Here is a 66,508-nt window from a genome sequence, read left to right as displayed (position 1 = left end):
TTTATATACGGGGGAGGGGGGCACCCCTAGTACACACAAGTTGATCTACGGATCGTTCCTTAGCCGTGTGCGGTGCCCCCTCCACCATATTCCACCTCGGTCATATCGCCGCGGAGTTTAGGCGAAGCCCTGCGCCGGTAGAACATCATCATCGTCACCACACCGTCGTGCTGACGGAACTCATCCCTGACGCTTTGCTGGATTGGAGCCCAGGGAACGTCATCGAGCTGAACGTGTGCTGAACACGGAGGTGCTGTACGTTCGGTACTTGGATCGGTTGGATCGTGAAGACGTACGACTACATCAACCGCGTTGTCATAACGCTTCCGCTTACGGTCTACGAGGGTATGTGGACAACACTCTCCCCTCTCGTTGCTATACTATCACCATGATCTTGCGTGTGTGTAGGAAATTTTTTGAAATTATTACGTTCCCCAACACAGAGAAGACCCAGGCAGAGATCGCCCAAGTGGCAGCCGAGTGCATGTTTCTGGTCCTGAGTGTTTTAGCAGAGCCATCAGAGCAGAAGTGGTACCTCCCAACTTCAGGGTGGCTTCCGGGGTCAGTAAGTTCACTGGTGAATCCAAGCCTGAAATTTGGCTTGAAGATTACCGAGTGGCTATGCAGATTGGGGGCGGTAACGACGAGATATCGATGAAGCATCTCCCACTCATGTTGGAAGGGTCGGCCTGAGCGTGGCTGACTCAGTTGGCTCCGGGTAGTATTCACAGTTGGGAAGAGCTATCCCGAGTGTTTGTGAGAACTTTCAAGGGCACGTGCAAGCGACCTGGAGGATTGCCTGAGCTGCAGCACTGCGTGCAGAAGCTGAATGAGACTTTGAGGGAGTTCATCCAGAGATGGTCCACTTTGCATCACACCGCCAAGAATGTTTCAGAGCATCAGGCTGTGTGCGCCTTCAAGGAAGGCGTCAAATACAGAGAATTGGTCTTGAAATTCGGTCGGACTAGCGATATGACTTTGGCTTGAATGATGGAGATAGCCACCCGGTACGCTAACGGGGAAGAAGAGGATCGACTCCGTAGCGGGAAGAGCAAACCAGCCGGCCAGGAGACCGGTGGAGGTAATTCCAGTCGGAAATAGAAGCGTAAGGCCGAGCCAGCAGCTCCTGGAGAGATCGCCGCAGTGAATCAAGGAAAGTTTAAGGGAAAGCCTAAGGGGCCCTGGCCCCCTAAGAAGGTGAAGGATAAGGAAGGAAATGATATGCTGGATTTGCCATGCCACATCCACACGAAGAAAGACGAGGAAGGTAATCTGATTTACCCAAAGCATACCACTTGACAGTGTCGACTCCTAATCCAGCAGTTCCGAGAGAAACCGCCCAATGAGAAGGAAAATGAATCAGACAAAGAGGAAGATGAAGAGCATGACGATGGTTATCCCAAAGTCAATTCCACTCTGATGATTTTTACTGATGTTGAAAGCAAGAGTCGATTGAAGGTCATCAACAGGGAAGTGAACATGGTCGCCCCTGCGGAGAAGACCACCTATCTGAGGTGGTCCCAGACGGCCATCACATTCGACCAGTCGGACCATCCCGCTGGTGGTCGACCATGTGGTCGAAGGCACTTGACTGACCAAAGTTCTAATGGATGGTGGCAGTGGCCTGAACATCCTTTACGCTGAAACCTTGAAGGGGATGGGAATTCCGATGTCCAAACTTAGTGAGAGCAACATGAGCTTCCACGGTGTTATCCCTGGGAAGAAAGCCGAATCACTCGGCCAGATCGCCCTCGACGTGGTTTTCGGTGATTCGAAGCATTACCGAAAGGAGAAGTTGACGTTTGAAGTCGTGGATTTCCAGAGTGCCTATCATGCCATTTTGGGTAGGCCAGCCTACGCACGCTTTATGGCTCGACCATGCTATGTGTATCTCAAATTGAAGATGCCTGGCCCCAAAGGTGTGATCACAGTTACAAGCAATCGGCAGAAGGCTGAGGAATGTTTCTAGAAAGGTACCAAGATCACCGACGAACAGATGGCAGCAGTTGAATTCCAAGAATATCAGAAGAATGCAGACCCGAGTGATTTGCTTAGAGCCAAGAAGCCTGCCACAGATTCTGCATTCCAATCGACCGGTGAGACGAAGCCAGTTCATATTCATCCGACGGATCCCAATGCTGCACCGACTCATATATCAACGATGCTCGACAGCAAATAGGAAGAAGTGCTTGTTCAGTTCCTCCGTGAGAACTGGGACATCTTTGCATGTAAACCTTCTAACATGCCAGGTGTGCCTAGGGGACTGGCCGAGCACCGTTTGCGTGTCGACCCCAAAGTAAAACCCGTCAAAGAGCACCTTCGGCGGTCCGCCGTGCAGAAGAGGAAAGCAATTGGCGAAGAAGTGGCTCGACTGTTGGCAGCAGAGTTCATCCATGAAATCTACCACTCCGAGTGGTTAGCCAATGTAGTCATGGTTCCTAAAAAGGACAATTCACTTCGTATGTGCATTGATTTCAAGCATATCAATCGGGCCTGCCCGAAAGATCACTTCCCTATCCCTCACATCGATCAGATTGTTGACTCGACTGCGGGGTGTGAGTTCTTGTCTTTCTTAGATGCGTATTCCGGATACCATCAGATCCGACTGTATGGTCCCGATGAAATAAAAACAGCCTTCATCACCCCATTCGGGTGCTTTTGTTATGTCACCATGCCTTTTGGTTTGAAAAATGCCGGAGCCACATTCATGAGAATGATTCAGAAGTGCCTGCTCACTCAAATCAGTTGGAATGTGGAAGCATACATGGACGACATTGTGGTCAAGTCTCACAAAGGTTCCGACCTATTGACTGACCTTGCAGAAACCTTTGCCAACCTGACAAGGTATGATATCAAGCTTAATCCGTCAAAATACACGTTCGGAGTTCCAGGAGGAAAGTTACTCGGTTTTATCATTTCCCAACGAGGGATCGACGCCAATCCAGAAAAGGTTAATACCATCCTCCGAATGAAACGCCCCATGTGAGTGCATGATGTTCAGAAGCTGACTGGTTGTCTGGCCGCCCTGAGTCGATTCATTTCTCGTCTCGGTGAAAAGGCCTTGCCTCTTTACCGATTGATGAAGAAGTCTGATAAGTTCGAGTGGACTGATGAAGCTGAAGCAGCGTTTGTAGAGCTCAAAACCCTGCTTTCCACCCAGCCGGTGCTCGCTGCGCCAATCAGCAAAGAGCCTTTACTGCTCTACATTGCAGTCACTGGACAAGTTGTCAGCACAGTACTCATGGTCGAGTGAGAAGAAGAAGGAAAAGCTTATAAAGTTCAACGCCCAGTCTATTATCTCTCTAAAGTTTTGACTCCCTCCAAGCAACGATACCCACACTATCAGAAGCTTGTCTATGGAATTTACATGACCATGAAGAAGGTGGCACATTATTTCTCTGACCACTCCATTACAGTCGTCAGCGACGCGCCACTATCTGAAATTCTGAATAACAGAGACGCAACTGGTCGAGTGGCAAAATGGGCGATTGAACTCCTTCCATTAGATATCAAGTTCGAGGCAAAGAAGGCCATCAAGTCCCAAGCAATTGCGGATTTCCTTGCCGAATGGATTGAGCAGCAATTGCCGACTCAAGTTCACTCGGAGCATTGGACTATGTTCTTCGATGGCTCCAAGATGCTGAATGGTTCGGGTGCTGGAGTAGTTTTGTATCCCCACACGGAGACAAGCTTAGTTACGTTCTCCTGATTCATTTTGATTCTTCCAATAACAAAGCCGAATATGAAGCACTTCTATACGGGTTGCGTATGGCCATTTCACTTGGTGTCCGTCGCCTTATGGTCTATGGCGACTCAGATTTGGTGGTTAACCAAGTGATGAAGGAATGGGATGTCAGGAGCCCAGCCATGACAGGTTATTGCAATGCAGTGAGAAAATTGGAGAAGAGGTTTGAAGGTCTGGAGCTCCACCATATACCTCGACTAAAAAATCAAGCCGCCGATGAGTTGGCCAAGATAGGCTCAAAGAGAGAAGCTATTCCCCGAAACGTGTTCCTGGAACATATCCATTCGCCTTCAGTTCAGGAAGATCCTTTCACCGAAGAGCCACCGCAGCCCAAGAGCGCCACGGATCCGACTAAAGTTGAAGTCCCAGCCGTGGTCGACTTAATAATGGAGGTTTTAGTCATCACCCCCGAATGGACGGTACCATACATTGCATACATTCTTAGGAAGGAACTCCCGGAGGATGAAGAAGAGGCTCGACAGATCGTCCGATGGTCTAAAGCCTTTACTGTGATAAAGGGACAGTTGTTCAGAGAGAGTGTAACTGGAGCCTGTCAGAAGTGCATCATGCCTGAAGAAGGCCGAATGATACTTAACGATATTCACTCGGGGACCTGTGGTCACCATGCGTCCTCTCGGACCATCGTAGCCAAAGCATACCGAGCCGGGTTTTATTGGCCGCACGCTAACGAGATGGCAAAGGAAATAGTGGACAAGTGTGAAGGTTGTCAGTTTTATTCCAACATGTCCCACAAACCTGCATCAGCTCTGAAGACTATTCCTCTCGTCTGGCCTTTCGCTGTTTGGGGTCTGGACATGGTTGGACCTCTGAGGACAGGGAGGAGTGGATTTACACATGTGCTGGTAGCAGTCGACAAGTTCACCAAATGGATCGAAGCCAAGCCCATCAAGAGCCTTGAAGCAAGCACATCCATGAGTTTCATCAGAGAACTTATATTCATATATGGCGTCCCACACAACATTATCACGGATAACGACTCGAACTTCGATTTGGAAGAGTTTAAAGCTTTTTGCGCCTCCCAAGGCACGAGGGTCGATTACGCTTCGGTCGCCCATCCCCAGTCGAATGGACAGGCGGAACGAGCGAATGGATTGATTCTCAAAGGACTGAAGCCTCGGTTAATGCGCGACCTCAAGCACGCGGCAGGGGCTTGGGTCGACGAACTCCCCTCGGTGCTTTGGGGGCTGAGGACAACCCCTAATCGGTCAACTAGACGGACTCCATTCTTTCTAGTCTACGGAGCCGAAGCCATTTTACCGAGCGATTTGCTCCACAACGCTCCCTGAGTCGAACTCTTCTCAGAAGAAGAAGCAGAGCAAGCTCGACAAGATGCAGTGGACCTCTTGGAGGAGGAAAGGGAGATGGCCTTGATCCGATCGACCATTTACCAGCAAGACGTGCGTCGTTTCCATGCCAAGAACGTAAGGGGTCGTGCATTCTAGGAAGGGGACTTGGTCCTCCGAGTGGATCAACAAAAGCCACACGAGCTCGCCCCCGCTTGGGAAGGCCCTTTCGTCATCACCAAGGTGCTCCACAATGGAGCATATCGTCTCTTCAACGTCGAACAAAATAAAGATGAGCCACGCGCCTGGAATGCGGATCTGCTCCGCCCTTTCTATTCTTGAATGTTTAGACCAATCAGATGTAATAAGAAATACTTTTTAGTTTGACTATCAAAAGACATAATTTACTCCTCCCGCATAGTTGTTGTTTATTTCTTTTGTGTACATTACCTTAGCCGCGAATCTATTTCGCCCAAGTCGATTCGATAAAAATCCTACCGAGTGATGAGTCTGCCTCTCACTCGGGGGCTTAGCTGCAGCCTAGTGCTCGCCTAAGTGATAAAAATCCTACCGAGTGATGAGTCTGCCTCTCACTCGGGGGCTTAGCTACAGCCCAGTGCTCGCCTAAGTGATAAAAATCCTACGGAGTGGTGAGTCTGCCTCTCACTCGGGGGCTTAGCTGCAGCCCAGTGCTCGCCTAAGTTTGAAAAAATCCTACCGAGTGATGAGCGAACCTCCCGCTCGGAGGCTTAGCTGCTGCCTCATACTCGCCTAAGTTTCAAAAAATCCTATCGAGTGAAGAGCTAGCCTCTCACTCGGGGGCTTAGCTATAGTCTCGTACTCGCCTAAGTTTTGAAAACCTCACCCAATCGGTCGACAGGAACGTCAAAACCATTGCTGAGTCCCTTGCTGATGAGCTGATCAATGCTGCGCACGGATCACCAGATCTGTCGATTGGAACGTCAAGACCATTGCTGAGTGCCTTGCTGATGAGCTGATCAAAGCTGCGCAAGGATCACCAAATCTGTCGATTGGAACGTCAAGACCATTGCTAAGTGCCTTGCCGATGAGCTGATCAATGTTGCGCAAAGATCACCCGACCGGTCGACTGGAACGTCAAGACCATTGCTGAGTGCCTCGCAGATGAGCTAATCAATGCCGCACAAGGATCACCAGATCAGTTGATTGGAACGTCAAGACCATTGCTGAGTGCCTTGCTGATGAGCTGATCAATGTTGCGCAAGGATCACCCAACCGATCGACTGGAACGTCAAGGCCATTGCCGAGTGCCTCACTGATGGGCTGATCAATGCTACTCAAAGATCGCTCGATCAGGCGACTGGCCATTCTTCTCCAGAAGCTGCATTAAACAAACGGACGATAATTCGGGAGTAAGACGAATTTCATTCGAAGACAGGCGCAATACGAGGGGTGATAAATCTGAAGTTTCCTAACCGCAAAATAAAGTGCTCGGGCACCAGACCCAAAGGAGTTTTAACGATTACAAATCCACTCGGCATTCCGAGGCAAATCAAAGCGGTGATGTAATGTTTTTCAAATCACTCGGCGGGAGAAGGACTGGCCGGGTCGCAGAAGCTGTCAAGATCGATGCTGTTGGCGATGCGAGTGGCTGCCTCGAGGAAAGTGGCCATGAAGTCATGGAAGGAATGCTTGTTGGTGTTTGCCACTTTGAGAGCTGCCAGCTTGTCCTCCTTGGCCTCCTTGCAGTGCACTCAGACCAAAGACAAGGCGGCGTCAGCCCCACAATACGCAGAACATTTCTTCCATTCTTGCACTCGGTCTGCAATCTGGTTCAGCTGAGTCATCAAGGACTCGAGGTCTCGAGACATCTCCGCTTGAGGGTAGAGCTCGGCGTCCACTCGGACCATCGCCGCCTTCAGCCGAGCCAGATAGTCGACTGCACCATCCAAGCGCGATTCCAGTTGAAGCAAGTTCATCGCGACTTCATGTTTCATGGGGCAATTGATGGGGTCGAGACCTATCTCGACCCGTCCAGTTTCAACCTCGAAGTCTTGATAGAGTTTTGTTTCATCACAACGAACAATGAGTCGACAGTATTGCAAATCCCAGTCGACGATGGTTATTTAACTGAATAGACATACCTTCAAGCTTCAGGACAAGCTTTGCCGCAAGCTGTTCTAAATAAGACTCTAGCTTGCCGGTCCTAGTCTTGAGACCCTCAACTTCAGCGGTCAAGTTCTCCTTGTCCTTCCTCAGCTGCTCGACCTCACGATTAGCGTCCAAGACAGCCGTCTTCAATGTCGCGTTCTCATCCTCCAACTTACCGACTAAAGCCAGCTTCTCGTCCACAAGCTTCGTCTTCTCGCGCGCTTCCTTTTCAGCAGCTGCCATGTCGAGATCCTTCTGCTCCAGAGCTTCCTTCATCCTCTCTAAAGAAACAACACTCTTCAGACGAGACTAAAGTTGGCGATTTTCACTACGCACATCTGCTTGTGTGAATTCACTCGGTTCAAAGAGACTAAAAGAAAAGCCAGCACCAAGTGTGAAGCTACAAAGCAGACATAATGATTGAGTGATTACCTCCCATGATGGCTGTTTCTTCTTGAGCTTTCTTCAGATTCTTCTTCGCCAGTTTGAGATCAAGCTCAACACTGATATGCTTCTTCTTTAATTCGGTGAGATGAGCTCCAAGATCACAAGACCTCTGCAGCCAGAAAGACAGGCATGTCAGTCGACACATACAAGTAACAGTGAAGCGAAAGATTTATTCTCAGACTACTGCCGAATCAAATATTCAACACTAGTCTCGGGGACTACACCCAGTGGGTGCACTTAGCGTGCCCCCACTGGATCAGATCAACACTCAGCGAAGAGCTTCTAAAAAAAGAGACAGAATGATCAACACTCATCAGACCTCAGTCGACTGCCAGCAGCCGACCGTGGTCTCGGGAACTACACCCAGTGGGTGCACTCGACGTGCTCCCACTGATTCGGAAAGTGCAAAATCAGAGATTTCTTGAGTCCTAAACGGAGGAACACCCACTGGGAGATCAGATATAAAGCAATGTTCAAAAATTCAGTTGGAAGTTTACTGACCTGAACATCGGTCTAAAGGACAGTGTTGGCATTGTAAGCTATCTGACTAGCTTCATGCATCACTTTCACCTGCTCCATGACAAGATTCGCCTAGCGAAGAGCTTCCCTAGCGGCACTCGGCGAGTCGTCCGGAGTCTGATATGTAGCAAAGAGGGATGGCTCCAGAGGAGTCAAAGTAGCGGCCGGGTCAGACGAGTGGAGTTGCACTGGTGCAACAGGCGTCTATGCAGTCGACCCCGCCGGACGATCAGTCATCAACGGGTTAGCAAATGTGACGTTTGTCTGAGCTATCGCCTCCGGTGCCGGTGTCGACTGAGGGATTTGGACTTCAAGTCTCCTTCTGATCGAACCTCCACTCTTCTTCTTCCTCTCCTGTAGAGGCGCTTCTTCTTCTTCGTCATCAGGGGCACAACGATATCTTGCGGAGCTACATAAGAAGAGAAATATAAAATTTTCAGTCAATCGACCACTCACTCAATTAAACAGAACTGGGTTGAACAAACTTACCAGCTCGTGAGGTGGCTTCTTCGTCTTCTGGTGCCTTGTCAACGTCCATGTCAGTGGCAGCAGAGGCAGGGCTGGAAGGGCACAATGATTAGTCAGTCAGATCGAGAGAACTTTCAGTTGACTTATAGAAACACAAATAAGATACCCACCCTGAGGCAACGGGGACGTCCATCTTGATTCGCGGCAATATATTTCGGGTCTTGGAAGGGGCGACTTTTGGCTGCTTAGCCACCTTCTCCGTCGGCTCCGGAGTCGACGTCCGAGCACGCTTCTAAGTGGCGGCACTTGGAGCCGCACTCTTCACACGACCGCCAGACGGATCGTGTTGCTGCTTGGATCGACGCTCGGAGCGTGGCGGTGAGTCGACCTCTTCCTCCTTGTCCGACTCCTCGCTCTCCTCCTCCTCCTCCCCTTCTGGAGACTCCCACTCGCCACTCTCCTCTGCACTGTGGTCCTGCACCAAAGCTTGTTCGCCATTGGGCATTGAGTACATCTCAGTGAATACCTGCAAAGCAAATTGGTCGAGACAAGAGTCAGTCAACATCGAGCACAGTTGGAACGCAAGCGGAAAACAGTTGGAACGGAGAATGTACCTTATCGGGTGGGTTGTCACTTCCGAAAGGGATGACTCGCCTGGATCCTCTAGGGCTATCTTGAGTGCCCGTAATACTCTTCAACCACGAGGCCACGGTGTTGAGCGACACTTCTTCTGGATGGACCCGAGTGGTGTCGCCCGGTCCAGAATACAACCACATCGAGTCATCACGAGCCTGGAGAGGCTGGATATGCCGAGCGAGGAACACCTGCAGCAAGTCCAGGCTAGTGACACCGTCATTGATGAGATGGACCACTCGGTCCACTAACATCCTCGTCTCCATGGTCTTGGCAGCAGTAACCTTCAGTGGAGCTGGAGTTTGGACACGGTCGAATGAAAAAGGAGGAAGACCGGTCGAATGACCTAGAGTCGCAATGTCCTGGCAGTAGAACCAGGACGATTGCTAACCTCTAACAGATTCTGGGAGGGTCACAGTAGGGAAAGCGCTCCTATTCCTCTTTGGATACCTAAGCCCCAGCACATCTGGATAACGTGGGTTTTAGTCAGGACCCCGATTCTATGCCACACTGATCTAGCATGTAACACCTCATATCACTTTGCGGCCTCACGCACGGTATTCCCACGGGTGTCGCCTTACCATGCCCGGGACCGTTTGCGCCTTTTGGCACACGTATATGATGGTGTCGCTAGCATCCATATGACAATGAACCCGGGCTGACATGGCTAGTCGTGAACCCAAAGTGGCACTAACTTACAGGGACAGGCATACATGACCCAGCATCGAACGTGTCGGTCATCAGTGAGTGAATCCGGGCTGTAGCAACTGGGCTAGCAGGACTCCGGTAAACCGGGCTGTAGCAGGCTAACAGGACTCCGGTAGACACCGCGTGACATTTCCCCGAAGGGACAGACACAGGAACGAAGAAGGACACATGCCGGCCAGCCTAAGTGTTCCGGAGCAGTAGCAAGCTACCAGGGCTCAGTGGAAGCACTAGGAGACATTTCCCGGTAAGAGAGGCTACTAAGGATAAACAACTAGATATTCAGATCCCACACATAGCAATACACATTACACATACGCATAACATGCAAGTATGTGCTGTACAACATGGCATCACAGCATAACTCAACAACTCATATAGATAAAGACTCAGAAGAGCCATCATAGCATTATTACAAGCAGGGGTCACATGACCCAACATTCAGAGCAAACAAGCAACAAGCGGAAGCATTACATGTCTGAGTACAGGCATCTATAAATGAAAAAGGCTGAAGAGCCTGACTATCTACAACATCCGATCAAGATCGCAGCTGAGGTACAAGCTACTTGTCAAAGTCCACAAGAACACTAGTAAGACCGAAGTCTCCGCTGCAAAAACATAAATAAAGCAACATGAGTACAAAGGTACTCAGCAAGACTTACACCAGATCCTATCATACATGCATTTGTATCAAGAGGGTAATGTGGGGTTTAGTTGCAGCAAGCCAGCTTTGACTCAGTGGCTATCCTGTTCTACGACTATGAGAACTTCTCTGAGGTGATATGGCGCACACGAGTCCACTAATCACCACACAATACACTACTATGGATTCATCCCCGTCTCCCTACGAGAAGGCCATCCATAGCACTCACACTTTGTCTTGAGCATTTTAGAGTATCCACTTCAAGTTGTCTATGTACCATGTAAGCATCCAAGAAGTCCATAACCGCGGACCCGACTATTCGAATAGATCATGTTAACCCTGCAGGGGTGTACTTCTTCACACACGCTCTCGCCACTTACCGCCATGTACACGTCATGTAACTCGGCAACCTTCAAGCGGAAGCCTGGCGAGGGTGTCGGCCACGACCTGACTAACCACACAAGACTCTAATCCAAGTTTATCGCCTATTCGGGTTCCATCCGCAAGGAGATCCGTCCGGGGTGTCGCTCACGGCCCCAAACGATGTGAGCAGGGTTCCCAAGCCCACCATCCGGGTGCCACTTGGTACACCGTGCCACCTGTGCCTAGTCTGTCCCAAGCCCACCCTGCCGGGTGCCACTCGGTAGAAAAATAGCACTACCTACAAACACCAGAAACTAGTTGCGACTCCTAGACAGAGATCAAGTCGGTTAATAAGTCGAGAGAGTCAATTAAGGATCCCAATGTGTGGTAGTATCGAGTCATTGGACAACATACATAGAACTCAGTGCTTAAGGACGGTTCCAGTGAGACAACCCACCATGTACTCCTACATGGCCTCTCACCGCTACCTTTACCAAATCGTGTTCACACACTTCACTCTCAGCATCAGAACATAGAGCACTGCACTCCAATACATTCCTAATGAATCAGACCTGACACACTCTAAGCAATAGCAGGCATATCATGGTAGGAACACAACATGGCTCAATCAACTCCTACACATGCTAGTGGGTTTCAACTATTGACTGTGGCAATGACAGTTCATGCAAAGGAATGGGTTCAACTACCGCAGCACAAAGTAGCAATTGAATCATTGTTGTTCTAACGCAATAAATGAGAGCAGGAGCGAGAGAGTAGGATTGTATCGGAATGAACAAGGGGGTTTGCTTGCCTGGTAGATCAACAGAGGGGGCACTGCTCCTCAGGCAGGTACTCTGGAGCACTCTCCGGAGCAGGACCTATCGAGAAGGAACGGTGTCGACAATCAATACACAAGCATATGCAACAATATGATGCATGAACATGGCATGTAGATGTGATGCTGTTTGAGCTAATGCAACTAGCATTCTGTTTGAATGAAGTCCATTTGAACCAAGGGTTCAAATGCAACTCCAAACTTAACATTTATAAATGCCATTCATTTGTTTTCACCTATACAAGAGGGTTCGGTTGGTTTGTCATGCATGAAACTAGTACAAATGGATAGATTGCATTTTTCTGATAATTTTTCATTTATAAATTATTTCAATTTGAGCTACGGTTGAATTTTTATGATTTTTTGAAGTTTATAACATTTTCTGGAATTTCCTGATTTAAATTAAATCCAGAAAATGAATAACTGCATCAGCACTGCGTCATGCTTCCGTCAGCAAGTCAACAACGCTGACTGGGGTCAAACATGATGTGTGGGTCCCATGTGTCAGTGTTTGTGGCTAATACTAACTTAAATTAAACCTAAACTCGTTGAATTAACAGAGCTGGCCCCACACGTCAGTGACATAGGGTGGTCAAACCCTGGTCAGACGGGGTCAAACCCAGTCAACCGGGGCTAACCCCACCGGCGACTCGACGCCGGCGAGGCCAGATGCGGCGGCGGGCTGCGGGATCGTCGCTCCGGCGACCAATCGCGCGGCGGAGAGCACCTACGCGAAGCCCAGGCTCGCGCGCATCCAATGGGTCACGCGGGAGGCCGTGGGGTGGCCAGAGCCGACGGCAACATCGACCGCGGCGGCGGCCGGAGTTCGGCGAGGAGGGGAGAAGGGGCTACGGTGCACGGCAGGGGACGGGGTTGGTCGCGTTCGTCTCCTTGAGACGTGATGACCACGGTGGCATGCTCGGTTGCAGGTGCCCGAAGGTGTGGCTGCAGTGGCGACATGGCCTGCGGTGAGGTGCTACGGCCGTAGTGGGGAACGGGAGCTACATCACGAGAACGGAGAAACGGAGAGAGGGGGACGGGGCAGGAGCTCACGGCGGGCTCGACGGCGTCGACGGCGAGCCCAGGGAAGGGCTGGAGTCGGCGGGGCAGTGAAGACGATCTCCGGCGACCGGAGATGAAGACGGCGGCGAGGCGGCTGTCCAGGGCCTCCCGAGGCGCGTGGCTTGACGGGGAGGTAGCCGGTGATGTGGCGGAGCTTATGGGCGCAGCGGCAGGGCGAGGGGTGGCCAGTGGCCGCGGTGGTGCTCGTCGGCAGCGGCGGCAGCGCTCGGCTAGCGAGAGAGAGAGAGCGGCAAAGAGGGAGAGGGAGTGAAAGAAGGGGAGGGCTCGATCCAGACGGCACCCACGCATCTATCCGCGGCGTCGACATGGCGGGGGAAGCAGGCAGACGACTAGGAGGTGGCCGGACGCGTGCGTGCGCGCCGCGGGCACACGTCCCTGTCCTCCTGGCGCGGTGGAGACGACGACTGGCACTGGCCAGTCGGCTGGGCCGGCCTGTTGGGCCAGTGGGCCAGGCCGCAGGTAAGTTTTTTCCATTTTCCTTTCTTTTCTATTTTTCTGACATTTGTTTTGATTTAATAAAAATACTAAATCATTTTATATACTTATGTCATTTTTTGTAGGGACTCGTGGTATTATTCCAGAGCTCCTCATTAACTAGCATAATTTTTGGACAATATTGTATATATATAACAATATATATCCAAAGCAAATATTTACTGCATTAATTCCAAATGCCCAAAATAAATACTTATGAGCTCCTAAAAATATTGGTTTGATTTTTATCTTTGTCCAATATTTTCAAAGAGGAACATGAGCATTTTCTTGGACCTTTTTGGAGTAATTTTTATCTGGGTCATTTCCAGAAATGATTCTGAGGGTTTCATAAATCCTTATTTCAAAATTAAATGGAATTTAAACATGATGCACACATGACTAGCTAGCCTGGAGCATACCAGAACTAGGGATGTGACAACTCGCCCCCACTTGAAAGAATCTCGTCCCCAGATTCAGGGGTCAACGAAAAGAAAGCGGGGTACTCCAGTCGGAGACGATCTTCTCGCTCCCAAGTAGCTTCTCTCTTGGAATGATGAGACCACTGAACCTTGAGAAACTTGATGTTCTGACGTCGAGTGACACGCTCTGCTTTATCAAGAATGCGAACAGGGTACTCTCGATATGTGAGGTTATCTTGGAGATCAAGTGTTTCGTGGTCCACTCCGCAGATGGGATTCGAGAAGCAACGCCTGAGTTGAGAGACGTGGAAGACATCACGCACTCTGGAAAGATTTGGGGGTAGTTCCAACTGGTAGGCAACCTCTCCTCGTTTAGCGAGAATGCGAAAAGGACCAATGTAACGAGGAGCCAACTTGCCCTTGATACCGAAGCGATGGGTACCCTTCAAAGGAGTGACCCGAAGGTAAGCTTTGTCGCCAAATTCATAAGTCATATCCTTATGATGACGATCATACTGGCTCTTTTGACGAGACTGGGCTGTTTTCAAATTCTCACAAATGATGCGAACTTGCTCTTCTGCCTCCTGGATCATGTCCGGTCCAAAGAATTGTCTTTCACCGGTTTCTGACCAGTTCAAAGGTGTTCGACATCTTCGTCCATAGAGAATCTCAAAAGGAGCTTTCTTAAGACTGGATTGATATCTATTGTTATAAGCAAACTCGGCGAAGGGAAGACATTTCTCCCAATCCATACCGAATGAGATAACACAAGCTCTAAGCATATCTTCGAGAAGTTGATTGACCCTTTCCACCTGACCACTTGATTGAGGTGGAAAGTGGTACTGAAGGAAAGAAGGGTTCCCATGGCAGTTTGGAAACTCTCCCAGAAATGGGAAGTGAAAAGACTGCCACGGTCTGAATTGATCTCTAGTGGAACACCATGCAGTGACACTATTCGAGAAATGTATAAGTCTGCAAGCTGGCTAGCAGTGATACTCTCTCGAACAGGAAGGAAGTGAGCCACTTTGGAAAGACGATCAATGACTACGAAGATAGCATTATTCCCTTTCTTGGTCCTGGGAAAGCCGGTGATGAAGTCCATACCAACTTTATCCCATTTCCACTCAGGAATAGCTAAAGGCTGAAGGGTGCCAGCAGGCCTTTGATGCTCTGCCTTAACGCGACGACAAACGTCACAGTTAGCAATAAACTAAGCAATTTCTCTCTTCATCCTAGTCCACCAAAACCTCTGGCGTAGGTCCTGATACATCTTAGTACTACCGGGATGAATCGTGAGAGGAGATTCATGCGCCTCCTTAAGGATCAGTTGTCAAAGATGTTGCTTCTTGGGGACCACCAGGCGGTTCCCAAAGAAAACAACACCTCGATCATCAACAGAGAAACTACCAGCAGCTCCCTTCTTAACGTTATCCTTGATTCGAGAAATACCCGTATCATATTGCCGGCTAGTTATGATCTGATCCTCAAGAGTAGGTTTCACCATTAAGGTAGAAAGGAATCCGTGAGGAGCAATGTGAAGATTAAGCTTACAGAATTCCTCATGGAGAAGTGGTTGGCCTTGCTGTAACATGAGATTGTTGCAATAGGATTTACGGCTTAGCGCATCAGCCATGACATTGGCTTTGCCTGGGGTGTAGGTAATCCCTAGATCATAATCTGTGATCAACTCCAACCAACGTCTTTGTCTAAGATTCAGATCTGGTTGTGTGAAGATATACTTGAGACTCTGGTGATCTGTGTAGATCTCGCAACATTTACCAAGGAGGTAATGTCACCAGGTCTTGAGTGCATAGACTACGGCTGCAAGCTCTAGATCATGTGTAGGATAATTCTCCTCATGTGGATGCAACTGTTGAGATGCATAGGCAATCATATGACGATCCTGCATAAGAATGCAACCTAGTCCCTGTCGTGAGGCAACGTAATAGATAACAAAGTCTTTAGTGAAATCCGGTGGCACAAGTATGGGAGCAGAAGTCAGGCGTCTTTTCAGTTCCTGAAAACTGTACTCACACTGTGGGGACCACTCAAACCTTTTATCCTTCTTGAGAAGTTTCGTGAGAGGTTTGGCCACTTTAGAGAAGTTTTCAACAAAGCGGCGACAATAGCTGGCTAGACCAAGGAAACTCCTAACTTGTTTAACGGTTTCAGGTGGAGTCCAATCGAGAACGGCCTTAATTCTCTCGGGATTGACAGCAATGCCCTTACAAGAGATCACGTGGCCTAGATAGGTCACTTCTCGCAACCAAAATTCACACTTGGAGAACTTGGCATAAAGGCGGTGCTCTCTGAATTTTTCTAACACAAGTCTAAGATGTTCGGCATGCTCTTCCTTGTTCTTCGAGTAAATAAGGATATTATCAAGGTAAACCACGACGAACTTATCTAAGTACTCCATGAAGATCGAGTTCATCAAGAGGGAGAATGTAGCTGGAGCGTTGGTTAGACCGAAGGACATGACGGTGTACTCGTACTGACCATAACGAGTGACAAAAGCCGTTTTAGGGATGTCCCCGTTTCTGATCTTGATTTGGTGGTATCCTAACCTCAAATCCATATTAGAAAAGACTGAGGATCCAGCGAGCTGATCATACAGGTCGTTGATCCTGCTAAGTGGATATTTGTTCTTTATCATGACCAAATTAACGGGACGATAATCTACAACCATCCGTTCCATACCATCCTTCTTCTTGACGAAGAGGACGGGGCAAGCCCAATGAGAAGAACTAGGACGGATGAAACCCTTTTGCAAGGACTCATCAAGTTGTTTCTTAAACTCGGCTAGTTCTAAGGGTGCCATCTTGTAAGGTCTCCTAGAGATTGGAGCAGTTCCTGGAATAAGATCTATGACGAACTCTACATCTCTGTCAGGTGGAACACCTGTCAGTTCCTCTGGAAAGACATCCGGAAAGTCACGGACTACCGGGATATCTTGAAGGTCTGGAAGAGGGCTGGCATTAAGAGAATAGAGCTGACGCCTTGCAACTCTAGTGGAGACAGTGACTATCTTGCCAGATGGGTGTGTAAGCTGAACAGATCTGGTGTAACAATCAATCTTGGCATGATGAGCTGTCATCCAGTCCATACCCAAGATGATGTTAATATCTGAGGACTTGAGGGCTACAAGTGATGCAAGAAATACAAGTCTATCAACAAGGATTTCATTACCATAGCTGATTCTGGTAGTTTGCCATCTAGACCCTAGGGTTTGGATTTCAAGCGGAGTTGGCATATCACAAAATGACATGTCGTGCAAACGAGCATAGCCTTCAGAAATGAAGGAGTGAGATGCTCCAGTATCGAATAGAACCGATGCTGGATGGCAATTGACAAGGAGTGTACCAAGAACGACATCCGAATCATCATGAGCGTCTTTAGCTGAGACGTGATGCACACGTCCACATTTAGTGTGAGCTGGCTTGGCTTTGATCATCTTGCTTGATGGCTTAACACATCCAACAGTCTTCTCAGGCTGGGGTGGAGCATAACTAGTCTGAGAGCAGTCACGTGCATAGTGTCCTGGATTTCCGCATGTGAAGCAGGTCGCTGAAGTTGGATGTGGACCCGCACTGACAAGCGGTCTACCAGTAGGCCTGGGTGGAGCAAACGACTGAGCTAGGGGAGGCACCACATAAGATGGCCTCGGTGAATATCCGGAAGGAAGAGCAGAGTTTGGAACCCAAATCCGGCGCTTCTGAGAACTAGAACCGGAGGAGGATCCCAAATCATGGGTGTGCTTACGAGACTCCTCGTAAGTGATCTGTGTTGTCTCTGCATTAATGGCCTTGTTCACAAGAGCCTGGAATGTATCACAATGATGCAGGTGGAGATCACGACGCAACTTGGGGTTGAGACCCCTCCGGAACCTAGCCTGCTTCTTGGCGTCCGTGGACACCTCTTCTGTGTCATAGCGGGCGAGGTTCTCAAACTCTCTACTGTAAGCATCAACAACCATCTTACTCTGGGTGAAACTACAGAACTCTTCTCTCTTGCGATCGATGAGGGTCTCAGGAATGTGATGCTCGCGAAAAGCCTCAATGAAATCCCTCCAGGTAGGAATCTGGCCAGCTGGAAGCATAGCCTCATAGTTCTGCCACCAAAGACTAGCAGGACCTTCCAGGTGGTATGTGGCATAGGTGACCTTGTCATCTTCAGCTAAGTTCGTGAAACACAGCTTATGAGTGATGCTACGGAGCCAATCATCTGCATCGAGTGGCTTGATGGAATGATGAAAGGTAGGTGGGTACAAGCGAATGAAGTCATGAATGGTTGTAGACCCTTTGAACTGATGTGCGGTGTTCTCCTCGATACGTGCCAACAAGCGGTTAGACTCACGCTTGTTCCTCTCCATTTCTAACATGAACTCTGCCAACGAAGGCTGGTCGGGAGGATCCTCATCCCTACCATCTCCGTGGTTCTGGCTACGAGCAACAGAACTTCGCTTAACTGATGACATCCTGAGAAACGAAACCAAGGACAGAATCAGCATCATCTATAGGCTATAGAATGTAGGACAAGGAAATTAGTAACTCTCAAACTCCTAGGGCAATTCCGGCAGCATAACGGTAGTAAAATGCTCAGAATGAGACATCCTGCCAAAATGGGGTAGTACAACAACTCAACATCACCACTCAAGGTTCTGATATCATACTAAACAGGCCACACCGGAAGTACTCGAAACTGGGATATGACTCTAATCAACAAATCCTATGGGACTACGGGGTAGTAACACGTGATCCTGATAGACGGAAGAGAAAGCCTAGTTCCTTAACCCCGTAGGAAAGATAGGATGACTCAGATCAGAAGGCCATGAGGTAAAGGAGTAAAAAGAGCCTTACATTCCTTCCCACAATCAATTCCCTTATATAACTAAAGAATTTCTAGACTCAACTTCGACCAGTTTGGCTTGGTAATCCTACAGGCAGTCAGGCTCTGATACCAAAGCTGTCAGGACCCCGATTCTATGCCACACCGATCTAGCATGTAACACCTCATATCACTTTGCGGACTCACGCACGGTATTCCCACGGGTGTCGCCTTACCATGCCCGGGACCGTTTGCGCCTTTTGGCACACGTATATGATGGTGTCGCTAGCATCCATATGACAATGAACCTGGGCTGACATGGCTAGTCGTGAACCCGAAGTGGCACTAACTTACAGGGACATGCATACATGACCCAGCATCGAACGTGTCAGTCATCAGCGAGTGAATCCGGGCTGTAGCAACTGGGCTAGCAGGACTCCGGTAAACCAAGCTGTAGCAGGCTAACAGGACTCCGGTAGACACCGCGTGACATTTCCCCGAAGGGACAGACATAGGAACGAAGAAGGACCCATGCCGACCAGCCTAAGTGTTCTAGAGCAGTAGCAAGCTACCAGGGCTCAGTGGAAGCACTAGGAGACATTTCTCGGTAAGAGAGGCTACTAAGGATAAACAGCTAGATAGTCAGATCCCACACATAGCAATACACATTACACGTACGCATAACATGCAAGTATGTGCTGTACAACATGGCATCACAGCATAACTCAACAACTCATATAGATAAAGACTCAGAAGAGCCATCATAGCATTATTACAAGCAGGGGTCGCATGACCCAACATTCAGAGCAAACAAGCAATAAGCGGAAGCATTACATGTCTGAGTACAGACATCTATAAATGAAAAAGGCTGAAGAGCCTGACTATCTACAACATCCGATCAAGATCGTAGCTGAGGTACAAGCTACTTGTCGAAGTCCACAAGAACACTAGTAAGACCGAAGTCTCCGCTGCAAAAACATAAATAAAGCAACATGAGTACAAAGGTACTCAGCAAGACTTACACCAGATCCTATCATACATGCATTTGTATCAAGAGGGTAATGTGGGGTTTAGTTGCAGCAAGCCAGCTTTGACTCAGTGGCTACCCTGTTCTACGACTACGAGAACTTCTTTGAGGTGATATGGCACACATGAGTCCACTAATCACCACACAATACACTACTATGGATTCATCCCCGTCTCCCTACGAGAAGGCCATCCATAGCACTCACACTTTGTCTTGAGCATTTTAGAGTATCCACTTCAAGTTGTCTATGTACCATGTAAGCATCCAAGAAGTCCATAACCGCGGACCCGACTATTCGAATAGATCATGTTAACCCTGCAGGGGTGTACTTCTTCACACACGCTCTCGCCACTTACCGCCATGTACACGTCATGTAACTCGGCAACCTTCAAGCGGAAGCCTGGCGAGGGTGTCGGCCACGACCTGACTAACCACACAAGACTCTAATCCAAGTTTATCGCCTATTCGGGTTCCATCCGCAAGGAGATCCGGCCGGGGTGTCGCTCACGACCCCAAACGATGTGAGCATGGTTCTCAAGACCACCATCCGAGTGCCACTTGGTACACCGTGCCACCCGTGCCTAGTCTATCCCAAGCCCACCCTGCCGGGTGCCACTCGGTAGAAAAATAGCACTACCTACAAACACCAGAAACTAGTTGCGACTCCTGGACAGAGATCAAGTCGGTTAATAAGTCGAGAGAGTCAATTAAGGATCCCAATGTGTGGTAGTATCGAGTCATTGGACAACATACATAGAACTCAGTGCTTAAGGACGGTTCCAGTGAGAGAACCCACCATGTACTCCTACATGGCCTCTCACCGCTACCTTTACCAAATCGTGTTCACACACTTCACTCTCAGCATCAGAACATAGAGCACTACACTCCAATTCATTCCTAATGAATCAGACCTGACACACTCTAAGCAATAGCAGGCATAGCATGGTAGGAACACAACATGGCTCAATCAACTCCTACACATGCTAGTGGGTTTCAACTATTTACTGTGGCAATGACAGGTCATGCAAAGGAATGGGTTCAACTACCGCAGCACAAAGTAGCAATTGAATCATTGTTGTCCTAATGCAATAAATGAGAGCATGAGCGCGAGAGTAGGATTGTATCGGAATGAACAAGGGGGTTTGCTTGCCTGGTAGATCAACAGAGGGGGCACTACTCCTCAGACAGGTACTCTGGAGCACTCTCCGGAGCAGGACCTATCGAGAAGGAACGGTGTCGACAATCAATACACAAGCATATGCAACAATATGATGCATGAACATGGCATGTAGATGTGATGCTGTTTGAGCTAATGCAACTAGCATTCTGTTTGAATGAAGTCCATTTGAACCAAGGGTTCAAATGCAACTCCAAACTTAACATTTATAAATGCCATTCATATGTTTTCACCTATACAGGAGGTTTAGGTTGGTTTGTCATGCATGAAACTAGTACAAATGGATAGATTGAATTTTTCTGATAATTTTTCATATATAAATTATTCCAATCTGAGCTACGGTTGAATTTCTATGATTTTTTGAAGTTTATAACATTTTCTGGAATTTCCTGATTTAAATTAAATCCAGAAAATGAATAACTACATCAGTACTGCGTCATGCTTGCATCAGCAAGTCAACAGCGCTGACTGGGGTCAAACCTAACGTGTGGGTCCCATGTGTCAGTGTTTGTGGCTAATACTAACTTAAATTAAACCTAAACTCGTTTAATTAACAGAGCTGGCCCCATGCGTCAGTGACACAGGGTGGTCAAACCCTGGTCAGACGGGGTCAAACCCAGTCAACCGGGGCTAACCCCACCGGCGACTTGACGCCGGCGAGGCCAGAAGCGGCGGCGGAGAGCACCTACGCGAAGCCCAGGCTCGCGCGCATCCAATGGGTCACGCGGGAGGCCGTGGGGTGGCCGGAGGCGACAACGGCATCGACCGCGGCGGCGGCCGGAGTTTGGCGAGGAGGGGAGAAGGGGCTACGGTGCACGGCAGGGGACAGGGTTGGTCGCGTTTGTCTCCTTGAGACGTGATGACCACGGTGGCGTGCTCGGTTGCAGGTGCCCGAAGGTGTGGCTGCGGTGGCGACATGGCCGGCGGTGAGGTGCTACGGCCGTGGTGGGGAACGGGAGATACGGCGCGAGAACAGAGAAACGGAGAGAGAGGGACGGGGCAGGAGCTCACTGCGGGCTCGACGACGTCGTCGGCGAGCTCGGGGAAGGGCTGGAGTCAGCGGGGCGGCGAAGACGATCTCCGGCGACCGAAGATGAAGACGGCGGCGAGGCGGCTCTCCAGGGCCTTCCGAGGCGCGTGGCTTGACGGGGAGGTAGTCGGCGATGTGGCAGAGCTTATGGGCGATGCGGCAGGACGATGGGTGGCCGATGGCCGCGGTGGTGCTCGTCGGCGGCGGCGACAGCGCTCGGCTAGCGAGAGAGAGAACGGCAGAGAGGGAGAGGGAGTGAAAGAAGGGGAGGGCTCGATCCAGACGGCACCCACGCATCTATCCGCGGCGTCGACGTGGCGGGGGAAGCAGGCAGGCGACTAGGAGGTGGCCGAACGCGTGCGTGCGCGCCGCGGGCACACGTCCCTGTCCTCCTGGTGCGGTGGAGACGACGACTGGCACTGACCAGTCGGCTGGGCCGGCCTGTTGGGCCACTGGGCCAGGCCAGGACGCACAGTGCCACAGGTAAGTTTTTTCCATTTTCCTTTCTTTTCTATTTTTCTGACATTTGTTTTGATTTAATAAAAATACTAAATCATTTTATATACTTATGCCAATTTTTGTAGGAACTCATGGTATTATTCCAGAGCTCCTCATTAACTAGCATAATTTTTGGACAATATTGTATATATATAACAATATATATCCAAAGCAAATATTTACTGCATTAATTCCAAATGCCCGAAATAAATACTTATGAGCTCCTAAAAATATTGGTTTGATTTTTATCTTTGTCCAATATTTTCAGAGAGCAACATGAGCATTTTATTGGACCTTTTTGGAGCAATTTTTATTTGGGTCATTTCCAGTAATGATTCTGAGGGTTTCACAAATCCTTATTTCAAAATTAAATGGGATTTAAACATGATGCACACATGACTAGCTAGCCTCGAGCATACCAGAACTAGGGATGTGACAGTTTTCGAGTCACTCGACTTCACCTTTTTAACCGACTGGGAGCGAATGGTGAAGATATGTTTGAAGAGACCCCAGTGTGGTCGACACCCTAAGAAATTCTCGCACATCGACATGAAAGCGGTTAGATACGTAATGGTATTGGGGGGGAAGTGGTGGAGCTGTGCCCCGAAGAAGTTCAAAAACCCTCGGAAGAAAGGGTGCGGAGGAAGCGAGAAACCCCGGTCGACATGAGTGGCGAGAAAGACGCACTCACCCGGTCGAGGTTGTGGCTCCGTCTCTCCCTTCGGCAGCCTCGCCGCCCCCGCTGCAATCAGGCCAGACTCCTATAGATCGGTCAGATCTTCCTGCCAGATCGAAGACCGGATCCAATCGCCTTGGATCCAGCCCGGCGGCAGCCCCGAGCGCGACGACGATCCACAGCTTGGTTTCTTGCCCTTCGCCACCCCCGTTGCCTTCTTGGCGCGCTCTAGCGCCGCCGTTATTGTCCTTCACCATGGTGGGAGAGCGGCGGTATCGGAGGCGGAGGCGCTTGGTGCGGCGGAGGAGCAGAGGAGAAAGAAGAAGAGGCACACGTGCATAGTGCAACCACCCCGGCCCCGTCACCTTATAAAGGTTTACTTCCGAGTGACTGACGCATGGGGCCGGGCAATCCCGTCAAATCCTGCTACAGTTGCGTGCAGCGAACGTGGCGAAAAAGGCAGCACGATGATCGAGGCATCACTGCTTATCCGGGTCCCCCTTTTTTCGGCGCCCTTCTGCTCACGCGCACCCGAAATTCCGTATCCCGCGGAATCCGGGATCCCCCGCGGGCAATCGCGCCCGAGATCTCGCACTCCCGCACAACACTCGACGCATGAAGTCGCCAATTCAGTCGACAACTTACTGAATGGATCAAGGCAACTGAGTCAACCCCGAAGTATCAACGCATGCGTTCAGTCTAACAGGAAACACTCGCGTAGATACAAAACACAGGACAGGTCCAACATTGTCTTACTTTCCTCTCACACCTTAATCCATTCGGGGGCTACTGACGAGGATACAGACCCAGGGTAGGGTCACTCGACCTATACGTCCTACCCAAGGTCACTACCGTGGAAGATGAAAAGACTAAGAGTCAACAGAAGAGCACCAGTCTCATACGTCGAGTGCAATCCACTCGACGGTCGTTACCTATTGTCACTCGACCACAAGGAAGACCACTCGACCATATCGAAGACCAGTAGTCAGGAGAACACGCAACGGCCAGATATTTACTCCCTAGTCTTCATGATCATTAAGAGTACTTACTGCTGGCGTTACCAGTAACGCCCCTACTTTATGTACATTAGTTCCCTTGTAATGGAGCGGGGCTGGGGTCCTGGCGCACTCTATATAAGCCGCCCCCTCCTCTGGCACAAGGGTTCACACCCTCTGTAATACAACACATATAATCCAATCGACCGCCTCCGGGCACCGAGACGTAGGGCTATTACTTCCTCCGAGAAGGGCCTGAACTCGTAAACCTCGTGTGTACATCTTCGCCATAGCTAAGATCTTGCCTCTCCATACCTACCCCCCTTTCTACTGTCAGGTTTAGAACCACGACACTACCCGCCGAAAAAACTCCGTAAACTTACCATGATACTTATGAGTTATGACCTTAGGCCATAATCCACCACTCCACATGTGACCAAAGGAACAAAAAATACCCTACCCCTATACAAGACAATCAAAGGTTGAACTTGGGATTTTTATCCGCAAAGTCGAGCTTTTGAGTCAACATGTTCAACACTGAAAGAGTGCTTGCATGTTGATAATGCATGGTCTACATACTTGTTGGCGAAATCATCAGTACCAACGACCTATCTACCTGCTAGCGACTTCCCGCTAATGCTATCCGGATCTTGGTGCTAAGAAATCCAAAGGACCATTCACATTGTTCGGGAAAAAGCCTAAAGCAGGAAAAGAGGACCGTTCCACTGTCGCATCCGGCGACTATCGTAACACCATAGATCCCGGTGGCTGGGAGAGGTAGAGGCGGCAAACGAAGGATTCATCATCTTAGACACCTTGTCCATGTCGAGATGCGTACGTCGACCACTGGGCCGAGAGTCTGACTACCACTATCGCTAGCCCAGAATGGCCCGCTGCAACATCGGCTTCGCCCACCATGTCTTTACCTAAACCCTAAACCTAACGGAGCACCGCCACTAGATCGATTCACGCTAGGGCCCTCCTCTTCTACAATCGTCACCATCCCGCGTGAGCTGCGCTAGGGCACTGATGTGGCACGAGAGAGAATTATTTTCCACCACTGTGAAACAAGCCAAGCTCGCTCGCCAATGCCCTCTGGTGGCAGGGCTATGAGCGAGGGAGGAGGAATAGGGGGGGGGGGTAGGTTAGGGTTTCGTCGATGGCGATATTCGCTAGTATGCTTAGAAAACCAACAAAAAATATGCTCCGTCCGATCCATATTAGTTGTGACTCAAACGGATGTATCTAGTAGTGATATACACCTAGATACATCCGTTTGAGCGACAAGTAATATGGATAGGAGGGAGTTGTTACAGTTGTATATACTTTTAACTAGTTATTCCCTATGTCTCATAATATAAAAACGTTTTTTACACTAGTATAGTGTCAAAAACATTCTTATATTATGGGACGGAGGGAGTACAATTGTATTTACTGAGGCATTCTCAACATAATGATTCAAGATTTCTGTTGTAGTTTGTTAGTGATGGTGCATTGTTTGTACACAGGAAAGGTCACACCTACTACCTAGGTATAGCACGTATATTGATCGTCGAAGCATGGCTATAGAAATAGAATCATCTAAGTTGAGAAGAATTACTAATGATTTTTCGGACACCCAAAAAGTTGGTGGTGGCTATGGAGACGTTTACAAGGTACTATCAATGATTGACTTAGTATTCTATTTTATCTTGAGCATCATATTATTGATAAGTTTTATCAAATGGAAACAGGCAGTCTACAATGGGGAAGCCATGGCAGTGAAGTTGCTTCATGCGACCAAAGGAATTGATGACAAACAATTCATGAAGGGACTCCGTAACCATATGAAGGTCCAACATCCAAACATTGTACGTCTAGTTGGGTATTGCAATGAAGAGACCAAGAAATATGTTGAGCTACCTGATGGCACGTCTGTTTTTGGTAGACACATATACAAGGTGCTCTGCTTTGAATATATGGTTGGTAGAAGCTTAGATAAGCGTCTGCCATGTAAACTTCAAATCTTCAATTCGATCCTTTTTTTCCATCCTTAAATAAAAAATAGATTCTTCAGTTTCACGTTTGAGTCATTGTCCTCTTTCCAGGAGTTTCTCTAGGAGATGAATGGCGCACACATTACCAAATAATAAAGGTGTTGACGCTGGAACGCGTCACACGAACACGTCGATGTGTACCCGCGGCGCCGAGGGAGATGCTCCGCAACTCACACCGTGGGAGGCCGACTTCCAGCGCGATACGCAAGACAGCAAGCCGGCGCTTTTGGGACCAGACGCCTCGCTCGCCCGGGAGGGACCCCGTCAGGGCTCACGGCGACGATTGGTTGCTCGAGGTCGGCCTTACCGCCCCTAGAGCCTCGTGAATTCGCAGCCTCCAATCTTGAAGAACGACGAAGAACGAGAAAAAAGATACAAGGGGAGAGATAAAAGTAGATGAACACGAAAAAGTATTGGATGTGTTTGTTCGATTGGTGTTCTTCAATCGGCCGTCACCCCTTAGGTATATAAGAGGCGGCTGGACTTCCCGTGCAAGGAAAAGGCTTGGATTCACGTCCAAAACCCTAGTCAAATTCGGATTGGTTTTGTCCGAACTTTCCAAAACTCTTCGGTTTAAACTGGCTGCACCTTGCTGGTCTTTTTTGTGATGGTAAACGACCTCGGATGAAAACGAGCCCAAAAGCAATCTTGACCGTTTCGACGAGACGAACAACTTTTATGTTGAACGCTTTTTGATCAGAGGTCATCTTGAGGGTCAAATCGATCGCGCAAAACAGGCTATCCCTTGCGCTACCCATCAGACAGGGTGTCTGGTGGGGCACGCCAGTTTTTGCCTCCCGACAGGGCTGTATTCCGATGGCTCTAACTTTTGCATACGAACTCGGATTGGAACGATTTTTATATAAAAATCGATCGTTTCGACGAGACGAAGACAACCCGTGTAGATAATGTTTCTATTTGAGGTCATCTTAGGGGCTTAATCAGCCAAACTGTACTCTGAATATAAGATCTTAGTATTTTGAGCATAGTTTCGGCCTTCGAGATGAAATCGGACTGCGATGACCCAAACTTCAAAGATGTTCATATCGAAAATACGGAATTATTTCATGAAGATCACTTCTCCATTTGAGGCCATCTTAAATAAGTTATTGACCGTGTCAAAATCTGATGTCAACACATGCCCCCCTGTTTTTCGGCAAAGTTTGTGTGCCGAAAAATAACTTCCGCATAGCTTGTTCTAAGGACGATGTCAACACTCCACCGGCCATTTTGCATATGCTTAGGACGATAAGTTTATATCGGCCATTGCTTGTTTGAACCTCTTGATGCAAACTTGGGTGAAAACTTCTCAGCTTCTATAACAATCCGGTGATAAGGTTTCATAGATCAAAACCATCCTCCGAACCATATTGTTCACCGTTTCGCTAGGATTTTGCAGATAATTAAGAATGAACTTCCTCCAATCCTTACTTCGCCTGCATAAAAGTTTCATTAGTGGCCGAAGCCGTGGGCTTCAGTTTGGCCTTACCTATGTTGACAAAACCTAGCATCGGCTATTGATAGAAATACAATACACCATGGTTAACATAGTAGCCGGATGCTTGCTGTGCCAACTCTTTCAAATTGTCATGTCTAGACATATGAACAATTTTAAAGTAAACCAAGGTAAATTTTGCATATAGACATTCCCCAAGATAAACTATAAGTGATTCGTCAAAATATTGATAACCCTTGGATATTTGTTGCACTACTTCAAATACATCACCGGAAGCCTCAATATGTATAGCACCTATATCAAGGCAAAGCTCCAATCCGAATGACAATGCATATTCGGCTTTGATGATTGTGCAAAAATATTATAAGCGGCCTGAGGCTTCACAAAATAGCTCCATATGAAGATAAATAAGCAACACCAACACCTTGGCCATTGCCACAAATTTACCGTCGAAAATAATCTCCATAGTACTAGAAAGACAAGGGCAATATCAATGAACATGTACCTCGTTTTGGCCTCTACTTGAACTAAGGACGATGTTAGGATGCTACATCAGCCATGCTTTGACATATTCTTAGGGCGATAGATAAATACCGGCCATCAACATAATGCCCATGTAGAATTCATTCACCAAATCATGTATAGCCGAAATAAACTAATGAAATAGAAATCAAATATTTCGGCCCTTTGGATTAGCAAGAAAAAATGTAGCTAATAAAATGTATAGAGATTTGGTAATACCCTCTCATGATGCAGAAAATTATGTCGCTTCCATGGATTAAAATAAATCCAGGGAGGGTAATTTATCATACCTGATGATGAATTCCATGGCAAAGGCATCAATGGTATGGTTGAAGAATATGGATGATGTGCTAACCGAAGATTTTGATGGGGTGATGCAAACCTTCGGCTTAACTGTTTTTGGCTTCGATCTCTCTCTCTCTTCACTTTTGTAACACTTGTTGCAATAGAAACATGCACATCATTTTTGTTTTGATTGATCTTCTTGGGAACCCATGCCATGTTCTTCTTTCTCAGCTCTTGTGCACTAAGATTTTGTAATTCCTTCTTTTTCCAATATGATAAGCCGAGTGAGCAGCTCGACTGTGATTTTTTTCAACCAATGGCAACTCTTTTTGGGCCTTGTGCACCCTCAACTTCTTTTCTTCAGATTTGGCACTCTGATTTTTATCAATTGATTGTTTCACTTCTTTGTCTTTTGTAGCCAATGTCAACACTTTAATTGGCTCTTTGTTATTTGAGATCAAATCTGAAGCAGCACACTTACGACCATCTTTTTTCACGCGGTAAACTTGCTTTACCACCTCTTTCTTCTTTCTTGAGCTCTGAACCGATTCCTTATGATTGAAACGGTCTTTGACACGTGATTGTTCAAATGTTGATCTCCTTGGAGCTGCATAGTATTGGTGAGATGGTCTAGAATAAGATGGAGAATGTACCCTTGTATCATACCTGTCCCATGATGAATATGTATCTATATGAGCATAGGGAGGTATCCATGGCATTGGCATCGACGGCCCAAAATAAGGATATAAATATGTTGCATTAAAATTATCACTTTGCCAATACCGATCCTCATATTTGCGCCTTGGGGGTGATCTTGGTTTCTTTGCATGATTTGGCCGATAAGCATTCTTCTCTTCACTCTTCTTTTGATATTTATCCAATAGTTCAGCAAAGGTGATTTTTGATCTCTTACACTTGCGCTTATTCCGGCCTTTGTTTTCTTTTGGTTTGCTTTCATCGATCATTAGATTTGCTTGCTGCCCCCCAGTCCTTGGCGTCTCCATTGTAGCTTCGATGGAACTCCCGCCCTCAAGATTATGCTCGTTATGCTCTTCAACAACTTCTTTACTTGAAAGCTTGATCCCATCACCTGCAGCTTTTACATTCTTTTTAAATGGATCGGCTTGAAGCAGTCGATGTAAAAACTTTTTGCCATCGGGACCAATCGAAATAGACTGGTCATCTCTTGGTGTTTCAACAAACTTCAATCGTCCTTTTTCAATGGCCAATTTAACTATTTGACGAAACATGTTGCAATCCTCAAAATTATGCTTGGACGAATCATGCAACTTACAATACATTCGTCCTTGGATTGATGGCTTAACATGATGATCAAGAATTGTAATGTAATTATTTTTCAGCAACAAATCAAATATTTTATCACACATGCTTGAATTGAAAGTATACATGTTGTTTCCTAGCCGATCTTGCTGTTTGAACGGCTTTGGAGAAAAGCAAACGAATGGTTCAGATTTGGAATCTCCCCATTCGGCTATGTATTGTGTTTTCCACTCTATCTCCGATGTCTTTGGATATGATATTATATTAACATCGGTTTTCTCAATAGAATTTAACCTTGGCTTTAAATTTCTGAAACGAAGATATTTAGAACATACATGTCTCAGTTGAGACCAAGTGTAAGCCAAGTAAGAAATAAGCAAAGCTACCCAACTAGATATGAACTTTAGAGAAAGCAACGGGAAAAGCTTTGGCTGTAACAATAAGTCATTATCGGTCTTTATAAATGGTGCAATGGGTTGACCGATATGTTCCATAACAATTTTACTGCTAACAAGTAAATTACCCTTCCTCATTGGTCTTTCGAAATTACTTATGAGAATATTTCTTATAGATGCATCAATAATGAAGTTGCGACCAAATATGAAAATAGGTAAAGTACTCGCTATGCATACCTCTTCAAATATGTTGGGAGAACATGATAGTGGTGCCATTTGAAGAACATCTTGCTCCGTCTTTGGATGGCTCCCCAACAACTTGTCATCATCTTTTTCTTGAATCCGTGCATCATTTCTTTGAAGATTTTTGTCGGCCGAACTTTGTTCGGCTACTTGTTCTTGTCCTTGAAGCTTGTCAATTTCTACGGCTCGAAACTCATAGGGCAGGAAGTAGGTTGCATTAACTTCAGAAAAATCAAGCACCGTTGTTTTCCTATGCTTGCCATGCCCTTTCTCAATAATGCTTGCCTCGTTGGATTTGATGGATTCAGAATATATACTACTTGATTCGGCTTTTTCAACCGAAGCACTTTCATGTTCTGAATCATCCTTCTTTTTATTGATAGTACCAATTGGCAATGCTTCTTTTATCTGAGCCAATTCTTTTTCTATTTGTTTCTGACGGCAAGCGGCAAAATTAGCTTTAAGCTTTTTCTCAATTTCAGCCCACTCCGGATATGATTGCCCCCCAATGCTTTTAGATTCTTTCGGCAATGACACACGGGTTTTGCCGAAATTTTGCAATTGTGTAGGGGGTGTATAATATGATGTAGTACTAGGTGAAGGCATATGCATTGTTGTAAGACCATCCTTTTGCTCGCCAATTTTATCAATTGGCAAAGATTCATCTTCTTGCAAAACTCTAGCTTTTATTGCGGCATAATCAGGAAATAGCCCCTTTTCATGTTGTTCAAGGCAAAGAGCACTAATTCTCTTATTTTGGGCTAAACTCTTCAATGCAGCCACCACTACCTCATCTTCTACAATGTTGGGCACAACCGCTCCTGTAAAATTTACATTCATTTGGCTATAACCAGGAAGGTGTGAAGCCGAATTATGAGCATCTACAGTTGTGTATGGTGCCGAAGAATTAGTAACACGAGGTGTAGCATATGACGGTTGAGAGTAACTGGCCGAATAGCCACTAGTAGCATGGCCAATTCTCTCATTCATCGGCATGGTTGGATTACTATATTGCACATTAGCTGCCGATGAATAAAAGGGTGAAACACTTTCTTGTATGGCATTGGAAATTCTAACTTGGGGTGTTTCAAATTGATTAATCGAACTCATCATGTTGCTCATCGGCATATGAATTTGCTGGGTTGCCGATGCGTGTGAGTTGGGATACATATGTTGCATGTTGCTAAATTTATAAGAATTTGAAACGTGAAGATTGTTTTGCATCGGCCCTTGCACATAATTAGATGCATGATTGATAAAACTAGGGCTAGCCGATACATTATGCTCAATAGGTGAGCTAGCAACAACATATGGATTATTTGCATCTACAAAGGGGAATTGGGTATTCATATTACCTTTGTAGATTGCAGCAACTTGATGACGATCTCTTCGTAGCAAGAACGGGCTGGAGACCGTTCAAAGCTTCGTCCCCAGCGGAGTCGCCAAAAAGTGTGTTGACGCTGGAACACGTCACACGAACACGTCGATGTGTAACCACGGCGCCGAGGGAGATGCTCCGCAACTCACACCGTGGGAGGCCGACTTCCAGCGCGATACGCAAGACAGCAAGCCGGCGCTTTTGGGACCAGACACCTCGCTCGCCCGGGAGGGACCCCGTCAGGGCTCGCGGCGACGATTGGTTGCTCGAGGTCGGCCTTACCGCCCCTAGAGCCTCGTGGATTTGCAGCCTCCAATCTTGAAGAACGACGAAGAACGAGAAGAAAGATACAAGGGGAGAGATAAAAGTAGATGAACACGAAAAAGTATTGGATGTGTTTGTTTGATTGGTGTTCTTCAATCGGCCGTCACCCCTTAGGTATATAAGAGGTGGCTGGACTTCCCGTGCAAGGAAAAGGCTTGGATTCACGTCCAAAACCCTAGTCAAATTCGGATTGGTTTTGTCCGAACTTTCCAAAACTGTTCGGTTTGAACTGGCTACACCTTGCAGGTCTTTTTTGTGATGGTAAACGACCTTGGATGGAAACGAGCCCAAAAGCAATCTTGACTGTTTCGACGAGACGAACAACTTTTATGTTGAACGTTTTTTGATCAGAGGTCATCTTGAGGGTCAAATCGGTCGCGCAAAACAGGCTATCCCTTGCGCTACCCATCAGACAGGGTGTCTGGTGGGGCGCGCCAGTTTTTGCCTCCTGACAGGGCTGTATTCCGATGGCTCTAACTTTTGCATACGAACTCGGATTGGAACGATTTTTGTATCAAAATTGATCGTTTCGACGAGACGAAGACAATTCGTGTAGATAATGTTTCTATTTGAGGTCATCTTAGGGGCTTAATCAGCCAAACTGTACTCTGAATATAAGATCTTAGTACTTTGAGCATAGTTTCGGCCTTCGAGATGAAATCGGACTGCGATGACCCAAACTTCAAAGATGTTCATATCGACAATACGGAATTCTTTCATGAAGATCACTTCTCCATTTGAGGCCATCTTAAATAAGTTATTGACCGTGTCAAAATCTGGTGTCAACACATGCCCCCCTGTTTTTCGGCAAAGTTTGTGTGCCGAAAAATAACTTCCGCATAGCTTGTTCTAAGGACGATGTCAACACTCCACCGGCCATTTTGCATATGCTTAGGACGATAAGTTTATATCGGCCATTGCTTGTTTGAACCTCTTGATGCAAACTTGGGTGAAAACTTCTCAGCTTCTATAACAATCCGGTGATAAGGTTTCATAGATCAAAACCATCCTCCGAACCATATTGTTCACCCTTTCGCTAGGATTTTGCAGATAATTAAGAATGAACTTTCTCCAATCCTTACTTCGCCTGCATAAAAGTTTCATTAGTGGCCGAAGCGGTGGGCTTCAGTTTGGCCTTACCTATGTTGACAAAACCTAGCATCGGATATTGATAGAAATACAATACACCATGGTTAACATAGTAGCCGGATGCTTGCTGTGCCAACTCTTTCAAATTGTCATGTCTAGACATATGAACAATTTTAAAGTAAACCAAGGTAAATTTTGCATATAGACATTCCCCAAGATAAACTATAAGTGATTCGTCAAAATATTGATAACCCTTGGATATTTGTTGCACTACTAATAATGAATCACCGGAAGCCTCAATATGTATAGCACCTATATCAAGGCAAAGCTCCAATCCGAATGACAATGCATATTCGGCTTTGATGATTGTGCAAAAATATTATAAGCGGCCTGAGGCTTCACAAAATAGCTCCATATGAAGATAAATAAGCAACACCAACACCTTGGCCATTGCCACAAATTTACCATCGAAAATAATCTCCATAGTACTAGAAAGACAAGGGCAATATCAATGAACATGTACCTCGTTTTGGCCTCTACTTGAACTAAGGACGATGTTAGGATGCTACATCATTCATGCTTTGACATATTCTTAGGGCGATAGATAAATACCGGCCATCAACATAATGCCCATGTAGAATTCATTCACCAAATCATGTATAGCCGAAATAAACTAATGAAATAGAAATCAAATATTTCGGCCCTTTGGATTAGCAAGAAAAAATGTAGCTAATAAAATGTATAGAGATTTGGTAATACCCTCTCATGATGCAGAAAATTATGTCGCTTCCATGGATTAAAATAAATCCAGGGAGGGTAATTTATCATACCTGATGATGAATTCCATGGCAAAGGCATCAATGGTATGGTTGAAGAATATGGATGATGTGCTAACCGAAGATTTTGATGGGGTGATGCAAACCTTCGGCTTAACTGTTTTTGGCTTCGATCTCTCTCTTTCTTCACTTTTGTAACACTTGTTGCAATAGAAACATGCACATCATTTTTGTTTTGATTGATCTTCTTGGGAGCCCATGCCATGTTCTTCTTTCTCAGCTCTTGTGCACTAAGATTTTGTAATTCCTTCTTTTTCCAATATGATAAGCCGAGTGAGCAGCTCGACTGTGATTTTTTTTCAACCAATGGCAACTCTTTTTGGGCCTTGTGCACCCTCAACTTCTTTTCTTCAGATTTGGCACTCTGATTTTTATCAATTGATTGTTTCACTTCTTTGCCTTTTGTAGCCAATGTCAACACTTTAATTGGCTCTTTGTTATTTGAGATCAAATCTGAAGCAGCACACTTACGACCATCTTTTTTCACGCGGTAAACTTGCTTTACCACCTCTTTCTTCTTTCTTGAGCTCTGGACCGATTCCTTATGATTGAAACGGTCTTTGACACGTGATTGTTCAAATGTTGATCTCCTTGGAGCTGCATAGTATTGGTGAGATGGTCTAGAATAAGATGGAGAATGTACCCTTGTATCATACCTGTCCCATGATGAATATGTATCTATATGAGCATAGGGAGGTATCCACGGCATTGGCATCGACGGCCCAAAATAAGGATATAAATATGTTGCATTAAAATTATCACTTTGCCAATACCGATCCTCATATTTGCGCCTTGGGGGTGATCTTGGTTTCTTTGCATGATTTGGCCGATAAGCATTCTTCTCTTCACTCTTCTTTTGATATTTATCCAATAGTTCAGCAAAGGTGATTTTTGATCTCTTACACTTGCGCTTATTCCGGCCTTTGTTTTCTTTTGGTTTGCTTTCATCGATCATTAGATTTGCTTGCTGCCCCCCAGTCCTTGGCGTCTCCATTGTAGCTTCGATGGAACTCCCGCCCTCAAGATTATGCTCGTTATGCTCTTCAACAACTTATTTACTTGAAAGCTTGATCCCATCACCTGCAGCTTTTACATTCTTTTTAAATGGATCGGCTTGAAGCAGTCGATGTAAAAACTTTTTGCCATCGGGACCAATCGAAATAGACTGGTCATCTCTTGGTGTTTCAACAAACTTCAATCGTCCTTTTTCAATGGCCGATTTAACTATTTGACGAAACATGTTGCAATCCTCAAAATTATGCTTGGACGAATCATGCAACTTACAATACATTCGTCCTTGGATTGATGGCTTAACGTGGTGATCAAGAATTGTAATGTAATTATTTTTCAGCAACAAATCAAATATTTTATCACACATGCTTGAATTGAAAGTATACATGTTGTTTCCTAGCCGATCTTGCTGTTTGAACGGCTTTGGAGAAAAGAAAACGAATGGTTCAGATTTGGAATCTCCCCATTCGGCTATGTATTGTGTTTTCCACTCTATCTCCGATGTCTTTGGATATGATATTATATTAACATCGGTTTTCTCAATAGAATTTAACATTGGCTTTAAATTTCTGAAACGAAGATATTTAGAACATACATGTCTCAGTTGAGACCAAGTGTAAGCCAAGTAAGAAATAAGCAAAGCTACCCAACTAGATATGAACTTTAGAGAAAGCAACGGGAAAAGCTTTGGCTGTAACAATAAGTCATTATCGGTCTTTATAAATGGTGCAATGGGTTGACCGATATGTTCCATAACAATTTTACTGCTAACAAGTAAATTACCCTTCCTCATTGGTCTTTCGAAATTACTTATGAGAATATTTCTTATAGATGCATCAATAATGAAGTTGCGACCAAATATGAAAATAGGTAAAGTACTCGCTATGCATACCTCTTCAAATATGTTGGGAGAACATGATAGTGGTGCCATTTGAAGAACATCTTGCTCCGTCTTTGGATGGCTCCCCAACAACTTGTCATCATCTTTTTCTTGAATCCGTGCATCATTTCTTTGAAGATTTTTGTCGGCCGAACTTTGTTCGGCTACTTGTTCTTGTCCTTGAAGCTTGTCAATTTCTACGGCTCGGAACTCATAGGGCAGGAAGTAGGTTCCATTAACTTCAGAAAAATCAAGCACCGTTGTTTTCCTATGCTTGCCATGCCCTTTCTCAATAATGCTTGCCTCGTTGGATTTGATGGATTCAGAATATATACTACTTGATTCGGCTTTTTCAACCGAAGCACTTTCATGTTCTGAATCATCCTTCTTTTTATTGATAGTACCAATTGGCAATGCTTCTTTTATCTGAGCCAATTCTTTTTCTATTTGTTTCTGACGGCAAGCGGCAAAATTAGCTTTAAGCTTTTTCTCAATTTCAGCCCACTCCGGATATGATTGCCCCCCAATGCTTTTAGATTCTTTCGGCAATGACACACGGGTTTTGCCGAAATTTTGCAATTGTGTAGGGGGTGTATAATATGATGTAGTACTAGGTGAAGGCATATGCATTGTTGTAAGACCATCCTTTTGCTCGCCAATTTTATCAATTGGCAAAGATTCATCTTCTTGCAAAACTCTAGCTTTTATTGCGGCATAATCAGGAAATAGCCCCTTTTCATGTTGTTCAAGGCAAAGAGCACTAATTCTCTTATTTTGGGCTAAACTCTTCAATGCAGCCACCACTACCTCATCTTCTACAATGTTGGGCACAACCGCTCCTGTAAAATTTACATTCATTCGGCTATAACCAGGAAGGTGTGAAGCCGAATTATGAGCATCTACAGTTGTGTATGGTGCCGAAGAATTAGTAACACGAGGTGTAGCATATGACGGTTGAGAGTAACTGGCCGAATAGCCACTAGTAGCATGGCCAATTCTCTCATTCATCGGCATGGTTGGATTACTATATTGCACATTAGCTGCCGATGAATAAAAGGGTGAAACACTTTCTTGTATGGCATTGGAAATTCTAACTTGGGGTGTTTCAAATTGATTAATCGAACTCATCATGTTGCTCATCGGCATATGAATTTGCTGGGTTGCCGATGCGTGTGAGTTGGGATACATATGTTGCATGTTGCTAAATTTATAAGAATTTGAAACGTGAAGATTGTTTTGCATCGGCCCTTGCACATAATTAGATGCATGATTGATAAAACTAGGGCTAGCCGATACATTATGCTCAATAGGTGAGCTAGCAACAACATATGGATTATTTGCATCTACAAAGGGGAATTGGGTATTCATATTACCTTTGTAGATTGCAGCAACTTGATGACGATCTCTTCGTAGCAAGAACGGGCTGGAGACCGTTCAAAGCTTCGTCCCCAGCGGAGTCGCCAAAAAGTGTGTTGACGCTGGAACACGTCACACGAACACGTCGATGTGTAACCACGGCGCCGAGGGAGATGCTCCGCAACTCACACCGTGGGAGGCCGACTTCCAGCCCGATACGCAAGACAGCAAGCCGGCGCTTTTGGGACCAGACACCTCGCTCGCCCGGGAGGGACCCCGTCAGGGCTCGCGGCGACGATTGGTTGCTCGAGGTCGGCCTTACCGCCCCTAGAGCCTCGTGGATTCGCAGCCTCCAATCTTGAAGAACGACGAAGAACGAGAAGAAAGATACAAGGGGAGAGATAAAAGTAGATGAACACGAAAAAGTATTGGATGTGTTTGTTCGATTGGTGTTCTTCAATCGGCCGTCACCCCTTAGGTATATAAGAGGCGGCTGGACTTCCCGTGCAAGGAAAAGGCTTGGATTCACGTCCAAAACCCTAGTCAAATTCGGATTGGTTTTGTCCGAACTTTCCAAAACTGTTCGGTTTGAACTGGCTACACCTTGCGGGTCTTTTTTGTGATGGTAAACGACCTCGGATGGAAACGAGCCCAAAAGCAATCTTGACCATTTCGACGAGACGAACAACTTTTATGTTGAACGTTTTTTGATCAGAGGTCATCTTGAGGGTCAAATTGGTCGCGCAAAACAGGCTATCCCTTGCGCTACCCATCAGACAGGGTGTCTGGTGGGGCGCGCCAGTTTTTGCCTCCTGATAGGGCTGTATTCCGATGGCTCTAAATTTTGCATACTAACTCGGATTGGAACGATTTTTATATCAAAATCGATCGTTTCGACGAGACGAAGACAATCCGTGTAGATAATGTTTCTATTTGAGGTCATCTTAGGGGCTTAATCAGCCAAACTGTACTCTGAATATAAGATCTTAGTACTTTGAGCATAGTTTCGGCCTTCGAGATGAAATCGGACTGCGATGACCCAAACTTCAAAGATGTTCATATCGACAATACGAAACTCTTTCGTGAAGATCACTTCTCCATTTGAGGCCATCTTAAATAAGTTATTGACCGTGCCAAAATCTGGTGTCAACAAAAGGGGACTTGTGAAGGTTTGTTTTATCTTCACAATGGATGTGAAAATCGGATCCTCCACTTGGATCTAAAGCCTGCCAATGTATTACTTGACAAGAGCATGAAACCGAAAATTGCGGATTTGGATTGTCAAGGATCTACACTGCAAGCCGTAGCCATATCAAAGTTGATTCAGTTTCAGGGACAACGTGAGTGCAATGTTTCACTGATTTCGACATGATTTTCTTTCTCATATTAACCAAACAAATGGTGACACTGACCGTTCCCTTAAACATTTTTTGATACCATGCAGGAATAACATGCCACCTGAATCAATACACGGGAGCGAGATGTCAGACAAGACTGATGTCTATGGTTTAGGTGTTACAATCATAGAAGTAATTAAGGGATCTGGTGGTTTTGAAATTTATCACGACTCGACACAAATTTTATTGAAGATGTATGAACAATCATGTTTGTCACCAACATGTTCAATTTAATGCTTAAAGATCCGGTGGTACGATAATATAGATAAATAATTGTCCATTTGATGATGTTGCTGATAAGCCTTTTGTGTATCGATTTACAGGTGTGTGCATATTGGAGGAAGAGGGATAGCACAACAAATTTATATCAAGTGCACAACAAAAAAGAGAAGAAGAAGAAAAAGAGGAGAATAAGAAATATTTTATTATTCTCCTATTTTCCTTCTTCTTCTACTTTTTTTCTTCTACTTCCTCCTCTTATTTTTTCCTCCTCTTCTTCTCCTTCTTCTTCTCCTTTCCTCTTATTATTTTCCTTTTTCTCCTTTTCTTTTTAAATCGATATCTACTAACAACCTAAAATGCACTAACCTAAATCGATATCTACTAACAACCTAAATAAAAACGACGACGACGACGGCTCACAACGGGGGTGGCCGGCGAGGACGACCGTGGGGGTGGCGACGGCGACGGCGGTGGGGGCAACGACGGCGACGACAAGGCACAGGGTGACGACGGGGCCGGCGCGGCAACGGTGTCGGAGGTAGGGCGACGGCGGCGACGGGCGCGGGCGATGGGGTAGAGGGAGACGACGGTGACGACCAGGCACAGGGCGACAGCGGGGGCGGCGCGGCGATGGTGTCGGAGGCAGGGCGACGACGGCGACGGGCGCAGGCGACGGGGCAGAGGGCGGTGAAGTGGATGAAAATTTCACAAGTCCTGCTTATATAGCTAGAGCATTGGTCCCGGTTTCTGGCACCAACCGGGACCAATGCCAACCTTTAGTCCCGGTTGGTGCCACCAACCGGGACCAAAGGTCTCTTTTCAGCAGCCCAAAGGGCGGGAAACAGAGGCCTTTGGTCCCGGTTGGTGCCAACAACCGGTACCAAAGGTGGCCATTGTTCTCGGTTACCGGTTTGTGCCACCAACCGGGACCAAAGGCCTCGTGCTGCCCATGGCCAGAATTTTAGTCCCACCTCGCTAGTTGAGAGGGGCGCGCAGTGGTTTATAAGCCCCACTGCCGCACCCCTCTTGAGCTCCTCTCGATCGCAGGCTAACATGCCTATTGTCACTGCTATGCCTGTTGGGCCTACTGGGCCTTGTGCAGGCCTGAATCCTGGCCCATTGTAGGGTTTCTAGTCGTATTCAGGCCGTATTGGCCCAGTAGGTGGCATTTTTTATTTTCCCAGTTTTTTTTCTTCTGTTTTTTGCATTATTTATTTTCTTTTGTTTTTTGCTTTATTTTTTATTTCCTTTTGCTTTTAGGTAAAAAAAATATAAACTTTCTGTTAGTGCCATTTGTTTTCCATTTTAAATAGTTTAAATTTGAAATTTTTGAAATTTGTGTGAATCACTAGTTTTTGAATAACTTTACTATAAACATAGATTTTTGAGTGATTATTTTTCCGGCGGTTTAATATTACTGTGCTTTATCATTATATTCAAAAAACAGAAAATAATTTTGGTAATTCTTTCTTGCTTCTAATGTTTTGAACAGAAAATAATTTATGATAATTTTGGTTGCATAAATTTTATATAATTTTAGTCTTAGTAATACTAGAGGTTTATAAAAGTTTTTTGAGTTGATTCCTTTTTCTATTGGAGTTTTACAAAAGCTTTTTAGTTGATTTTTTTTTGCTATTGAAGGATATTATAGTTTTGTTTTAGTTGATCATAACAGAATATTTTAATTGATTACATCATTTCACCCACATAGCATGCGCTAAAAAGTTGAGATGGTTACAATAAAAACTGGATGCACTTCGTTTTCTTCGCTTGTGACTGCAGTGATATTCTACATCAAAGGCATCATCATAATAGTTGTTGATAGAAAGTCTTCACTTTTTCTTCGCTTGTGTTCTTTGCTTATTGCGCTGTAACCATGGATAATCTTCATCGTTTAACAGGGTGCTTGGGTCAGCCTTGACTTTGAAGGGAGGAATTTCATGAAACTTTTCATAATCTTCAGACACGTCTGTCTTGCCCTCCAATCCCACGATGTCTCTTTTTTCTGAAAGAACTATGTGGCGCTTTGACTCATCATATGATGTATCCACTTCCCTATCTTTTCTTTTTCTCGGTTTGGTAGACATGTCCTTCACATAGAAAACCTGCGCCACATCATTGGCTAGGACGAATGGCTCGTCTGTGTACCCCAGATTGTTCAGATCCCCTGATGTCATTCCGTATAGTGGGTCTACCTGTACCCCGCCTCCTGACATATTGACCCATTTGCACTTAAACAAAGGGACCTTTATATCATTTCCATAGTCAAGTTCCCATGTGTCCACTATGTAGCCATAATATGTGTCCTTTCCCCTCTTGGTTGCTGCATCAAAGCGGACACCACTGTTTTGGTTGGTGCTCTTTTGATCTTGGAGATCGTGTAAAATGTATTCCCATTTATCTCGTACCCTTTGTAGGTCATTACAGTCGAAGATGGTTCCCTCGCCAACGAGTACAAGTCATCAGAAACAGTTTTGTCACACCTGAGACGTGTTTGGAACCAACTGCCGAAACTCCTGATGTGTTCACATGTAATCCAGTCCTCACACTGGTCCGGGTGTTTGGAGCGCAGAATGTTCTTGTGTTCATCGACATACGGGATCACCAAGGTAGAATTCTGTAGAACCGTGTAGTGTGCTTGAGACCAAGAATGCCCGTCCCTACATACTATTGAGTCCCCTCCTAGCGTGCCTTTTCCACCCAGTCTCCCCTCATACCGCGATTGAGGGAGACCTATTTTCTTAAGATCAGGAATGAAGTCAACACAAAACCCAATGACATCCTCTGTTTGATGTCCCATGGAGATGCTTCCTTCTAGCCTAGCGCGGTTACGGACATATTTCTTTAGGACTCCCATGAACCTCTCAAAGGCGAACATATTGTGTAGAAATACAGGGCCTAGAACGACAATCTCATCAACTAGATGAACTAGGACGTGCGTCATGATATTAAAGAAGGATGGTGGGAAAACCAGCTCGAAACTGACAAGACATTGCGCCACATCGCTCCTTAACTTTGGTAGGATTTCTGGATCGATCACCTTCTGAGAGATTGCATTGAGGAATGAACATAGCTTCACTGGCTAATCAAACGTTTTCCGGTAGAAGCCCCCTCAATGCAACCAGAAGCACTTGCGTCATAATCACGTGGCAGTCATGAGACTTTAGGTTCGGGAACTTTTTCTCTGCCATATTTATTATTCCCTTTATATTCGATGAGTAGCCAGACAGGACCTTCATACTGAGCAGGCATTCAAAGAAGATTTCCTTCTCTTCTTTGGTAAGAGCATAGCTGGCAGGACCTTCATACTGCTTTGGAGGCATGCCGTCTTTTTCGTGCAAACGTTGCAAGTCCTCTCGTGCCTCCGCTGTATCTTTTGTCTTGCCATACACGCCCAAGAAGCCTAGCAGGTTCACGCAAAGGTTCTTCGTCACGTGCATCATGTCGATTGAAGAGCGGACCTCTAGGTCTTTCCAGTAGGGTAGGTCCCAAAATATAGATTTCTTCTTCCACATGGGTGCGTGTCCCTCAGCGTTTTTCGGAACAGATAGTCCGCCGGGACCCTTTCCAAAGATTACTTTTAAATCATTGACCATAGCATGCACGTGATCACCGGTACGCATGGCGGGCTTCTTCCGGTGATCTGCCTTGCCTTTGAAGTGCATGCCTTTCTTTCGACATTGATGGTTGGTCGGAAGGAATCGACGATGCCCCAGGTAAACATTCTTCCTGCTTTTGTCCAGGTATATACTTTCGGTGTCATGTAAACAGCGCGTGCATGCATGGCATCCCTTGTTTGTCTGTCCTGAAAGGTTACTGAGAGCAGGCCAATCATTGATGGTGACAAACAACAACGCATGCAGGTCAAATTCCTCCTGTTTGTGCTCATCCCACGCACGTACACCGTTTCCAATCCACAGCTGTAAAATTTCTTCAACTAATGGCCTTAGTAACACATCAATGTCGTTGCCGGGTTGCTTAGGGCCTTGGATAAGAACTGGCATCATAATGAACTTCCGCTTCATGCACAACCAAGGAGGAAGGTTATAGATACATAGAGTCACGGGCCAGGTGTTGTGATTGCTGCTCTGCTCCCCGAAAGGATTAATGCCATCCGTGCTTAAACCAAACCATATGTTCCTTGCGTCACCTGCAAACTCCTCCCAGTACTTTCTCTTGATTTTTCTCCGCCGCGACCCATCAGCGTGTGCTCTCAACTTCCTGTCTTTCTTACGGCCATCTCTGTGCCATCGCATCAACTTGGCATGCTCTTTGTTTCTGAACAGGCGTTTCAACTGTGGTATTATAGGAGCATACCACATCACCTTGGCAGGAACCCTCTTTCGGGGGCGCTCGCCGTCAACATCACCAGGGTCATCTCGTCTGATCTTATAGCGCAATGCACCGCATACCGGGCATGCGTTCAAATCCTCGTACGCACCATGGTAGAGGATGCAGTCATTAGGGCATGCACGTATCTTCTGCACCTCCAATCCTAGAGGGTAAACAACCTTATTTGCTGCATACGTACTATCGGGCAATTCGTTATCCTTTGGAAGCTTCTTCTTCAATATTTTCAGTAGCTTGTCAAATCCTTTGTCAGACACAACATTCTCTGCCTTCCATTGCAGCAATTCCAGTATGGTACCGAGCTTTGTGTTGCCATCTTCGCACTTGGGGTACAAACCTTTTTTGTGATCCTCTAGCATGCGATCAAACTTCACCTTCTCCTTTTCACTTTCACACTGACTCTTTGCATCAACAATGACCCGACGGAGATCATCATCGGGCACATTGTCTGGTTCCTCTTGATCTTCAACAGCTTCCCCTGTTGCAGCATCACAGTATTCAGGGGGCACATAGTTGTCATCGTACTATTTTTCTTCGTTGTCTTTCATCATAACCCCTATTTCTCCGTGCTTGGTCCAAACATTATAGTGTGGCATGAAACCCTTCTCAAGTAGGTGGATGTGAAGGGTTTTCCGGTTAGAGTAAGACTTCATATTCTCACAGATAGGGCATGCACAACACATAAAACCATTCTGCTTGTTTGCCTCAGCCACTTCGAGAAAACCATGCACGCCCTTAATGTACTCGGAGGTGTGTCTGTCACCGTACATCCATTGCCGGTTCATCTGCGTGCATTATATATATATAATTAAGTGTGCCAAAAACCATTACAGAACATCATGAATAGATAATTAAGTGACGAAATTAATAGAACTTCATCATCACATTAAAACCAAAGCACATACATACTTCTCGTTGAACAACATATAGCTCTCTAGAGCATCTAATTAATTAAACCATACATTGAAACTATGTAAAACATTTCAATGCGAAAACAAATGCGATCATAATCGCAACCAATGTAACAATTGATCCAATGGCATAATGATACCAAGCCTCGGTATGAATGGCATATTTTCTAATCTTTCTAATCTTCAAGCGCATTGAATCCATCTTGATCTTGTGATCACCGACGACATCCGCAACATGCAACTCCAATATCATCTTCTCCTCCTTAATTTTTTTTTCCTTCAAGAAATTGTTTTCTTCTTCAACTAAATTTAACCTCTTGACAATAGGGTCGGTTGGAATTTCCGGTTCACATACCTCCTAGATAAATAAAATCTATGTCACGTTGGTCGGCATAATTGTCATAAACAATAAATGAACCAAATAGTTATAAAAATAATATATACCACATTCGAATCATAGACAGGACGAGGGCCGACGGGGGCGGATACCAAAACCATCGCACTATATAATAGGAAGCAATAATAAAAGTAAGAAAATTAGAGAAATATCTATCTAATCATACAAGTAAGAATTTTCTTTCTTTCAGAAAGAAGATAAGACCAAGAGGCTCACCATGGTGGTGCCGGCGATGAGATCGGCGCGGGGCAATCGACGACGGTGAAGACGGGGACGGGACATGACGGACCGCTAAACCTAGACAAATATCGAGGAAAATGGAGCTTGGAGGTTGAGCTTCGAGAGGAGAAAGCTTAACTAGTGTGGCTCGGGCATTTCATCGAACACCTCGTGTGCATAGGAGGTGAGCTAGAGCACCACAGAGCTCTTCCCTCGCCGGCCTGAAAAAACAGAGCAGTGGAGTGCTCTGCTCGCGGGCGAGGGGTATATATAGGAAACTCATTGGTCCCGGTTCGTGGCATGAACCGGGACTAAAGGCCACCCTTTGGTACCGGTTCAAGCCAATGACCGGTACCAATGGTCGTGGGCCAGGAGCGAAGCCCATTGGTCCCGGTTCATCCCACCAACCGGGACCAAAGGTGCCAGACGAACCGGGACCAATGCCCCCACGTGGCCCGGCAGCCCGCCTGGCCTCACGAACCGGAACCAATGACCCCCTAGGTCCCGGTTCGTGACTCAACCGGGACTAATGGGATTACCAGGCCCGAACGTATGCCCTATTTTCTACTAGTGATATACATCAAAATACATCTAATCGATTATTAGTCTAGAAGTGATCATCAAGAACATGCATAGTGGGATGCTTGAGTGACCAATTGTCCATATTGGTTTGTCGGAAGGGATCCACTAGATGTGGTGATTGTGTATGCCTTTGAGTGCACTGAATCAACCCCAGCCTGGTACACGGTGGATAATGGGATCTTTTGGTTGCTTCAAGAGAAGTTGACACACTTCCCTGAAAGTTGCATAGGTTGCATCTACATTGACATGACCCCAAACACATACACATCCGACATGAAAGTAGTTGACCCAAATGAGATGAAGAAAACTGGCTACACGAGATTCGCATGGCATAGAATGACATGTACTAAAAACATGGCATCAGGACTTGCCGACGCGCATAAAATGATCAGCAACCACGGGCACCACAATGGCATCATATTGTTCTTCTCTGATGGCTTGATAAACAAGGGGGACTTCTTTGATGGAACTGAAAACTTTATCTCCAAAGTGCATGTCCACACATTTACCCTCGGCGGGGACGCATATAACCATGTATGTACTAGATTAGTGTTTATCAATCTAAATGATGATCGTCTCATGAATAAGTTTTATTTATTCCTATATATTATATATATGCTAGGTCCTCCACTCCATTGCAACAAATTCTCCAGGTGGGAAGTTCCACACCAGCCCTGTTCCAGAAAGGCCAAACCTATCAACATCCTTCTCCAAGCTACTGGATAACCTACTTGGCAGAACCCGAGAGGATGATGAGAGGCCTGTTAGTTCCATTTCAGGTATATCTACATATGAAGGTCCAATCCAGTCTGTTAGTTTAGGATTGATCATCAAGAACATTTTATAGTGGGATGCTTGAGTGACCAATTGTCCACATTGGTTTGCAGGAAGGGAGACACTATATGTGGTGATTGTGTACGCCTTTGACAGCACTGAATCAGCCCCAACCTGGTACACGGTCGATAATGGGATCTTTTGGTTGCTTCAAGAGAAGTTGACGCACTACCCTGAAAGTTGCATGGGTTACATCTATGTTGACATGACCCCAAACACATACACATCCGACATGAAAGTAGTTGACCCAAATGAGATGAAGGAAACTGGCTACATGAGATTCGCATGGCGTAGGATGACCTGTAGTAAAAACATGGCATCAGGACTTGCCGACACGCATAAAGTGATCAGCAACCGCGGGCACCACAATGGCATCATCTTGTTCTTCTCTGATGGCTTGATAAACAAGGGGGACTTCTTTGATGGAACTGAAAACTTTGTCTCCAAAGTGCCTGTCCACACATTTACCCTCGGCGGGGACGCATATAACCATGTATGTACCAGATCACTGTTTATCCATCCAAATGATGACCGTATCATAAATAAGTTTTATTTGTTCCTATATATAATATATATACTAGGTTCTCCACTCCATTGCAACATTTTCTCCAGGTGGGAAGTTCCACACCAGCCCTGTTCCAGAAAGGCCAAACCTATCAACATCCTTCACCAAGCTACTGGATAACCTACTTGGCGGCCCCAGAGGAAGATGAGAGGCCTGCTAGTTCCATTTCAGGTATATATGCATATGAACACCCAATCCAATATGTTAGTTTAGGAGTGATCACCAAGAACATTTCCTAGTAGGATGACATTCAATTGCTCATACTTGTTTGCAGGAAGGGAGCAACTAGATGTGGTGATTCTGTACGCCTTTGACTGCACAGAATCAATCGCAGCCTGGTACACGGTGGATAATGGGATCTTTTGGTTGCTTCAAGAGAAGTTAACCCACTTCCCTGAAAGTTGCATGGGTTACATCTATGTTGACATGACCCCAAACACATACACATCCGACATGAAAGTAGTTGACCCAAATGAGATGAAGGAAACTGGCTACATGAGATTCGCATGGCGTAGGATGACCTGTAGTAAAAACATGGCATCAGGACTTGCCGACCCGCATAAAATGATCAGCAACCGCGGGCACCACAATGGCATCATATTGTTCTATCTCTGATGGCTTGATAAACAAGGGGAACTTCTTTGATGGAACTGAAAACTTTGCCTCCAAAGTGCCTGCCCACACATTTATTTATTCCTATAACAATGTATGTACCAGATTAGTGTTTATCCATCCAAATGATGATCGTCTCATAATTAAGTTTTATTTATTCCTATATATAATATATATGCTAGGTTCTCCACTCCATTGCAACAAATTCTCCAGGTGGGAAGTTCCACACCAGCCCTGTTCCAGAAAGGCCAAATCTATCAACATCCTTCTCCAAGCTACTGGATAACCTACTTGGCGGAACCCCAGAAGTTGATGAGAGGCCTATTAGTTCCGTTTAGGGTATATATACATATGAACGCCAATCCAATCTGTTAGTTTAGGAGTGATCACCAAGAACATTTCATAGTAGGATGCCATTCAATTGCTCATACTGGTTTGCAGGAAGGGAGCCATTAGATGTGGTGATTGTGTATGCCTTTGACTGCACAGAATCAACCCCAGCCTGGTACACGGTGGATAATGGGATCGTTTGGTTGCTTCAAGAGAAGTTGACGCACTTCCCTGAAAGTTGCATGGGTTACATCTATGTCGACTTGACCCCAAACACATACACATCAGACATGAAAGTAGTTGACCCAAATGAGACGTAGGAAACTGGTACACAAGATTCGCATGCCGTAGGATGACCTGTACTAAAAACATGGCATCAGGACTTGCCGACACGCATAAAATAATCAGCAACCACGGGCATCACAATGGCATCATCTTGTTCTTCTCTGATGGCTTGATAAACAAGGGGGACTTCTTTGATGGAACTGAAAACTTTGTCTCCAAAGTGCATGTCCACACATTTACCCTCGGCGGGGATGCATATAACCATGTATGTACCAGATTAGTGTTTATCCATATAAATGATGATCATCTCATAATAAATTTTATTTATTCGTATATATTGTACCAGGTTCTCCACTCCATTGCAACAAATTCTCTAGGTGGGAAGTTCCACACCAGCCCCGTCCCAGAAAGGCCAAACCTATCAACATCCTTCTCCAAGCTACTGGATAGCCTACTTGGCGGAACCCTAGAGGATGATGAGAGGCCTGTTAGTTCCATTTTAGGTATATCTATGTACAAACCTCCAATCAAATATGTTAGTTCATCAAGAGTTATCACCAAGAACATGCATATATATAGTAGGATGCTTGAATGTCCAATTGTCTATACTGGTTTGCAGGAAGGGAGCCACTCGATGTGGTTATTGTGTATGCCTTTGACTGCACTGACTCAACCCCAGCCTGACACACGGTGGATAGTGGGGTCTTTTGGTTGGTGCAAGAGAAGCTGACCCATTTTCCTGATAGTTGCATGGGTTACGTCTACGTCGATGTCACCCCAAATACATACACGTCGGGCATGAAAGTAGTCGACCCAGCTGAGACAAAGGAAACTGGCTACATGGGATTCGCACGACGCAGGATGACCTGTGGCAAAAAAATGGCATCAGGCCTTGCCGAGGCGCATAAAATGCTCAAAAACCGTGATTATCACAACGGCATAATCTTGTTCTTCTCTGATGAATTGATAAACAAGGGCGACTTTTTTGATGGAACCGACAACTTCATCTCCAAAGTGCCTGTCCACACATTTACTGTCGGTGGCGACACATATAACCATGTATGTATGAATTAAGTGTTGTTTGAGTCAAAATCATTGCTTCTGAATTAATCTAATGTATGCCTTCCCTGTGTGATAGGGTCTCCAAGCCATCGCAACAAATTCTCCAGGTGGGACATTCAACGCAATTCCAGTTCCAGAGAGACCGCATCTCTCAGTGCCCTTCTCGAAACTACTGGATAGCCTCCTTAGCGGCACAATGGAGGACAGAAATCATCAATAGTGTGGGTGATTTGTTCAAGTCTCAGAAACGCGCGCAGGCACTCCATTTCAAACAGCTTTGATCATTTTGTTGGATATTTGCCCTCCGGATCGATCACATCAGAATAACACGAACACCCGCGCACAAAAAACTGATAGCCAAGGGGCCCTTGTCGTGCCCTCTTTTTTTCCTCTTTATTTTTTTTCTCCTTTTCTCTGGTGTTCTCTCTTCGTTACAAAAACTCACGCGACCTGGTGTATATATATACACACGGCCTCACGCACGAGCTAGCTATCCGACTCGTGCAAGACTTCCAATACAGACACACCTAATCTAACCGGACTAGTACAAGGAAAGCTAACACAAGCTAACCATGAATCCTAATCTGATCTCAACTACTACTACTATAGTAGGACACGACTAGGTCATGGCACGCAAGCCGTCACACTGACGCACACTTTCCTAATTACCGGCTGCGCTGATCACCCTAGTACTAATCCTAATTGAACTAGACTAGAACCTCACACACGTATAACTTGTACTTGCCAAATTAACTACCATAATGTTTGGATTATTCCAACATTCACCCCCTAATCCAAACATCCGACGCTTTTTACTCAACGAGACACGCAGACGATCACCTTTTCATCTTGTCCCATCGATTTCCTCCGGTGACGCGACTTAGCGGACCACAGCTTCTCTCTCCTTGCAATGATGGCCACCACATCATCACCATCATACTTTTGTGCCGACTTGAAAACTGAAACCAACGATTATCCGGACTACCAGCCACGCTGCCGCATCTTAGCGTGCTACATGCAGACTAAACACATAGCCTCATGCAGGAACTCGACTTAACCGGTCGCGTCCATCTTCACGTTGATCTTCATTTTCACGTCGGTTGCTTGTGCACGGGGAGGCACATCTTTTCACCCGCCACATCTTCTTTATCATTGTCGTTGGTGACACAACTTACCAAACGACGCCTCCTGTCCAGCAGCAACACGATTCGCCATATACGTGCAACTCATCTCCATCGTATATGAACTCGCCGGAATTCCACGACCACGAACGGAAACACAAGGCACAATTTCCTTTTTCCATCCGCCCAATATCTCAATTCTCCTCTGCCAATGACGCATCTCAACTGCAGCAGAAGTCTCACACACCTGAGCTCTTGGCCGCACCTTACAAGAACTCATGTGCACACCTTGACGACAGCTCGCAACTTTGTCGCCTCTTCCTCGCTCCCCCAGTGATGATCTCGATGATTTCCTTCGTGTCGCAACTTTGGCACCTCCATAATCATCAACAATCACCAACACCTTGCCGACGACAACCCTGTCGTCTCCCTCCAGGTCGTTCCGCCGAACGACAATCACCTGTCACCTCGCTTGCGACAACACGCTCACCACCTTTTCACCGTCGCTCCGCCGAACGACTACCGCCTGATCCTCCTCGTCGCTGCACTAGCGACTGTATCGCTCGCTCCTCGTCGCTACATCAGCGATTGTATTGCCTGCCCCGAGGCGCTAGCAGGGTCGCCACCCCGGGGCAAGCGCAGCTTCACTGCGACCTTGCTCTAGATACCAATTGTTGGAACTCTGCCCTCAGGATCGATGACATCAAATTACGATGAACACGCACACGAAAAACTGATAGCCAAGGGGCCCTTGTCGTGCCCTCTTTTTTTCCTCTTTATTTTTTTTCTCCTTTTCTCTGGTGTTCTCTCTTCGTTACAAAAACTCACGCAACCTGGTGTATATATATACACACGGCCTCACGCACGAGCTAGCTATCCGACTCGTGCAAGACTTCCAATACAGACACACCTAATCTAACCGGACTAGTACAAGGAAAGCTAACACAAGCTAACCATGAATCCTAATCTGATCTCAACTACTACTACTATAGTAGGACACGACTAGGTCATGGCACGCAAGCCGTCACACTGACGCACACTTTCCTAATTACCGGCTGCGCTGATCACCCTAGTACTAATCCTAATTGAACTAGACTAGAACCTCACACACGTATAACTTGTACTTGCCAAATTAACTACCATAATGTTTGGATTATTCCAACATTCACCCCCTAATCCAAACATCCGACGCTTTTTATTCAACGAGACACGCAGACGATCACCTCTTCATCTTGTCCCATCGATTTCCTCCGGTGACGCGACTTACCGGACCACAGCTTCTCTCTCCTTGCAATGATGGCCACCACATCATCACCATCATACTTTTGTGCCGACTTGAAAACTGAAACCAACGATTACCCGGACTACCAGCCACGCTGCCGCATCTTAGCGTGCTACATGCAGACTAAACACATAGCCTCATGCAGGAACTCGACTTAACCGGTCGCGTCCATCTTCACGTTGATCTTCATTTTCACGTCGGTTGCTTGTGCACGGGGAGGCACATCTTTTCACCCGCCACATCTTCTTTATCATTGTCGTTGGTGACACAACTTACCAAACGACGCCTCCTGTCCAGCAGCAACACGATTCGCCATATACGTGCAACTCATCTCCACCGTATATGAACTCGCCGGAATTCCGCGACCACGAACGGAAACACAAGGCACAATTTCCTTTTTCCATCCGCCCAATATCTCAATTCTCCTCTGCCAATGACGCATCTCAACTGCAGCAGAAGTCTCACACACCTGAGCTCTTGGCCGCACCTTACAAGAACTCATGTGCACACCTTGACGACAGCTCGCAACTTTGTCGCCTCTTCCTCGCTCCCCCAGTGATGATCTCGATGATTTCCTTCGTGTCGCAACTTTGGCACCTCCATAATCATCAACAATCACCAACGCCTTGCCGACGACAACCCTGTCGTCTCCCTCCAGGTCGTTCCGCCGAACAACAATCACCTGTCACCTCGCTTGCGACAACACGCTCACCACCTTTTCACCGTCGCTCCGCCGAACGACTACCGCCTGATCCTCCTCGTCGCTGCACCAGCGACTGTATCGCTCGCTCCTCGTCGCTACATCAGCGACTGTATTGCCTGCCCCGAGGCGCTAGCAGGGTCGCCACCCCGGGGCAAGCGCAGCTTCACTGCGACCTTGCTCTAGATACCAATTGTTGGAACTCTGCCCTCAGGATCGATGACATCAAATTATGATGAACACGCACACGAAAAACTGATAGCCAAGGGGCCCTTGTCGTGCCCTCTTTTTTTCCTCTTTATTTTTTTTCTCCTTTTCTCTGGTGTTCTCTCTTCGTTACAAAAACTCACGCGACCTGGTGTATATATATACACACGGCCTCACGCACGAGCTAGCTATCCGACTCGTGCAAGACTTCCAATACAGACACACCTAATCTAACCGGACTAGTACAAGGAAAGCTAACACAAGCTAACCATGAATCCTAATCTGATCTCAACTACTACTACTATAGTAGGACACGACTAGGTCATGGCACGCAAGCCGTCACACTGACGCACACTTTCCTAATTACCGGCTGCGCTGATCACCCTAGTACTAATCCTAATTGAACTAGACTAGGACCTCACACACGTATAACTTGTACTTGCCAAATTAACTACCATAATGTTTGGATTATTCCAACATTCACCCCCTAATCCAAACATCCGACGCTTTTTACTCAACGAGACACGCAGACGATCACCTCTTCATCTTGTCCCATCGATTTCCTCCGGTTACGCGACTTACCGGACCACAGCTTCTCTCTCCTTGCAATGATGGCCACCACATCATCACCATCATACTTTTGTGCCGACTTGAAAACTGAAACCAACGATTACCCGGACTACCAGCCACGCTGCCGCATCTTAGCGTGCTACATGCAGACTAAACACATAGCCTCATGCAGGAACTCGACTTAACCGGTCGCGTCCATCTTCACGTTGATCTTCATTTTTACGTCGGTTGCTTGTGCACGGGGAGGCACATCTTTTCACCCGCCACATCTTCTTTATCATTGTCGTTGGTGACACAACTTACCAAACGACGCCTCCTGTCCAGCAGCAACACGATTCGCCATATACGTGCAACTCATCTCCATCGTATATGAACTCGCCGGAATTCCACGACCACGAACGGAAACACAAGGCACAATTTCGTTTTTCCATCCGCCCAATATCTCAATTCTCCTCTGCCAATGACGCATCTCAACTGCAACAGAAGTCTCACACACCTGAGCTCTTGGCCGCACCTTACAAGAACTCATGTGCACACCTTGACGACAGCTCGCAACTTTGTCGCCTCTTCCTCCCTCCCCCAGTGATGATCTCGATGATTTCCTTCGTGTCGCAACTTTGGCACCTCCATAATCATCAACAATCACCAACGCCTTGCCGACGACAACCCTGTCGTCTCCCTCCAGGTCGTTCCGCCGAACGACAATCACCTGTCACCTCGCTTGCGACAACACGCTCACCACCTTTTCACCGTCGCTCCGCCGAACGACTACCGCCTGATCCTCCTCGTCGCTGCACCAGCGACTGTATCGTTCACTCCTCGTCGCTACATCAGCGACTGTATTGCCTGCCCCGAGGCGCTAGCAGGGTCGCCACCCCGGGGCAAGCGCAGCTTCACTGCGACCTTGCTCTAGATACCAATTGTTGGAACTCTGCCCTCAGGATCGATGACATCAAATTACGATGAACACGCACACAAAAAACTGATAGCCAAAGGGCCCTTGTCGTGCCCTCTTTTTTTCCTCTTTATTTTTTTTCTCCTTTTCTCTGGTGTTCTCTCTTCGTTACAAAAACTCAGGCGACCTGGTGTATATATATACACACGGCCTCACGCACGAGCTAGCTATCCGACTCGTGCAAGACTTCCAATACAGACACACCTAATCTAACGGGACTAGTACAAGGAAAGCTAACACAAGCTAACCATGAATCCTAATCTGATCTCAACTACTACTACTATAGTAGGACACGACTAGGTCATGGCACGCAAGCCGTCACACTGACGCACACTTTCCTAATTACCGGCTGCGCTGATCACCCTAGTACTAATCCTAATTGAACTAGACTAGAACCTCACACACGTATAACTTGTACTTGCCAAATTAACTACCATAATGTTTGGATTATTCCAACACATTTCCTATGTTGAACTGCCATATACTCTGTAGTACTATCTAATAAGTGAGTGCCACTAACATGTGTCTGCATAAATTGCATGGATGGGATTGTCTCTGTCTCGTTTTTCTTGTAACCAAACTTTTTTTTAGGGTCACAACTAGGACCTAATCGACAAGGTTACAATCATTTTTCCAGATCTCATTTAGCTCTACAGGGACCGAGGCCATCTGGAAGAAGTCCCCTGTGGTTTTCGCTCTGAACGCCAGGCAGTATGCTAGTCTGTTCCGCTCTCTCTTAGTCCATCCAATCCTGTAGGAGGTGAACCCATCCAGCAGAGATCTGACATCAGCAATGATCGGAAATAGACAAGATTGACTGGCCTCTCCCGGTGCAAGCGCCCTGGCCAGTGTGAGACAATCCATCTCCAACTCGATTGGGCCATTATAGACCTTCATCAGTTCCCGGAGACCATGCATGCAGCGCTGCCATTCCTTCTGCCTCCTCCACTGACGAGCATCATTCAATCCTTTGTCCCATCGACAGCAGAACCAGCCCCTGGTGGTCTCTCGCCACGGCTCCGCCTGTCGTTTGCCCCGTATCTACCTCGAAGGCTGCGTTAGTGTTTAACTTGATCGTACCGGCTGGCGGACATGACCATAGAACAGTAGCGTGCGTTGGAGGAGGCTGGTGCTGCTCCCGGTATAGATTTATGTCACAACTCTGCGTCTCATTTTCTGATCTCCTCTGGGAATTCCTGATCTCCTGCTCATACTTAATTAGAAAGCCTACCGAATCCGAGATAGGTTCCTTACCATTGCCGTGCACTATGTTGTCATGCAGAAACCAGGCCCGCCAAAGCAAGAGCAGAATTTTGTTGCGCATTTCCTCTTCGCAAGCATCCTATAAAACCTACAGCTAGTCTTCTGCTGTATACCAGAATGCCTTTTCTTTGGCAGGGTCCAATGATCTCTCATCATATGTCGTAGGGGTCTACTCTTCATACACACTAGTAGAAAAAGGGTCAAATGTGAGACACATTAATCCCGGTTTGTAACAGAACCGGCACTAATGTGTCCATTAGTGCTGGTTCCAACGGCTAGTCGGGAGGAGCTCTTTAGTACCGGTTCGTGGCAAACCATTAGCACCGGGTCGTGCCACGAACCGGTACTAATGAGAGTGGTGGCAGGATGTTGTCAGAGTGGGGCCCTTCCAGCACCTTTAGTACCGGTTCGTGGCACGAACCGGTACTAAAGGTTGTCCTATATAAACCCTTCGTCCACCCGCACTCTGTTCTTCCGCCTTTCCCCTCTCCCTCTCCTTTGTTCTTTCCTTCTTCCTCTCGAGTTCATCACAAAATTTGCTCCAAATTTGTCAAGATTTGCAGGCCCTCATCCATTCAAATGATCACCAAGGTTAGCAACTTTGTCCTTTCATCTCTCATTGCTAGATTAGCTCTTGCATTGGTTTATATAGTGATTAATTGTGGGTTTTAGTAATTTAGGAGGAATTATATGTGGTAGTATTTGATTTATATGCAATTTGAGTTCAAAATAACACTTAGTTTGCATATGTAGGTGTGATTTACTTAGTGCCTTCTAAATCTCCGTCGTAACCACCGTCGATCGCCCGCACCGTCCCGTCGCTGGCACCACCTTGTGGTGAGCCTCTTGTTCATGAAATTTTATACAAAAAATTGATGTTTGTGTGATTTGGATATATAGTTACTCGTATAATAATTATCTTACCCGTACGTTGTTTGTTATACATAGTGCCATGGTTTTGATATCCGTCCCCGTTGGCCCTCGTCCTTGTTATGATTCGGATGTGGTATATTCTCTTTTAAAACTATTTGTTGCATTTCGTGTTTATGACAAATTATGCCCGTCAAGTTGACATAGATATTTTTATCTAGGAGGTATGTGAACCGGAAATTCCAACCGACCCTATTGTCGAGAGGTTAAATTTAGTTGAAAGAGAAAACGAGTACTTGAAAGAAAAATTGAAAAGAATTGAGGGGGAGAAGATGGAATTCGAGTTGCATGTTGCCGATGTCGTCGATGATCACAAGATCAAGATGGAGAAAATGCGCTTGAAGATTAGAAAGATTAGAAAATATGCCATCGATAGTGAGGCTTGGTATCATTATGCTGTTGGATCAATTGTTACCTTAATTGCGATCTTGATCGCATTTGTTGTTGCATTTAAATGCTTTAGCTAGAGAGTTATTTGTTTGTTGCATTTAAGTGTTGTATGAACTTTATGTATGAACTTGTATTAATTTGGTCTATTCGGTGTTGTGTAATGAAGATGAGCTGGCAATGGATGTACGATGACCGATGCTCTCCCCAGTTCGTTGAGGGCGTGCATACTTTTCTGCTTGCGGCTGAGGCACACAAGCGGGCGGATGGTTTTATGCCTTGTCCATGTGCTGGCTGTAAGAATGGTCGCAATTACTCTACGTCAAGAACCATTCACGTCCACCTGTTTGAGTCCGGTTTCATGCCCCACTATAATGTTTGGACCAAGCACGGAGAAAGAGGGGTTATGATGGAAGACAATGAAGAAGAAGAGGACGACGACAGCTATCCTGGCCATGGGTTCCCTGAATACGATGATACAACAATGGGGGAAGAAGCTGAGCCGGTAATGCGGGAAGAAGCTGAGCCAGCAATGCGGGAAGAAGCTGAAGAAGAGGCATCAGATGAGCCCGTTGATGATCTAGGTCGGGCCATTGCTGATGCAAAGAGAAACTGCGCAAGTGATTTGGAGAAGAAGAAGTTGCAGCGCATGTTAGAGGATCACAAAAAATTGTTGTACCCAAATTGCGTAGGTGACAAGAAAAAGCTGGGCACCACACTGGAATTGCTGCAATGGAAGGCAGAGAATGGTGTATCTGACAAGGGATTTGGAAAGTTGCTGGTAATGATAAGGATATGCTTCGAAAGGACAACGAATTGCCCGAGAGTACGTACGAAGCAAAGAAGGTTGTCTGCCCTCTAGGGTTAGAGGTGCAGAAGATACATGCATGCCCTAATGACTGCATCCTCTACCGCGATGAGTACGAGGATTTGAACGCTTGCCCAGTATGTGGTGCATTGCGCTATAAGATCAACCGCGATGAGCATGGTGATGTCGAGGGCGAGCGCCCCAGGAAGAAGATTCCTGCCAAGGTGATGTGGTATTCTCCTATAATACCACGATTGAAACGTTTGTTCCAAAACAAAGAACATGCCAAGGCGATGCGATGGCACAGAGAAGACCGTAAGAAAGACGGAAAGTTGAGAGTACCCGCTGACGGGTCGCAGTGGAGAAAAATCGAAAGAAAGTACGGGAAGGAGTTTGCAGATGACGCAAGGAGCGTATGGTTTGGTCTAAGCGCAGATGGCATTAATCCTTTTGGGGAGCAGAGCAGCAACCATAGCACCTGGCCTGTGACTCTATGTTTGTATAACCTTCCTCCTTGGTTGTGCATGAAGCGGAAGTTCATTATGATGCCAGTGCTCATCCAAGGCCCTAAACAACCCGGCAACGACATTGATGTGTACCTAAGGCCATTAGTTGAAGAACTCTTACAATTGTGGAATGGAACAGGTGTACGTGCATGGGATGAGCACAAACAGGAAGAATTTGACCTAAAGGCATTGCTGTTCGTGACCATCAATGATTGGCCTGCTCTCAGTAACCTTTCAGGATAGACAAACAAGGGATACCACGGATGCACGCACTGTTTGTATGATACCGACAGTATATATTTGAATAGTTGTAAGAAGAATGTGTACCTGGGACATTGTCGATTTCTTCCGAGCAGGCATCCCGTAAGAAAGAAAGGCAGGCATTTCAAAGGTGAGGCGGATCACTGGACGAAGCCTCGCCACCGTACTGGTGCTGATGTACATGATATGGTCAAGGATTTGAAGGTGATATTTGGAAAGGGTCCTGGCGGACAACCTGTTCCAAAGGACGCTGACGGACGCGCACCCATGTGGAAGAAGAAATCTATATTTTGGGACCTGCCATATTGGAAAGACCTAGAGGTCCGCTCCGTAATCGACGTGATGCACGTGACGAAGAATCTTTGCGTGACCCTGCTTGGCTTCTTGGGCGTGTATGGGAAGACAAAAGATACACCTGAGGCACGGGAGGACCAGCAACATATGCACGGAGAAGACGGCATACATCAGGGTCATGCAAGCTACGCTCTTACCAAAGAAGAGAAGGAAATCTTCTTTGAATGCCTGCTCAGTATTAAGGTACCGTCTGGCTTCTCGTCGAATATAAAGGGAATAATAAACATGGCAGAGAAAAAGTTCCAGAACCTAAAGTCTCATGACTGCCACGTGATTATGACGCAACTGCTTCCGGTTGCATTGAGGGGGCTTCTACCGGAAACCGTTCGATTAGCCATTGTGAAGCTATGTGCATTTCTCAATGCAATCTCTCAGAAGGTAATCGATCCAGAAATCATACCAAGGTTACAGAATGATTTGGTGCAATGTCTTGTCAGTTTCGAGTTGGTGTTCCCACCATCCTTCTTCAACATCATGACGCACGTCCTAATTCACCTATGCGAAGAGATTAACGTTTTGGGTCCTGTATTTCTACACAATATGTTCCCCTTTGAGAGGTTCATGGGAGTCTTAAAGAAATATGTTCATAACCGTGCTAGGACAGAAGGAAGCATCTCCAAGGGCCATCAAAATGAGGAGGTCATTGAGTTTTGTATTGACTTTATTCCTGACCTTAAGCCGATTGGTGTTCCTGAATCGCGGCATAAGGGCAGACTGGATGGAAAAGGCACGCTAGGAGGGGAACAAATAATATGTATGGACGGACATTCTCTCACTGAAGCACACTACACAGTTCTACAGAATTCTGCCTTGGTGGCTCCGTATATGGATGAACACAAGAATTTCCTACGCTCCAAACACCCGGAGCGGTCTGATGACTAGATTACACATGAACAAACCAGGAGTTTCGCCAGCTGGTTGCAGACACGTACCATGCATGACACCTCTATTGAAGATGACCTGTACTTGCTGTCCTAGTTACCATCTTCGAATATAATGACTTTCAAAGGGTACGAGATAAATGGTAATACATTTTACACGATCGCCCAAGATAAGAAGAGCACGAACCAAAACAGTGGTGTCCGCTTTGATGCAGAAACCAAGACGGGAAAGGAAACATATTATTGTTATATACAGGACATATGGGAACTTGACTATCGACGTGGTTTAAAGGTCCCTTTGTTTCGGTGCAAATGGGTCAATATGACACGAGGCGGGGTAACGGAAGACCCGCAGTACGGAATGACAACAGTGGATCTCAACAATCTTGCGTATGCAGACGAACCATTCGTCCTAGCCAATGATGTGGCACAGGTTTTCTATGTGAAGGACATGTCTACCAAGCCAAGAAAAAGAAAAGATAAGGAAGCGAATGCATCGTACGATGAGCCAAAGCGGCACATAGTTCTTTCTGGGAAGAGAAACATCGTGGGAGTGGATGACAAGACAGACAAGTCAGAAGATTATGAAAAGTTTGATGAAATTGCTCCATTCACAGTGAATATTGACCCGAGCATCCCGTTAAATGATGAAGATTTTCCATGGTTATGGCGCAAAAGGACACACGCGAAGAAAAAGTTTCACACCCAAAGATCTGGGATGTGATCGGCTTCACTAGCTATCATCACTTTTTTCTGTGTTTCGCACCGAGAGGGGAATCTCTGTAATAGTTAGGGTAGTTATGTGTTTTGGCATTTGAAACGCGAAGAAATTTTATGTGCAAACAAATTCACACTAATTTCAAATAATTCAAAATTTAAACTATTCAAATTTGAAAACTACGGGCACTAACAGAAAAAATAGCAGAAAAGAAAGAAAAACTATAGCTGAAAAGAAAAAAACTATATAAAAAAACTACTCAAAAATAAATAGAAGAAAATAAATATAGCAGAAAAGAAAAAAACTACTCAGAAATAAATAGAAGAAAAAATAAAGCAGAAAAGAAAAAAAAAATATTTGCTATTTTTCAATCGTTTACAAAATGACCGTGAAATTGAAAATCACTACAAAATGAACTCTGAAAATGTTGAATTTTGGCAAACTAGATGAAAAACTACTCAAAAATAAATAGAAGAAAATAAATATAACAGAAAAGAATAGATAGAAGAAAATAAAGCAGAAAAGAAAAAAACTATAAAAAAAATTGGGGCGCTGCCCTGTGGGCCTGATAGGCCACATGTGTGTAATTACAGGCCTTAAAGGCCCAGCAGACTCACAGGGCAGCGCGCAGAGTTTAGGCCCACAATCCTTCTAGGTATATAGAGGAGTTCGAAGTGGTAGCCGTGGCTAGGTTTATAAACCAGTGCGGCTGCCCTTCGCCCGGCGAGGTGGGACTAAACTTTGAGATGGCAGCGCGACCCCTTTAGTACCGGGTCGTGGCACAAACCGGTACTAAAGGGGGGGCCTTTAGTACCGGTTTGTGCCACCACCCGGTAGTAAAGGGGGTCGCTTCCCGCCGCTTGGCCTGGCCAAAACAGGCCTTTAGTACCGGTTGGTGGCACAAACCGGTACTAAAGGCCCCTCCTATATAAACAACACTTGTGAAAATTTCATTCTCCCTCTGTTTCTTCCTCTGTTTCCGTCGTCTCCGTCGGCGTCGCCGCCCCCGTCCCCGTCGCCGCCCTCGTCTCCGTCGCCGCCCCCGTCCCTGTCGCCGCCGTCGTCTCCGTCGCCGCCGTCGTCTCCGTCGCCGCCCCGGGCCCGCCCCCGTCCCCGTCGCCGCCCTCGTCTCCGTCCCCGTCGCCGCCGTCGCCTCGCCGTCGTCGTCGCCCCGCTGTGAGCTCTCCCCCTCTAACCTCTCTCCCTCGCCCCCGGCGGCCATCATGGGTGCCGCCCCTCCCGGCCCCGAGCACACACACACACACACACACACAAGCGCATGAATTAGTATATAATTTAGATTATTTAGATTATTATTGTTTTAGTTATCAAAACACACACACACAAGCATGAATTAGTATATAATTTAGATTATTTAGATTATTGTTTTTTTAGTTATCAAATTTTTTTATATGGAACACACACACACACACATATGTATGAATTAATGCATGTATATATTAGTATATACGTATTTTGTATGTTTAATTAGTTTAGATTATTATTGTTTTAGTTATCAAATTTTTTATATGGAAATTAGTGTTTAATTAGTATGGAAATTTTTTATGTTTAATTAGTATATAATTTAGATTATTATTATTAGTATATAATTAGTGTTTAATTAGTATGGAAATTTTTTATATAATTTTGTTTTTCAGTTTTTTAATGGATGTATAGAAGTTGTGTTTTCTGTTTTAAGTGTTAGATGCTTAATTAGTATGAAATAGTATATAGATTTTTTAAAATGGTAGAAATGTTAGAAATTTTAGTTATCAAAATCCAATCATTAAAAAAATATTACTTTTTGCGGGCATATAGCTAGTATTTGTTCGCGACGATGCCCGGCCCGCATCCTCGCCGTCGACCCGTCCGCGACGACGTCCAGCCGACCCATGTCCGGGACTGGGCTCCGCCGGGCTGGCACTGGGAGGTGCTGCCCGGAGGGGCGCGCCGCTTGATGAGGAACCCGGCCCCTGGTCCCGTCGTCGACCCTGATCTCGTTTGGTGGCGTTCGCGTGGGCCTGTTTCGGTGCGGAGGGACCCGGCCCCGCCGGAGGTGGTACGTCGCCGTGTCAGGGAGGAGGACGAGCACGTCCATCGCTACATGGTTGCGTTAGAGGGCGGCAGGTTCTCCAATACCTGGCAGTATCTTCGGGGATCTCACTTCAGCTATGATCCTGTGAGGGTTCCTTCTCTTTGGGTGTCCACCGCCCGCGCCGCAGGAACCGCGAGTGTCCTAGATTCTTCTGTAGTATTCGATCTTTAATTAGCTAGCCAGTGATGTACTATTCAATATTATATATTATTCGAGACGATGTATTCGAGATTATATCTATTATTCTAGACGAAGTATTCGAGATTATATCTATTATTCGAGACTAAATTGTTTTATATTTCTTTTGAATTAGTTAAATAAAAGCTATGGCAGACAATACCGACAGAGAGGGAGAACAGACCATGTTCGATATGATACGCGGGCCAGATGATGATCAGAATGAAGAAGATTATGACGACTCCGAATTTCTAAACAACACCGGAGAGGGTGATATGATATTCGATCGCGACGACCGAATTGATGAAGTCATGAACTACGATTATGACGATGATGAAGAACATGTTGATCCTGAAACAATAAAGACCGACGAGGTATATATATTTATATAAGCAGGTATCTGGTGATCATCACATATTTTAAATGACTTGAAGATATGTTAACCAATCGATCTTTGTTCTTTCAGCCATCCGGATCGAGCAAATCTTCAGGCAAAAGGACGAAACGAGGCCCGAACAAAAAGTTGAAGGAGGGCGTAAAGTACAATATCGAGGCAGTCAGACCTAATGGCGAACCATTAGTGCCTAAGAAGATTGCGGACAAGTTCGTTCGTCAGTGCGGAGTTCTTGTGAAGGACCAACTCCCGATCTCCCTTCAAGAATGGAGAGAGCCAGCAAAAGACAGAAGACAAAAAGGCAAAGAGGATGCTGCTCCACGTCCAGATGTTACTTTTGTCGACAAGAATCAAAAAGATTTGCTTTGGGATACTCTCATGGAACATTTCACTCTACCAGATCATTTCACAGAAGCAGATGTGCAGAAAGTCAAGGACGCTGCTCTTAGGAAGATGGCGGTTGCATTCAAGAACCACAAGAATCGTGAATGGGACAAGTACGTCAAGGGAGGAAGGAAGACTCCAGTATTCGAGGGAACACTAGAGAACCAACGTGCTCATTGGGACGATTTCGTGAAATTCAAGGATTGGAATTAGCTAAGGAACGGTCGAGAATAAACAAGAAGAATGCCGAAAAAAAGGATAAGTTCCATAAGCTGGGGCCAGGTGGCTATGCGGTGGCAATGCCTAAGTGGGATAAGTCTGAGAAAGAGATGGAGGATGCAGGTGCCACTCCAGTTACTAAGAGCTGCCCCCCCAGGGTCAGGACTTGGTTCTATGCGCATGGGGGGGGAGTTGGACCCGAAGACAGGCAATGTTTCGACGAGGGCAAGTCTGAAGGGAGCCGACGATGCGATACTTGTTGCAATAGAAGAGGCACGATCGGGGGTGTTTGAGCCCAACAGAGAGAACGACGAGCTTACGCGTGCCCTGGGAAATCCTGAACACCCGGGAAGAACACGAGGCAAGGGCGATATTCCGTGGTATGAGGGGTTTTCAGACTGGAACACCGACTACAGAACCTATGCGAGAAAGAAGATTGCGGAGGAGAAAAAGAGGAAGATGGAGGAGGAGCAGAGGAAGCGGGACTATGAACGCCTTCAAGGCCTAGAAGCAAGTCAAGCGGAATTGGTAGTCAAATTCCAGCGGCAGCAGGAGCAGATCGACTCACTTACCCAGCAAAGGGGGTCTCAGCAGCTGCAGCAGCTAGCGAATGATGCATCATTGGATAGCACCGCCCCATCCATGCCGAGAAGCAGCGTGGGTTCCGCCCCGGACGATGCAATGCTGGGTAGATACCCCGTGGATGACATCACGGAGAACACTAGCTGCGAGCTACACGTCAAAATGAAGAACATATCCATGAAGGTGGCGGACGCCGTCGCTTTTACAAATCCCCCCGAGGCAACCTTCCATTGCAACCCGATTCCAGCGGGCTATGCTCGTGTCTTGGTTGATGAGGTGGTGGACCCATATTCGGAGCTAGAGCTTGACATTCCTGGAGGTGACGACGAGCGCTTTCTCGGAGACGCCAACCATCGTACCATCCTATGGAAAAAGAATTGCATCATCTTTCGAAGGCCACCGACACCGCGTCAGCCGACTCCTTGTCGAAGTCCGCCACCGAGTCAGCAGTCTCCCGCTCCTGCAAGTCCACCAAGTCCGGCAAAGTGTCAGGCCACTCCTCCTCCAAGTCCGGCAAAGTGTCAGGCCACTCCTCCTCCTCCAAGTCCGCCACAGCGTCAGACGTCCACTCCTCCTCCAAGTCCGGCACAACCTAAGGCCACTCCTCCTCCAAGTCCGGCACAGCTTCAGGCGGCCACTCCTCCTCGTCCAACTCAGCCCCGTCAGCTGTCTCCGCCGCCTCAGCAATCGTAGAAGAGACACCCCGCAGCTATGGTGCGTAGCGGTACGAGTCGAGGTAGTACAGGAAGTACAGGCGGAGGCAAGCGATATAAATATGGTCCAAGCCTCACGCCTCTTCCGCAGAAGGCTTATGACAGGTCCGAGGAGGAAATCGCAGCCATATCGAAGTCTGAGGTGGAAGCCCATTTTGCACCGAAACCGCCAACGCCGCCAAGGGAGAAAGTGCCTGAGGAAACGATTGACCACTTCATTCGTATGGCTCAACCACCAGCTCCCAAGCCTGTTGACACAGACTATGAGTGCCACATCAGGAAGTTAAATCGAGCACGTCTACGTAAGGAGGCGAGCTCGGGATCGAGCAAACAAGAAGCAGCTGTCAAAAAATGCGGGAAAACCATTCCCTAGCTGGGAGAACAGGCGGCGCAATCGATCCCCTCGCTTGTTGTGCCAACAACACATGACAGTACGCGCGCCCAATATTATTGTGGGCAAACAGTTTACGTTCCTGAGGTGGGCAATGTGGTAATAACGGAGGACCATATAATGCAGGCTGAAGTTCTCAAAATCACTGTTGGACAACTCCTCGAGATCGAGCCCATGCCTGTGCTTAGAGAGGATGAAATAAAACGGAAATATGTCCGGGGCCAACCTTTGGTCGAGCCAGACAAGGTCAAGAACCTCCCAACGAGAATGTATGAATTGCATCAATGGTACATGAACATTACCAAGATTTCCGATGATTGTCCCTCATGGTGAATGTCAAGGAGGGGCATTACTACCATGAGAAAGCTGTGTCCGTTGAGTATTCTGAACTGTTTCAGTTATACAATCAAGACGCACTCGACAAATCTATCGTCAGTTGCTATTGTCTGTAAGTGATTTCTTTCTGTAATTTAAGTCCCAAGCTAGCTATAGTGATCCTTTTGATCAATCATTACCTGTAATTATCCTCACTATATTCTTTTCTGTGGTATTATATGCAGGATGAAGATGTATGAAATGAGAAAAGGTGGACGCTATGGCATTGGGTTCATTGACCCAAACACCGTTAATGAATACACATGGAAAATAGATCCATGTCATCAAACGGCCGTAGAGGACAGCATGCTAGAGTTCTTGAAGCGCCTCAAATACAATAAAGATATACTACTTCCTTACAACTTCCAGTGAGTCACACTGTCTTGTACTACAAATTCTTTGTTTTTGCCTACTAGCTAGCTACATGTTTTTGCTTACATATGCCCGCTTAATTAAGACATGCAAACGTGTGTGCATGCAGATTTCACTGGGTCTTGTGTATCATTAAAGTTGACGCCGGAACAGTTGAAATACTGGACGCACTACTCAAAGAAAAAACTGACTATAACATCTTGTTTGGGATAGTCAACAGGTAATTTCAATCATTATTAACTATATATCTCGGCCTATTTAGTTCGTCATTTCATGATATGAACTATTTAATAACCCCTTTATTCATTTTCTTTGTCGGCGGGCAGGGCTTGGGCAAGGTTCATCAGCGTCACAGAAGGCGAATGGAAAGAAAAGCTTAAATGGGGAAGACCCAAGGTAAGTAATTAAGTAGTACTAGCTACCTAGCTAGCCGCCATCTCTTTAATTATCATGCTTGATTAATTATTATCTGATCAAATTCCATTCTCGTAAAGGCCCTGAAGCAGGCGCAGGGGACTGATCTGTGTGCATTCTGCGTTTGCGAGAACATTCGCATGATGGCGTCCGAAAGGAGCAGATCTCAAAGACAGGAATGGGTACGCTTGTCAAAACACTATTCACAATTTTTACACCATTATCGATATCTAGTCACACAACTAATACACATGCATATTGATCTCCTTCTTAACAGTTCAGAGAGGTGCGGGCGAAGCTCCTAGAAACGGAGCGCGTAGAAGCACTTCAAGAGGAAATAGCGGGATTTTTGCTCGACCAGGTCATAAATCTGAAGGAAGAATACTATTACCCGCTACCGCCCCCATGAAAACCACTTCCAATTGTCATCGTGCTCCGAAGGCACCAATTAGGCTAATGCCATTGGCTCCGAAGACAACGTGCATATGTAGGAGAAATTGTATGTGTGTATGTGTGAATTAATTAATATGATGGTTTGTGAGACATTGATGATATATATATGCATGATTGGTTCTACTAGAAATCCTATTATA

At 46.2% G+C, this 66,508-nt stretch overlaps 2 pseudogenes; both read left to right on the top strand.

Moving 5' to 3' along the window:
• Positions 1–25,557: 25,557 nt before the first annotated feature.
• LOC119339488 lies at positions 25,558–47,517 on the top strand (annotated as a pseudogene).
• Positions 47,518–47,589: 72 nt separating this feature from the next.
• LOC119339487 lies at positions 47,590–49,123 on the top strand (annotated as a pseudogene).
• The last annotated feature ends 17,385 nt before the right edge of the window (positions 49,124–66,508 follow it).

Source organism: Triticum dicoccoides, chromosome 7B (genome assembly GCF_002162155.2).
Source record: "Triticum dicoccoides isolate Atlit2015 ecotype Zavitan chromosome 7B, WEW_v2.0, whole genome shotgun sequence".
Lineage (NCBI taxonomy): Eukaryota > Viridiplantae > Streptophyta > Magnoliopsida > Poales > Poaceae > Triticum > Triticum dicoccoides.
This window is presented reverse-complemented; position numbering and strand designations above follow the sequence as displayed.